This window comes from Megalops cyprinoides, chromosome 18, assembly GCF_013368585.1.
Source record: "Megalops cyprinoides isolate fMegCyp1 chromosome 18, fMegCyp1.pri, whole genome shotgun sequence".
NCBI lineage: Eukaryota > Metazoa > Chordata > Actinopteri > Elopiformes > Megalopidae > Megalops > Megalops cyprinoides.
Window position 1 is genome coordinate 1,148,012 of NC_050600.1, and position 68,157 is coordinate 1,216,168.

Here is a 68,157-nt window from a genome sequence, read left to right on the forward strand (position 1 = left end):
CTGCAGCTGGAACAACAGCACAGACTGAGACTTGTGATTCTCCTGGAGACACACAGTGTGTGACACAGTATCAGCTGTGTGAGACACACACTTTAGATGTCAGTGCTGCAGTCAGTGAGAGTGCAGGTGAAGATGTGCTGTACCTGGTCTGGAGACAGAGGTCTGGTGGAGGAGCAGGAGGATTAAACACAGATACTCTGATCCATCGCCCTTCATCTCTGGAAGACAAATACATGTAAATGTCTGTAAATTATGTTCATAAGATTCAAATTTAAAATTAAATGATCCTTTCATTAATGTCATTCAGCAGACGTTCTTATCCAGAGCAACTGGTTACAGTTTTGTCCATTTTTACAGCTACATATTGATATCTCCTGAGGCAATTGTGGGCTGCAGAAGAGTACAACGGAAGTGCTCAAGCAGGGAACTGAAACAGCAACCTTTCGGTTACGAGCCCTGCTTGATACCATTACAACACATTTTCCTTTTCTGGTTTCAAGATTGAAATAAAGAAATTACAGATTCACATGGAACACAACAGACATTCAAAAATAAAAATAAAGAAATAAATAAAGATAATATAAATATATAAAACATAATCTAAATATATCACTACCTAAATAAACCACATAATGTATAAATCCAGCAACTGGCTACCTAACTACTAAGACTTCAGAGGGGTAATATTCTTCTCCAGCAGCAAATAGGATTACACCTCAACAGTTTGCTTTGGTCAGTGAACGCGCTTGATGTTTCAAGCGTAAGACTGATCCCTGTGGCCTGGGTTTGATTCTGGTTGTGCCATCAGCTGATGATGACCGGGAACCCATACCAGCTTGACAAACTGACTTTGTTCTGCCAGAACGTCTTTGTGCTGGGGATAACAGGGATACACTAGCACTGTGAAAGTAATCTCTATCCTTCTAGAATAATTAAACATATGAAACAGGAGTTCCAGCTAATGCTTCCTTTTACAGTAGTATATGTGTATTAGTGATGTCAGGGATCAGATGCTCTTAGACTACTTAGGGTAAGAATGCGTTAGCTTACCTGCTGTCCGTCTTCGAGTTTATGGAAAGTGGAAGCTCTAATCTATTCACTCTTCACATGCATTGAGACATCTTTTACTTCTGAGAGAAAATAAAATCACTAAATAAAGGCCTGTGGATCATTCCCTCCTCGAGTCTGCCCTTCAGAAAGGTACTTATTAGACTTTTACTTTCTCTTCATAATGGAAGACCTGATTGGATGAAACATGATTCAAAATGAACTATGAACCAAAGGAGATTCATAAACTTCCATGCATCAGCAAATGGATCTGACGTGTTTGGAGATACTCCAAAAAAAAAAAAAAAAAAAAATTCAATCTAGGTAGTCTCGATCACATACAGCTACTATTGATATTATCAATAAATCTGACGATATACCTATCTAGAAAGATAGCTATGGGGTGAGGTTTCAGAGAAGATTCTGGAGAAACCTAGTGAGGCTTATTATTATTCACTGAATACATGAATACTGTGACCAAATTGTATAAAATTATAAGGTGTGGTGAATTGCTATGCGAGACAACAAGCAATAAAACAAGGGTCAAAGTGCGCTATCTACAGTGCAGATACCAGCTGACTAATACCACTGTCCTCCAGCAGAGAGAACACTACCTTACACTGATCTGAGTTTTCAAGCACTCACAGGAACACAGCAGACTGGCTTCAAAATGGTGATCTTTGCTATTGCCTTTCCCCTTGGTAAATAGCAAAGATTCTTTGTACTTTTGTGTGAGCTCCTCCTAAAAAGGTGGCATTCTCTAAACAGAAACCACTGTAAGTTTGCTTTGCACGTGGTAGTACAATCTCCTGCCCTCTCATAAGGACAGTAATACTCACAGCAATACTGAAGAAGCTGTTATGAGTAGAAATAAATACATACAAATTCACCTATGAGTTCCATGAATTTTCAGAGAGACTGGTGCAAACAACCACCAATTTTCGGGAGAAAATTCATGAGGGGGGAGAAAATGTTTCCCAGAATGCAACTGCAAAGCCTTTCCACCTCTTACCTGTACCACTCACCTGGTTTCAGCGGCTGCCAGCTTTCCCACACAGACTCTTTGTGCTCTCAGCAGGTAGGTACCGCAGAATTAGAAGAGACCCCTGAGAGCTGAATCTATCAGAGGATACTCTTTTTGGAAACAATTCTTAACAGACAAACTGAAGGCAAATACGTCGCCACAGGAGACATCATATCCACAGCCGTGTGCTCTCTTTGAGCACTTGCTTCGATAAACTGAAGCTTCATGCATTTGTTTTATACTGCACAAAAACACTATTCCAGACTAACAGTCCTCCCCTTACAGCCACTTTTTTTCCCAAGAGAAGGAAGCTGGTCATCACAAGCACTTGGAGACCACTCTGTAATTCAGCTGTGGTTTTTTTCTATTTTCTGTCAGAAGACATGGCAGTTTTTTTTCCTTTTTCCTGCTGAAACCCATAAATCTCCTTGAATTTCATGCTAAACTGTAATTTGGCTGCATTGGCTAGTAGGTATGCCTTACGTCACATTACGTATTATCGTACATTAATTATCGTGATGTCGTGAATAGGAGGAGCAACGCGAGAGTTGCTCTGGAATCGCGACAGGACGGCTGCTGTATTGCTGGTATGCGTGGGTCACAGCGCTGTGATTGCTCCATCACGCACACAGGTTAGATAGCTGTATATTCTCCAAGCAGCGTCTTCCTCTCCGAGTCACCGGGATAAACAGCGGTGAGTGGACATGCTTTTCCGCCATGACCTGCCCGGTCTGGCGCTGTAACACAGCGGCTGTTGGCAACGTTAGCATGTGCTGCTTTGAAATTGCTAGCTATCGCTAGCTGCGTAATGTTGGGTAAGATGGGTAGTGCTGCATGCTGGCTAGCTGACGGTGTTCAGCTAACCCCATCAGCTTGGTTTCGATGGTATGAAAAAGTCATATTTTCGTAAATAATGCTAGATTAAATTGAACGAATAAAATGCATTTGGCTGTGATTAGCTATACGTAAACAATACTGTGGGTAACGAGGATTAGCTAGCTTGTTAGCTAGCTCTATGTCTGTAAAGTTTCTTCGATATAGTCGATATAGGCGCTTGATCATTTTTGACTGTATATGCTTGTCACAGTCGTACTTCTCCCCGCGTCTGTTTTCTGCGATTAGGAATGTGGACATAATTCTGTATTCACTGGCATGTCCTTTCACATTAAGCCCAGTTTCATTACTTAGCAATGTAATTTTAAGATAACCAAGTGGTTTTTGGAAAAGCCAGTGATGCTGTTTGTAGCCAATGGAAGTCGGCTGTTATCTCGACTGAAATGCCCTCTTTGCGGTCCTATAGGCTATCATCCGTCCTGTTGGTCATTTGCATCCATCTCTCTTCACGCAGTGTCATCTAAGCAGACGCTTCTGGGGTAAATACAGCATGCTCCTCTGGCTTTGAGTCGGACCCTCCGCGCATCTCTCCCCACGGCCGGGATGGCGGACACCGCAAGCGGCTGCTTCAGCGCCCGGCTCGAAGCTCTCATGGAGGCGCTGCTCAGAGCTGCAGTGTGCGAGATCACCAAACTTTTTGAGGGCAGCTTCTCTGACTCCCAGATGGAAGTAACCCAGAGTAGAGAGGAAGTGAAGTCCCTGAAACTGCAGCTGGAAGTGTTGGAGCACCAGCTGAAAGAGGCCAGAGCCACTGAAAGGACAGTGGAGTGGATGGGTCAGAGCTCGGGCTCAGGCCTTAGCTGCTTCAGTCACACTCCTGATGCCGCTGCTGGTAAGCGAAGTTCACACTCCCAGAATTAGTGTGCGCATTAGGGTTCTTAAAAGTAATTTTTTTTGTCATGTTATACCCTTTTGATATCCAGTCGTTACTGTTTTTTTAATTTTAATTCACTCTACATTCCCCAGGTATACCTGAATATGCCTGTGTGTGGTCACTGCTGTGTGTACGTCTCAGAATAGACCAGCTCTGCTGTTTTTAAAGAAAAGCAATGACATTTGGACATATGAGAATCCAAGCAAGATATGGTCAACGTTACAGCAGATGCATCAGACCAAACTTGTATAAAAGCCAGCTTGTGTATCCCCATTTGTTAAGGTGGTTAAGGAGCAGGACTCGTAACCAAAAGGTTGCCGGTTCGACTCCCCACTGGGGCACTGCTGCTGTACGTCACAGCCCGGGTGGATTTCTGGTTGAGCTGCAGGACTCTTTATGCAGGGGGCAGGTCCTGACTTTCTTATGATTTGTCAGAACATTATAGAACAGCTGTCAACACTGGTATGGACTGGGCCTCTCGTTCTCCACAGGGCAGGAACGGGGTGCACCTCTCCTGAAGGATCAGGTGCTCTCCGAGGGAGAGGCGAGCTGCCAGGAGGGGCCTGAACAGCTGCACCTGGTTAAGGATGAGGTGGAGGTGACAGAGCTGGAGCCTATCAGCTTCACTGCAGAGGGAGCTGAGGTGGGCTGCCTCCAAATCAAACAGGAGGTCAGTGGCGTCGACACGGTCGCCAAACGGTTCTCCTGTAAACCTGCGATTCTTTTCCTTTGGCTGTCTCTTCACAGCTGGCTGAACTTTGGTTCCTGCGTGAACCCACAAACTCTGGTGTGCTCCTCAGTGACTGCCAAGGCATCATCATTCAGCACTGTAGATATGATTGTAAACCGATTTTCTCGTGCCTGTAATAATAATACTGGTAAATGAAGATTTGAATAAAATCATTTGAATGTAGTGAAAAGAAAAACATCAGTTAGAAATTGCCACTAAGAAATATCATGTACTGTATATTTTGTATTTTAAACATGTGTCCTCTCTCTCAGTCAATGGAAGACAGCCCAGCCTTCCTGTGTGTGGAGGGGAGAGGAGAGGAGAACGCCAGGCTGTCAGTTGCAGAAGTCAGAGGTCATCTGCCATCAGCCCTAGAGGCCAGTACAGAAGGCAAGTGCTGATGACATGTTTAAATCTAAACCTCATCAAATGAGGCTCATCAACCATCAATCAAATGAAAACCGAGCACTGCTGACCGACCGCATGTCTCCGTTCTGTCCCCTTCTGACAGGTGTAAAGGAAGGGTCCGGGAGAGGGGCGCTGAAGCCGAAGGCACTGTCAGAGAGGGCGTCAGTGGCAGGTCCATCAGTGACCAGACTGGGGTGTGTTCCATCCCGACCCCGAAAGCCCAGACCTGGCCTCAGCGACGCAGCACCTTGTGCTAAACAAGACATTGGGGATGTGGTTTTCAGTGGACCTCACTACAGCTCCCAGACTCATCAGGTGATCAGTGTGAAGCTTTCAGCGGTGCCGGAAGAGGCCGCCGAGTCCCCTCCTCTTCCTGGCAGTGCCGGTGAAGCTGTCCTCACCCTGTGTGCGCCTTCCGCAGGGCCCGATTCAGCGGGCAGGAAGAAGCTACTCTCTAACGGTGGAAAAGCAAAGGCGGTGGAGCTGGAATGCTCCCAGCAAGTGTGGCACAGGCAGGAAATAAACAGCGATGAGGGAGGACCGGAGGCTCTTGTCGGGGTCATTCCAGAACAAGGAAAAGTTAATTTACTGAGGTCCCGATACATATCAACAAACAGTATTTTGGCTCAGCAAAAGCAGCAACTGACTTTAAATGCAGGTAATACACTGGGTGTGAATCTCAGAGGGGATAGGCGGAACCCCTTCTCTGATGGGAGGAGGAGTTTCGCTGCAAAGGAGAAGCTGAAATATCACCTGAATGTCCACACAAGAGATAGGCCATATATATGTCCGTACTGCGGGAAAGCCTTCACCTATCCTTCTCAGCAGAGGAGACATTTGCTCCGGCACAGCGGGGAGAGACAGTACCCTTGCACCCTGTGTGAGAAGAGCTTTGTGACGCCGTCTGAACTGAGCGTGCACAGTCGGGTTCACACGGGGGAAAAACCCTACTCCTGCCTCCAGTGTGGGAAGAGGTTCAACAGAAACGGCAACCTCAGGGCCCATCAGAGGAGCGTGCACCTGAGGAAGAGGCCGTTTTCCTGCAGCGTCTGTGGAAAGACATTCGCCCAAAAAGGCAATTTGAGGACCCACCAGCAGCGGCTCCATCAGGGAATGAGACAATTCCCTTGATTTGAATGAGAGAAATTTTTTTTTTTTGATACAGGTGGTATCATTTGCTGTAGGTGTTCCCCTCGTCAGACAACTGCTTTCAAGAGGAGGCCTGGAGCCATTCAACAGAATGTTTGTACTGAGCAATATGAAAGCAGAAGAAACTATTGAACGGACACCGAGTCAGAAGAAGTGATTTTTTTTGTTGTGCTTTAATGCAAATTGAACACAAAATTGCCAGTGTTTGCATCTGCACTTGATACCGTATCTCCTTGTTAATGTGGAAATCATTACATTACATAACGTTATGTTTAATTTCAATTAAATTAAAAAGATTTTTCTGTATTCTGATTTGTGGAATTTGATAATTGAATGGGTAAAGCTGAGATGTTCAAACCTCTGACTATCAAGCAGAAACAGGTACTCATGTTTTACAGCTTCTGCTCTTACAGATGATGTTAGATATTTCCGGTATTTCCCAACAGCTCGCTCCTCATGAGCCCCTTACAGCAGGTGTGAAATCTGTGCTTCACGATAAGACCTGATAGAGTTCCACTCAGTGAAGCATTATCCACTAATCTTAACTGCGGCAACAAACCGATTTCCAAATGCATCATGAGAATGTTCTATAATAAAATATAGTTAATTTTAACATGGAGGCTCTTATTTACACTCTTGTTCTCACCAATTTTAGTACATAATGTGCTAATTAGTGGGTCAACAATAAGCAACTCCATTTACATTTTTGAGTATGTTTGGCACAACATAAAGCAGCGTTCTGTTCGACCAAAGATGCTGCTTCTACACAGACCTGATTGGGTCACAGTGCAGCAGTGAGATTTCTCTTGATGACATGAAGAAGGTGTTTCTATGATATTTTTATACAGGGGAATCATTTGGGTGTCCACTTTGCTTCACTCTCTTGGGGTTCTAACTGTGTTATTATTCTCTGGTTGGGCAACGTACTTTTGCTGAAAGTCAGTTTTGTATAGAAATGTCTCTTGTTTACCTTGTCTGTCACTGGCCCACATAGTACCAATACTGCAGTGAGCATGTGGTGGCAGGCTGTGGTTTCACAGTGTCGTGCAGTGTACTCTGACGTGTGTTCTTTCTACTGCAACACCATCCTGAGTGTACCTCTGTTTCAGGGTCTGAGGGCAGGGAAGGACCCCTGCAGCCAGGTGTTCTTACCTGGAGAGGAGCCTCCCCGGTCGGGGAGGGCTGTGAGCGGCGCTGCTTGGGCAGAGACGAGGTGGCGGTGACGGAGCTGGAGTCTGTCAGCTTCACCCAAGGCGGAGCCGAGGGACTCTCCATCATAGTGAAAGAGGAGGTCAGTTGTCTGAAGGAGTTGAGCACACTTGTATGTCTAGCAGAGTGTAAGAGTGTAAACTTCAGGATTCAAAGTTCAGGGTCCCAAACATCATGTGCTGCCCTAGACATTAATCAGTCATATTTTCATATGTCATATTTTCATATTTCTGAACAGTTTCAGTCTTAAATAATAAAAAAATAGAAAACAGGTTATCAGCATGTACAGCTTTGTAAATGAGTTACCAGGATGTGTGGTATGACTGCATTGTTTTATGGATGTTTTATAAGAAGCTGGAAAAATACTAAATGAAATTCAGAATGAAAATTCATAACTATATCTCTGCATTAAACATCATAGGTAATAAAAAAATCTGCTTCTTTAATCAGTGGAGCCAAATCCTGAAACCCTACCTGTGCAGATGGGGGAGTCCAGTCCAGGGGTTCAGGGGCTCATGGTTCCTCCTTCAGCCGCAGAACAGGTGAATATTCAAGGTGAGCATTCAGGAAACACGTTAATTCAGAGTCACAGACATGTCCAGATGAAGAGTGAGCACTGAACCTTACCTGTCCTTCTCTGTACCGTGCTTCAGAGTCACAGACACGTCCAGATGAAGAGTGAGCACTGAACCTTACCTGTCCTTCTCTGTACCGTTCTTCAGAGTCACAGACACGTCCAGATGAAGAGTGAGCACTGAACCTTACCTGTCCTTCTCTGTACCGTTCTTCAGAGTCACAGACACGTCCAGATGAAGAGTGAGCACTGAACCTTACCTGTCCTTCTCTGTACCGTTCTCTCACAGGAGCTCAAAATGAAGGCTTTCTGTGGAAGAGGGAAAAGCCCAAACCTGGACAGAACCCAGAGTTCTTGGTGGGTTTATTGTCAGCAAGGTCAAGATGTACTCTGACCCAGCCTGGTACAAATGTGTTCAGTGTCCTGGACCCCAGGGGCAGTGAGCAGGGGGGACTTAAGTTAGAAGTTGGAGATGTACACGGGCGTGGGAATGCTGTTGGGTGATGGAACATGTTGCGCTGCCAAAACACCTCAGGTAGACGATATCGGGCAGGGCCACGCACCGCTAGAGAGCTCCCGTTTCCCTCCCCTGCCTGACAGTGCTGATGGAGGAGTTTCTGATCTGTATCGCCGCTGCCCAGAGTCTGTCCTCCAGAATTCAGATGTAAACCTCTCCGTGGACTGCAGTGACGTACCGTGCACAGTTACACAAGCAAAGACGACAGTCCCGAGCAGGCGCCAGAGGCAGGCCTTGCTTCCACACTGTGAGGAAACACTGCACTCGTGCTCCCTGTGTGCAAGAGCTTTTGTTAGCCCATCTCAGCTTAAGCTGCATATGCAGAGTCATACTGGGGACAAGCCGTATCCGTGCGCTCAGTGCTCGAAGAGCTCCGTCAGCCCGTCTCACCTGAACGTGCACATGCGAGTTCACACAGGGGAGAGACCGTACTGTTGCACCCAGTGCGGGAAGAGATTCGCTCACTATTGAACCTCAGAGCACACCAGCGGCAGGTTCACCTGGGGAAGAGACCGTTTCCCTGCAAAGGGTGTGGGAAGAGATGCATTCAGAGGGCGCACATCAGAACTCACCAGCAGCGGCTCCACCTGGGCAAAAAGACCCTGTACCTGTATGGAGTGTGGGAAGGCTTTTTTCTCTTTAAGGGAGCTCCTAAAACACCAGAAGGTGGAGCTGGAGATCTTACAGGAAGTGCACTTCTAGAACATGTCAAAGCTGTGCGGTAATAAAGGTGGGATAAATAAACCGCGGTCCAGACATTAGGCAGTTTTGTGATATGTATTATCTGTATTAGTGTTATTATTTCAGTTTTACTCGTCAGTCTCTGGGAGTAGCCTTATGGCGAGGCACGATTTCTTTTTGGTCCCAGTGAATGGTTCTCTATTTTGATTGACTTGGATGCAAACAACTGTGTATGTCCAAATTTCAAGTTATTCTTTAAAAATAGATATTTCTGTATTGCACATTTGCATCATGCTCTATGAAATGTTGCAGAGCCTACTGAAATGTTTAAATTTGGCAATGAAGTTGGTATGAATATATTTTATGTATGTCAGATTTTGCCTCTAATACCATTTATCTTTCACAGGAGCAGTATTTTGTCTTGGATTTTGACAATTGTGAAAATGGAATCTAATGACTAAATAAATGTAAATAATTTGTTTTTTTAAACCAGACATTCCCCTTTTTATGCTCCTGTCCAGATGTACTAAAACTCTTTGTACCAGTAAAACCTCGGAAAAAGCAGATCTTACCTGCAGAAGTAAAACAGCTGTGCTGTGGAGGAATCATGGAATTGATTCAGTTATGGGAAATGTTGTGTGTGTGCTCTCAATGACCATTCTTACATCTTTCAAGACTTATGTTAGGAAAAAACAGTTAATACTCAAGCGACGTCACAGTTCAAGTTTTGAATAATATCATATGGTATACCGTTTTTTTTCCTGAAGTGCTGACGGGTTTCTAGGTGCCAGTGCGTAGGAACATCATGTCGTCTCCGGAACTCGGACAGGATGGCCGGTGTGTTGCTCCTATGTGTCGTTCGCAGATCTGACTTCAATCGACCATGTGCACAGCTAGAGAAATTGGATAGCTAATTATATCAAGGTGTTTCTCTCCCAATAAATCCCACAAATCCACTAAACCTGTGTTGCACGCATCTGCAGTTCACCTTTGGCAAAGCTAACATGGACACGTAACATTACAATCATATCAAATATTATTTTACTGCTGAAGCCCAAAACGGTTATTTTAGACTGCACCCTCTGTCCCTCACAGAAACAGTGGGCATGTACATCATACGCACGTCACATTATAAAACCTAACTTTAGGTCTTTGGGCAGTGGATTGAATGACTAGTCAGAAGACTGGACACTGTACCTTAGGGTTGTGGGTTGAATCCCAGGAAGGGCACTGTAGCACTTCCTTAATCAGTTTGATGAAATTCCAGACAGGGTCCTTGTGCAGTTCATTCATGCTGGGTAAAGGTGATATAAAAGACACTGTTAATGTGATGAATAAAATTTTCCTCATAGGTAAAAAAAATATCACAAAGTGAAAAAGTTCCATGAGAAATTATTGTGCAGGAGCATATTTAACAATTTTTGAAATATCACAATTATCTAAAGGTATAGAGGTCATTCACCAAAAAAAAAACTTTGACATGGGCATAACGGCTCATCCCAAACTTTTGGAGCCGCTCAGGATAATGGATAAATTCTCTGTCATCTTTGGGGAAGAGCCTGAAGAATCCAGCACAATCCTGTTTCAGTGTTCAGTTCCCTTTCCTTCCTTCAGCAGACACAGATCTGGGTGAGGAGAAGTTCTTCAGCACAGACTGGAGCTGCAGTGTGTATTATCTGTATTAGTGTTATTATTTCAGTTTTACTCGTCAGTCTCTGGGAGTAGCCTTATGGCGAGGCACGATTTCTTTTTGGTCCCAGTGAATGGTTCTCTATTTTGATTGACTTGGATGCAAACAACTGTGTATGTCCAAATTTCAAGTTATTCTTTAAAAATAGATATTTCTGTATTGCACATTTGCATCATGCTCTATGAAATGTTGCAGAGCCTACTGAAATGTTTAAATTTGGCAATGAAGTTGGTATGAATATATTTTATGTATGTCAGATTTTGCCTCTAATACCATTTATCTTTCACAGGAGCAGTATTTTGTCTTGGATTTTGACAATTGTGAAAATGGAATCTAATGACTAAATAAATGTAAATAATTTGTTTTTTTAAACCAGACATTCCCCTTTTTATGCTCCTGTCCAGATGTACTAAAACTCTTTGTACCAGTAAAACCTCGGAAAAAGCAGATCTTACCTGCAGAAGTAAAACAGCTGTGCTGTGGAGGAATCATGGAATTGATTCAGTTATGGGAAATGTTGTGTGTGTGCTCTCAATGACCATTCTTACATCTTTCAAGACTTATGTTAGGAAAAAACAGTTAATACTCAAGCGACGTCACAGTTCAAGTTTTGAATAATATCATATGGTATACCGTTTTTTTTCCTGAAGTGCTGACGGGTTTCTAGGTGCCAGTGCGTAGGAACATCATGTCGTCTCCGGAACTCGGACAGGATGGCCGGTGTGTTGCTCCTATGTGTCGTTCGCAGATCTGACTTCAATCGACCATGTGCACAGCTAGAGAAATTGGATAGCTAATTATATCAAGGTGTTTCTCTCCCAATAATCTTGATTTCATTAATCTGTTTCTCAGGCCTGGTGATATGGGGGTGCTTAGGCATGTATCGCACCCCCAGCCGGACGTCAGTGCACCCCCAGTTGTCTCCTTATATCCTGATGTCTGCATAGTATTTATGAGTTTTTGTGCCCCCGCGTGGATTGCAGTTGCACCCCTCTCTATGTTCTCCTGGTTCTGAGTCTGCCCTTTCTTGGCACAATGGAGCCGCTTTCATTTTAGTTAAACTCTGGGAAAATTTGGGCTATTAAGTTTATCCACAATAATTATGTTAATTGGTGAGACATCATATCTGTATATTCAAAGTAAACATTGAATTTGAATGTATTTGTTCATAACTTTTGTCTTGTTATATGTGAAACTGTTCAATGAAAAATGTCTGCCCTAGAGCTACAGCGACACTTTGACATTACGAATACAATGAGGAGAATGTATATGCAAAGGCATTCACAATATGAATAAATTGTGTTGTATCACCTGTGTAATTGTGGGCAAGACCAAAAAAAAAGTCTCAAATCTTTCACTGTTTTAGAAACAAAAGTTAATCAAGAAACATTTCCGTAGCTAGGTAACATTTAGACAAAGAAATAAATGAGTTCATTACCGACAAACAGATATTAAAATGAACAGAAATAGTGTCCACTAGCAACACAGTTTGAGAAAACCATCTGTTGAGGACTGGAGTGGGAGGTAACGTGCAAAGCGCGTTTGCAGCAATATTCGCGTTAATACGGTACCGTAAGTAGACAAGCCAAGCTTTAGGGCGCGCTAGCTGGCTGTAGCCGCTGTCTGCGTCTTGTGCGCCAATGTGCGTCTTGTTGTCGGTACAGAACCTTCTGCCAATGGAATACATGCATAAAAATATTATACAGCATTGTGTGAACGTTTGAGCTCTAGATTTAGACGCCGGTGATACGTACAGAAACAAGAGCAGTATGTCTTGTTTTGTGATGTCGTTTCAGACACAACTCGCCTCCGTCATGGAGATCTTGGTGAAAGCGGCTATTGGCGAGGTAACCAAAATCGTGGAGGGCAGCTTCGCTGACTTACAGGCTGAAATCGAGGAGCGGAAGAAGGAAAACGAGTCCCTGAAACTGAAGATGTTGGTGAAGGAGACGGAATGGAGAACGGAACGCGCATACGGAGCGAAGAGCGCAGGCAGTCACGGCAGCAGTGCGAGCCGCCGCTCCGTGGGAGTGCAGGTATACGGGGGCGACAAACAAGGAAACGCCAGAACCACTGGCGGCGGTAAGTCACTTTTGTGACCAAAAGCAGGAGACAAATCGCACATTGGCGAAATTGTTAACTTACATCAATGATGGCGGTAGTTAATAAAGACACCTGGGATTGCAGATTCAACCAGCCCTTTAGCCAGTAAGCTCTGGCAGACTACCTTGCAAAATAAGCACCATTTATGTTCAGAATTGTACACAGCCCTTACGAATAAATGTACATTTTTGATCGAATCGTGTCATGAATGTCTCCAGCATAATTGACTTGATGATTACAGTAACAGTGGTGTTTGTGGTAAAAGTATTTGTCGAGATTTTTGAGAAGGATAGAGCTGTGATTAATTCAATGTAATTGACATTAACGGTCATATTTTTGTTATGCTCTGTATGTTGTATTATGCTGTATTATATAAAATTGTAATTTGTCCACAGATATGTGATGACATTTTACCTTGTCCTAGTCTCTAATTCAATTGCGTATGGTTATGCTCATTATTACAATCATCACCAGCATCAAAGTAAGTATTTTAAACAAAAGTAATATCTTACTTGTCATTGGTCTAAGGATGGACTTCTATACATAATCAAACTGACCTTCAGTATCTGCTGTGTGGATCAGTCAACACCAGTTTAAACCTTTGCATTCAGCCAGGCTTTCAGATCACAGATCTGTGCAGGAGTTAATGTTATGGCAAGCCTATTGTAGTGCGACACACTGTACGTTGCATACTTATTTGTTGCGGTATATTCACTTCGAACTTGGAATGGAAATCTACACAAATCCACTAAACCTGTGTTGCACGCATCTGCAGTTCACCTTTGGCAAAGCTAACATGGACACGTAACATTACAATCATATCAAATATTATTTTACTGCTGAAGCCCAAAACGGTTATTTTAGACTGCACCCTCTGTCCCTCACAGAAACAGTGGGCATGTACATCATACGCACGTCACATTATAAAACCTAACTTTAGGTCTTTGGGCAGTGGATTGAATGACTAGTCAGAAGACTGGACACTGTACCTTAGGGTTGTGGGTTGAATCCCAGGAAGGGCACTGTAGCACTTCCTTAATCAGTTTGATGAAATTCCAGACAGGGTCCTTGTGCAGTTCATTCATGCTGGGTAAAGGTGATATAAAAGACACTGTTAATGTGATGAATAAAATTTTCCTCATAGGTAAAAAAAATATCACAAAGTGAAAAAGTTCCATGAGAAATTATTGTGCAGGAGCATATTTAACAATTTTTGAAATATCACAATTATCTAAAGGTATAGAGGTCATTCACCAAAAAAAAAACTTTGACATGGGCATAACGGCTCATCCCAAACTTTTGGAGCCGCTCAGGATAATGGATAAATTCTCTGTCATCTTTGGGGAAGAGCCTGAAGAATCCAGCACAATCCTGTTTCAGTGTTCAGTTCCCTTTCCTTCCTTCAGCAGACACAGATCTGGGTGAGGAGAAGTTCTTCAGCACAGACTGGAGCTGCAGTGTGTGGAAACCCAAACACTCAAGTGGCATAGCTGACCCTGGGCTGTGTGAAACCTTCACTGTGGACAGAGCAGAGGTGGAGTGTATCGTCATTAAAGAGGAGGTGCGTGAGCCTGAAGCTGTCTGCAGAATAACATGCAGGACAGCAGCATTTCTGATCCAGGGGTCCCTCTACGTCCTCTGAAAATTCCTCTGTTATCGGTAAAAAAAAACCTGTTATCAGTATTTTAAAAGAATGGATGGATAGGTGCTTGTGGTAGGTATTTCAATAAACACAACTGCAGTTTTTCCAGATCATTTCTGTCACCAGCATGCAGTGGACTGGGAAGTCAGGAGAAGAATAAAGAACGCTTATACTACATAACTGGCTGACTGCTGTAAAAGGTGTCCCTTTGTTTATGCTCTGTACCGGTGGAGATAGTTAGAAACGCCGGCGGAGACAGTTAGAAACGCCGGCGGGGACGGTTAGAAACGCCGGCGGAGACGGTTAGACACACCGGCGGAGACGGTTAGAAACGCCGGCGGAGACAGTTAGAAACTTCCACACTGGTAAAAAACGGGAAAACACGCACCAAGCAGAGCCTGTGAAGTGATATTCGCTGTCAGTGCTGCTTAGATCTGCTAACACAGATGAAGCCGGCGTGCAGTGCCTCAGTGCTGGTCTCGTCTTGGTTGTTGCAGTGCGCAGACCTGGAGGTGGCGGAGCGTCCTGTGGAGCGTGACTGCGCCGTGCAGCAGCAGCAGGAAGCACAGCGGCTCTCTGGGAAAAGTAGGTCTGGACTTGGAGGAAGTGCCCGTTTCCACTCCTCTCCTTCACAGGAGTCTGCCCCGCTGGGTCAGGAGGCATCGTCTGCAGGGACACTTTTTGCTGTACTACACTAACACTGTGATAAAGCTGGTTAAGTACCTCTCACATAAAAGGTTTAAAAAAATGAAGATAAATTAAAAAAAAATCTTCCATTATTATAGATAAATGTGAGGATTCAACAGATGAACTGGCACTAATAAAAGATATAGTGGTTACAACAAGTAAATCAAAAACTAGAAACAGTTTAAAGCAAGAATTGCAATATTAGCACAAGCCTCATAGTTCTGCTCTTGGTTGTAGGTGTGGCTAATTAACTAGTGACCCCCCCACCTATTGCCTGCGTACACTCACATTCTCATACAGACACACAGTCAGAGGCGAAACCGATGACAAAAGCATCAGCTCGAAACACAGTGCCCTAAACAATCACAGTAATATTCTTACGCCTATTCATTTAAAAAAATGAGACAATGTGAGGTCACTGCTGTCGTAATGAGCGTTTTTTTAACTCATTTTTACACAATTTAAGAGAATTCTTACAAAAGGATGCTTCTAGTTATCAGTCCGTGCAGCTGAGCTTGTTTGGAGGTTTGTGATTTGCAGAAGTCTCGTCTTGCCCCACAGGGGGCGCTGTGGAGGCGTGTGCGCTTCCTGCTGCTGTGGAGGGCTCTCCCGTTCAGCAGCGGTGCTGTAAGGACCACTGGGGCCCCAGTCTGAGGCAGAACCCGCAGCTCTCCCCTGCGGCCAGGGACAGTCGGCCTGCGGGGGGCGCCGGCGGGCCGGACGCCGGCACGGGCGAGGACAGCGCGCAGGCGTTCGGCGCTCTGGGGCCCTGCGGCGTCGGCGAGGGCCTGGGCGAGCTCGACTTCATCATGACGCCGGAGCAGGCGGGCAGCTGGGACGGCGAGCTGGAGCGCGTCCCGGTCCCGGAGAACGAGGGGGGGGCGGGGGGGGCCTGCGGCGCCGAGCTGCAGGGCCCGCGGCTCCACCACAGCTCCCCGAAACACAAGCCCACTGGGGACAAGCTGCACTGGGCCTGCGCTGGGGGAGCGTACCCGGGCGCCGACAGCGGTACAGCACAGCAGGCTGCGTTCAGCGAGGACAGCGTGGCTCCACAGTGGCCCGAGCAGTACGGAGAGGACTTCCAAAGGGCCGAGGAGGTGCAAGAACACAGGCTCAACCTGACGTTCGCCATGGAGATGAAAAGGAGTCCAAAGTTCGACAGCCTGAAGTTTCAACAGCCAGGGCCACAACAGGCCTCCTCCAGCCTGTACCTCTCACCAGCGGCGAGCGAGAGCTCGGCATCGGGAGGAGGTTCTCAAGGTCTCAATCAATGCGGAGTGTGTGGAAAGACCTTCAGCACACAGTGGACCCTCAAGACACACCAGCGCATTCACACCGGAGAGAGACCATACATCTGCATGGTGTGTGGGAGGGCTTTTCAAAATCTGGACAACCTAAAAACCCATCAGCTGGTTCACACCGGGGAAAGACCCTTTGGCTGTCCTTTGTGTGGGAAGAGGTTCAGCCTCTTGAGAAATCTGAAAACGCACCAGAGAACGCACACAGGAGAGAAACCGTACAAATGCTCCGAGTGCGGGAGAACATTCGGTCATCTGCAAAGCCTGGAAACCCATCAGCGTATTCACACTGGAGAAAAACCATACTCCTGTACTCACTGTGGAAAGAATTTCAGTATTGCGCAAAATCTAAAAACGCACATGCGGATCCACACTGGAGAGAAACCCTACTGCTGCACCCAGTGTGGGAAGTGCTTCAGTCAGTTAGGGAATCTAAGAACCCACCAGCGCACCCACACTGGAGAGAGACCGTACTGCTGCAATCAATGTGGCAAGAGCTTCAGTCTCTTACAAAACCTGAAAACACACCAGAGAATTCACAGTGGGAACAGAGCATAGTTAAAAACTCAGTGTGGAAACTGCAGATTATGTTTGTGTTCATGGTGTAAAAAGCTGAAGTACCATTTTCTCCATTATATTTATTTGAAATTTTTTCCTAAATCCTCCAAAGTTTTAGCTTTAACAGCAATTATGTTGGAACAAGAAATGGTAACTAACTCTTTCCTAAATGGATCCTGAAAAATATGTTATGTTGCTAAACGTTTCAATAAATTGTAAGGGATAATTTCAATTAAGTTGTAATTGATCTGATTTCCTAAACCAGCATTTCTCAAACCTCTCCTGGCGGCCCACTGTCCTGCATATCTTCTATCTATCCTTGCTGCTTGATTAAATTAGGTGTGCTCAGCTAATCAAAAGTGACACTGATGAGTTCAGTCAGGTAGGTAGAGCAAAGATGGGCAGAAGATATGCAGGACAGTGGGCCACCAGGAGTAGGATTGAGAAACACTGTCCTAAACAGAATCCAAGATCAGTTATTAGCTCAATTGTTTAGGGTAGGTGTGAACCACACACTTCAGTAGTAAATCAGCATTCTTATCGGTCACTTTCTCTGGTTACTGTGTGATTAAGAGGATACAACAGATGACCAACAACTTTCCAATGAATACAGCTTTAATCCAAATGACTACACTATATTTCCAATGAATACAGCTTTAATCCAAATTACTACACTATATTTCCAATGAATATAGCTTTAATCCAAATTACTACACTATATATTAAAAATGCAGCCAAACACAATACAGTCTAACAGGGACACAGCCAACAGCTGTTTCCATTAGGCAGTGAAGTGAAATTTATCTCGGAGAGTTAAAAAACAGTTAAAATCCATCAAACAGGAAAATCCACCAGGTCAGGTATGGCCATTCACATTACTGTCAGATAAGTGGATTCACATTTTAGTGAATCCTATAGGTTGTGGTTGCTTTGGATAAGAGCATCAGCAAAATGACAAAAATGTAACTATAATGATGACTAAAATTAATTATGTTCGAGAATGATGGATGTTGTTAAGCAGTGAAGCTACCGGGTAGAGTCTGCATGAATTTTAGCTGTTTCCATTATTCTTGATGTTAAAAAACATCTAAGGTTTGCCGGCTTTCATTTTTAAGTGATATGAATTCATACTAATGGAAACATAGCTTCAGGATGTAAACACACCTCACAGATGTGAGTGATTAAACGCACCTCACAGATGTGACAGTGATTAAACGCACCTCACAGATGTGATTAAACACCTCACAGATGTGACAGTGATGCTTGAATGTGGCTATGCATTTTATACAGAATCTCCAGTCATCAGAGCCTGATTTCCACTTCGTTTCAAAGTGACAGATGTGAATAAACAGCTGAACATAGTTCTTCCAAAGGCATAAATATATATGGGCTTGAGTGCTGTATGTCAGTACTTCTCACTGTGTAGCCATCACAGCATATTGTCAGTAAAATATTTTCATTTCAATGCCTGACTGATAATACATAAAGCATCACTCTCAATATTTCAAAGATATTCTTTTTTTTGTTTGATTTTCCAAGCATTATTTTTCAATAGACTTTTTTCAATTGTTTTTGAGATATCTATATATTAATTTGCAAGAAGGACTGACTGGAACCTGAATGGGCAAAAATAAAATATGAATGAAATATGTTTTTGGATGGGCCACGCCTTCTACCTTCCTACCCGTTCTGTAACCATAAACAAGGTGACCCCTTTAACAGCACTCCCTGTGATCAAACCAACATTTATCGCCTAACAGCTTTGAACAGAGCATCCAACAAACAAATCACACGTAAGAGAAAAGTACCACACATCCAACAGCAAATTATCCTGAGCACAAAAGCAACGCGAGCCCTCTAGATCTCCATCCCTGCCGTTCTCCAGAGGAAGGGTCGTCCTGGAAACCACCTACCTCCTGCGCGTGAGGTCAGCCAGCCCCGCCCTGCCCCGCAGGAGGTAGAGCAGCGGGTTGGAGCCGGCGCTGAGGACGGCGGACAGCAGCGCGATGGGCGGGGCCCACTCGGGCACGCGGCAGGAAGGGCAGGCGTACATCACCGCATTCAGCACGTTGAAGGGCAGGCGGGACAGGAAGTAGAGCGTGAAGAGGAGTATGGTGAAGCAGGCCACCCTCCTCTGCCGACGGTAGAAGAGCGAACTGGCCGGGGAGGGGGCGAGGGGGGGCAGGGGGGCGGGGCCGGCCTGGTGGTGCGACAGGCAGTGCTGTCTGATGGAGCGGAAGGTTAGGAAGTACAGCAGGGAGACGGCCAGCAGGGGGAGCCCCACGCTGCCCAGGAAGATGACGTAGGTGAGGTACCCCAGAGACAGCACGTTCTGGTAGACGCACGGCACCAGGCACTGGCTGGGGGGGCCGGAGCACATCCTGGGGGGGTGGGGGAGTGGGGGGAACCGGAAGAGGGTTGGAGGGCTCTCCGAATTGCTATCCTGCTTGTGAAAATGATCCTCAGAGTTTCTCTGCATTCGCATGCGGTGGTAAGGGTCGTTAACGGCCTTAAAGTGAAACGGAGCATCCAGCACAGGTCCGTCAGGAGTCCTTTGCTTGCGGTGAGAGAGGTAACCAGCCGAAGCAGAGCTGCCCAGGCTGCTGGGGTTAGCATGAGGTGGAACAGGGTGGTTATACGTAGGAACGGGTTTGTGAGGGTTAAAGGTGAGACCAGAGGATGGGTAGAGCTCTGTGGGTTTGGCCTCATCCCGTCTGCCCGGCTTGGTGTCCCTAAACGCCAGAGTGTAGGCGGATGTGCTGGAATCAGACGCTGCTGCGAGGGGAGGGTCAGGGCTACGGCTGTGGTTGATGTAGTCACTGCGGGTGGGGTGGACGTCCCCTTGCACTGTGCTGCTATTACTCTGGAGCTGACCAACGGGGCCCTGCAGGTTAGTGTAATTGTTGAACCCCAGGTAAGGCAAGCAGCTAATGGCTACACCCACCATCCAGCATAGGAAGAGGTGGAGAAGGGTGGATGTGCGGGTTAGTTTGTATCTGTTCCTGAGAGAGAGAGAGAGGGAGAGAGGGGGAGAGAGAGGGAGAGAGAGAGAGAGAGAGAGAGAGGGAGAGAGGGGGAGAGAGAGGGAGAGAGAGAGAGAGAGGGAGAGGGAGAGGGAGAGAGGGGGAGGGAGAGAGAGAGAGAGAGAGAGAGAGAGAGAGAGAGAGAGAGAGAGAGAGAGAGAGAGAGAGGGAGAGAGAGAGAGAGAGGGGGAGAGGGGGAGAGGGGGAGAGAGGGGGAGAGGGGGAGAGAGAGAGGGAGAGAGAGAGAGGGATAAAGAGACAGAGTGAGTTTTAGAGTGAGTTGGAGTGAGAGAGAGAGAAAGAGTGTGATGAGTTTGACTCCAACATACACATAAACAGAAGGGGCTCACCATACACACACAACATTACAGCATTTCTAAAGCTGATCTGATTAATGACAAACATTCATGGTACACTGACAGGACACTGATGTTGATTCTCTAACAGCTGTACATGTATCCTAAAGTCCAAATTCCTTAAAGTACCTGATTACTCATCAAAATACTGTCCATACTAACCTTACAGACGTCAGGTGTGTCTGTTGCAGACCTGTTCACTTGAAATTAAACAAACATCATTGTGGAACCGTAAGGGCATGAGTAAAACATTGTAATGCAAAAAAACAAAATCAAAGCCGAGCTTCACAAAACGCTGACTTCACAGCCGAGGTCCCACTATTTGAAAAACTTATCTCAATCAATACCTTTAAAATAAATAAATTGCCACCATTTTGGTATATTTATATATTATATTTATATATATGTTAATATATATTTTTTATATTTTAAATGTCTGCCATCTATTTCTGGACTGATTATTTGTCCAGATATATTACATCCCTTTTTGTATGGGGTGGCTAATAGGTCATTCCATTCAAAACTGTTCTGCTCCTGACTCTTCCCCTGTGGATACAGGTATTTCTCTGGCAGTGAACACCTGTCACACACCTGGCAGAGGCTCACCTGTGGGGCTGTGTGAGGAGGATCCACCTGTAGTAGGCCATGAGGACGTGGTGGAGGGAGGAGACGAGCGCGGAGCCCAGGACGGCACAGCTCAGCAGCAGGCAGGGGTAGAATGGCAGGGGCACCTGGAAATCGGACAGGAGGAGAGCGGGCACCCCGGAGACGCACACCGCCACGTCGGCCAGCCCCATGGACAGCAGCACCCGTGTGGTCACGGCCGAAATGTGCCCCGTGCCCCCCCTCCTCAGCAGCCAGAGGACGGACAGGTTGAAAGCCCCCAGCAGGGAGAGCAGGGCCAGCGAGAAGGGCAGCGTCAGGCTCACGAACACGTCGCCTGTCTGGTAGGTGTAGAGCGTGGCGGAGCTGCGGTGCTGAGGGAAGAGGCCGAGGCGGGGGAGCCCCTGACCCGCCCGCACCCCGACGTCCCCCCAGGCCAAAAAAAGGGGTGAGGGTTTCTCCCTCTCTCCTGTCCCCCTCTCCATCACCAGCAGACCGTGTGCCGCCTCAGGCGGAGTAACGTCTGAGGCCCACAGTGGCGGCAGGGGAGCCAGCTGTACTATCAGCAAACTGCCTCTCAGTCTCTCACTCCATGCTTAGCTTTAACACACTCCAGCACAATACAGCACAGAGATCCATAATACACCCTCCCCAAGGCACCGGACAGTTCACACCGACGAGGAGGAGGAGGAAGAGGGTGATGCCGAAGATAACAGGAAAATACAAAGAACACACAGCAGTCGCTGATGCAGTACAAGGCACATACAAAGAGGCAGTCCGATACACAGAGCTACTGACAGACCTAATAACAACCCTCTTTGAAGGTAAGGGTTACCTTTGAAGGTAAATGCATATCATGTGAAGAACCGTACTCTTCCTCCTTTCCTACCTCTCTCTCCTTCCTCCTTGATCACTTCTACTCTCCCCACTCACACCCACCCCCCTTCCCTGTGTATTTATACTCTTGTTTGAACAGAGATAACACACTGAATATTTGAAGGTATTAATACTCAAAGGCCATGAATTCTAAAAACACAGCATAAAATTAGGATTGGACAAATACTAAACAGTTGTAAAATGTATGAATATTTTTAAATGTTTGAATATAATTTTGAAGCATATGCACATCTTACATTTACCATTACCTTTTTTTTTACATTTCATTTTAACACTCACATCTGTTCTTTTTTCCATTGTAGATTTTCATGGCTTGTGTTCACTCAGCCACCTGGCAACCATTGTATCCCGATGCATGTGTTCAGAGGCCAGGGATTTGTTTTTACCCTTATGGTTACCTGCCAACATAGCTTCCACATCAGTGCACCTCAATAGAGGTTCACTTCTTATCAGATCTGATAATCGCCATGGTGCCATCTGTGGGGGGGCCCCTAGCACATCATACACCTTTTAAAGAAATGAAGAACACCCTCAGAGAGGAGTGAAAAGCAGGGACTCTGGTTGGAAACTAATATTTCCCAAGATGATGGAATCTGCATACTAAGTAACAACCCCTATGCTGAAATTTAAAGCTATAAAATAATCCAAAGTGATTACATCTTGTTTGCAGACATTGCGGTTTGGGGTCCTCCATTCTCATTAATCTGTAGAGCCCTATTAGTGTACCAGAGAAACCATCACTCTTTGGGAAATTTAGATACATACTTCTATGTCTCAGTAAAAATCTCCCCCTACTCCTACTTGTATGTCTTTGAAGGGAAGACATTTCCCTTCAAGTAAAAAAATATGGCATGGTTTACATTCAGCAATAAAGCTGAAATAAAAAAAACCAGAATCCCTTGCTGTCTCACACTATTAGAAGAACTATCAGTGATGGCTTTATTTTTTTTCTGGCCATTTCATTACCAGACTTCCCTTCGTAGCTTTGTGTGGTGGAAGCGTGGCACCACATAAAGTTTTTCCTCTGCTGAAACTCCTCTCTGATTGGCTGCACATCAATTGAAAAAATTTTGTTTTACTCCAGAGAAAAAATAACAAACCCTTGAGTGTGGAGTCAAGTGTACTTCTAGATACACCTTCCACAACACAAGACAGACATCTGGAATCATGTCTGAAGTTACCTTAAAATACGGATGCAGTTTCTTGAATGTTTTTGGAACCACAATAGAGAGGGTAGTCATATGAGGTCTGTAAATACCTTTAAAATTGAAGCATTGTCTGACACAGAATCAAAAGTGGTCACAGTACAGTTTTATAACAAAGCTGTTCAAGACACTGAAGTTTGGCTACTGTATTTGCTCTTGTGAAATCAAATGTGAAAAGAGTGACTACTGATGATGGGGTCTGGACAGGGGCCAGGCAGTGGTTAGTAAAGCTACATGCTGACCCCACCTCAATTGGAGGGGCAAGGCACATCCCTAGCACCATTACACTGGGAAACAACAGGGGATTTATATTTTACAATAGGATGCCCAAGCGATGCAGGAAATGCGGAAATAGCTCCGACTCTTCTTATGAAGTCGGATTGGATGTAGAGAACTCAGCTCAGCTGAACTCAGAACTCAGCTGACCACTCTGATCTAGAAGACAAGGCAAATCGAAACAGAGTGGCAGATTCACAAAAGGAAAAGAAAAGAAAAACCCTCTCTAATAGTAAGACCTGCAAAAGATGCACAAAAAAGTTTCACAGATATACTCATGCAACTTTACAATCCGATGTGTCTGATGACCCTGAACACAATACCCAGAGACTTCTCAAACACAAATCAAATCTAAACCACAGCCACACCCCAAGCCGCCCCACCTTTCAAAAACTCTTGTTAGTTACTAAACCTAAAACAACAACAGCAGTGTATGCCTTCCTTCAAACCCGCCAGGAAGCAGGAGAGGAGATGTGACAACACCTGAGCAGCCATCCTATTGGGAAGGGGAGCCGTCAAGTATTGGAGCTCATTTCAAGTGGGTTCAATTAGTGGATTTAGCACCACCTAGGGGTTGACCTTTGAAATGGATCATCACCCAATTACACTTTTTCCCCATTTAGACAGGTAGCAAAATAATCAGTAAGGCACCTTTTAAATTCCTCCATCATCATCATCATCATCTCTTGTAACAAATTCTCAGGTTGGACAACCACCTGTGCAACTGGATCCTGGACTTTCTAACAGAGGCGGTAAGAACAGGCAGCCTCACATCCTCCACTCTCACCCTCAGTACAGGGGCTCCACAGGGCTGTTTGCTCAGCCCCCTGCTATACTCCCTGTTTACACACAGCTGTCTGGCGAGGCACAGCACCAACATCATTGAACTCTCTTCCCTACCTCAGCCGTCTGCTCCAACACAGAACTGAACTTTGACCCCCCCATACTGAAGTCTCCACCCATTTCTAATCCCACCATTAATCATGCACAAACTCACACAGATCTGCAGGCACTTTATGTACATAACAGTCTACATCAGCTGCTACAATCTGTTGCACTATGAACCACTCTGCACTTTCTTACACCATCCTGTGGAATTTATATATCTATATTTTTAAAACCGACTATGTGCCTTGATGCCCTTGTTGTAAATATTTGTACCTTGTTTCTGTCACAAATGTCACATTTTTATTTATGTCTGTGTTATTGAGCCATTTGTGTTTATTGTATATCTGTGAAAATTCTTGTTCTTGTCTCTCAGTGTCACTATGTTACGTCTAACTGTTGTATTGTTACCGTGGGCCTGAGAGAAACGCAATTTCAATCCCCTGTATGACCTGTGCATATTGGAGAATTGACAATAAAGTTGACTTTGATCATCGTGAAGTTTGCTGATGACACCACTATCTCATCTCCGATGATGACGAGACAGCCTACAGAGAGAAGGTCAGAGACCTGGCTGCGAGGTGCTGCAACAACAACCTCTCTCTAAATGTCAACAAAACAAAGGAGATGATAGTGGACTATAGGAAGGTGCATAGGGGAGGGCACACCCCCTTACACATCAATGGAGCAGAGGTGGAGAGAGTCTCCAGCTTCAAATTCCTCGGAGTACACATCCCCAATGACTTCACCTGGTCCCGCCTCACAGACGCAGTAGTGAGGGCAGCTCGTCAACGCCTGTACTTCCTGCGGAAGCTCAAGAAGTTTGGCAGGGCCTCGGGCATCCTCACCAACTTCTACCGATGCACCATAGAGAGCGTTCTGTGTGGCATCAGGAACCTGCAGAGCGGCGAGATCAGCAGAGCTCATCACCGGCACCAAACTCCCAGCCCTACCTGTGTCATACCGTCACTAGTCTTGAATGTTTTTTTCGCTCGTGTTGTATTGTACGTCACTTGTAAGTTGCTTTGGATAAAAGCGTCTCCCAAATGAATTACACTGAAATTGAAATTTTTTAATGTTACATGTTAGCAGGGCCTATCTCAAGAATTTCAATGCTGAATCACCCTGTGTGATCTGTGCAAATGACATATAAGACTTCGACAAACCTGCCTGTATTTCTGGTGAATCACACCACCTTCAGCAAATTCTGAAAACTCCAGCATGTGTGAGGCCTTTCTTCCATAAACGCCTGCATGTACATCTTAGGGACAAGCTGGCATGTTCTTAAAATGGCTGCTTCCATCCAGCTTCGACCTTCTTTCATTTTAAAGGTGTTGTCCAGCAGAGGCAGGGTGTGTAAGGTGTGCTTTCCCATTTAGCACACCCTGCAGAAAATGAAAGCAGACAGGTTTAGGTCACCTCGAACTAGCCGCTATTCACTTACCTCGCATCTCCTTTTCCTGCTCGTTTCAATTCCCCTTATTCCCTCCTCCAGTTCTTTCTCCCTCTGTACCTTTAGCTCATTAAAGTGAAGTCAATTTCTTTTTCAGCTCCAACCGCAATCCAAGATGTTCAATAGCTAAAATATGATCACAGATTTCAACACTTCCGCAGGTATAACGGTACACACAGCAATTTTCTCTGGTAGACAGCAAAGACCTTGAACTTAAATAGGAAAACCCTTCCGTTAAGGCAAAACACGCTGTTAAGACAACACATACAAAAATGGCTACCGCAAACGCCTACCGCGACCTGCCTTGCGGGAAAATATCGAAACGTTGTTCAGTTCAACTCAAACACGCCAGATCCTCACAATTGACAGTACCTGTTTCGCATCCACATTGCGCGGCCCTGAACAATCCTCGGACGAGCAGCGCGCAGGTACGGCGCACGGAGGAGGACACTCTTCCGAAGACGTGTTTGTAACACAAAGTTCTGGCATATTCTTTCGGAGCGAATCCGTCTTATCGCAGATGCGGTCGGTGTTGGTCGTACGTGCTAAAGAGTGTGGGTTCAGAGAGAAACATAACAGGTGAGGAAGTTACACAGACACCAGGGGAAAAAGGCACAAAGGTCCTGGAAACAGGCTGGAAAAGAGTTAATTAAAGTGACTGCCGGGGCCAGCCAGCTGGAGGCCGGCGAAACGCGACTCAGAGAAATCAAACCAACAATACAATTATAACAAATACAACGCGAGAAAACGCGCCACTGCCTCCAAACACGAACTAAACAATGATTAGCTTCTGCAACGAAAAAACATGACTTGAAAAAGGAATAAACTAAGAAGAAACACGCAAGCAGTGATGGCGGGACGGTTTCTGCCGCCACCGAAATTTAAATCATCTCAGGTGAGCGCTTCCACGTGCACGTGGCCCTGACGTCACACTACGCGCAGAACTTCCCAGAGAAGGTCAAAATTGGACATTTGACTTGAAGGAATGGATTCCTGTGGTTTTTCCTGATATGAAGATATCTATAAGTACATATGTATGCACTCTAAAGAGTAAATGTACTCGTTACTTTGTCATTCCACAAGGCAAGGTAAGGTAACGAGAAAGCCTTTCCTTACTAAAGCTGAGCGTCGCCCCCAAGTGGTGAAAGCATGGAACATTCCATGACTACGTGCGCGCTGACTTGGGTTCCAGTCCCAATTCTGCAAACATGGCTCTACCAATGAGGCAGGACTTTCACCACAAATTCTCTGCCAAAGTCAAGTCTTTTCCAGTGGTTCCACAAGTCTTTCCTGCTATGCGGAAGTCGCATCTACAAGTTCACGTGACAACGCTTTCAAAAGCGTGCTTACAATTTTCTTTTTCATTGGAGCAAGAACAGAGCGAAACATTTTCAGTCAGTACACAGCTTTTTCTTTTCTTCAACTCAAAAGTTAGTCTCGTACGAGACTATCAAAAATTGCCAAAGCTGACTGTATTTCAAGTCGCTTTGACGGGAATTGGGTTAAGTTTTCAACCAGCAATAATCGCGCCTCGGCTAAACCTCATAGGCTACGATACTGCCACTGCGCAAAGATGAAGAAGGGAAGTCTGCGGATGAAAAGGCCAGCCTGTAGCAGCAACATTTCTGAAACGGTAGACTTTGTGTGGCTATTTGAAATGACATTGCATGATTTGCGCTTGTGCTATCACTCAAATAGCCAAGTGTGTCTTTTATCCAGGAGGCATATTTTACCTAATTGCAAAGGTCTAGTGACCTGTTTGTTTACTTTGGAAAATGTGGAAACCAAAGGCATCATGGGTAACGAGAAAGCCTTTCCTTACTAAAGCTGAGCGTTGCCCCCAAGTGGTGAAAGCATGGAACATTCCATGAGTATGTGCGCGCTGACTTGGGTTCAAGTCCCAATTCTGCAAACATGGCTCTACCAATGAGGCAGGACTTTCACCACAAATTCTCTGCCAAAGTCAAGTCTTTTCCAGTGGTTCCACAAGTCTTTCCTGCTATGCGGAAGTCGCATCTACAAGTTCACGTGACAACGCTTTCAAAAGCGTGCTTACAATTTTCTTTTTCATTGGAGCAAGAACACAGCGAAACATTTTCAGTCAGTACACAGCTTTTTCTTTTCTTCAACTTCAAAGTTAGTCTCTTACGAGACTATCAAAAATTGCCAAAGCTGACTGTATTTCAAGTCGCTTTGGCGGGAATTGGGTTAAGTTTTCAACCAGCAATAATCGCGCCTCGGCTAAACCTCATAGGCTACGATACTGCCACTGCGCAAAGATGAAGAAGGGAAGTCTGCGGATGAAAAGGCCAGCCTGTAGCAGCAACATTTCTGAAACGGTAGACTTTGTGTGGCTATTTGAAATGACATTGCATGATTTGCGCTTGTGCTATCACTCAAATAGCCAAGTGTGTCTTTTGTCCAGGAGGCATATTTTACCTAATTGCAAAGGTCTAGTGACCTGTTTTTTTACTTTGGAAAATGAGGAAACCAAAGGCATCATGGGTAACGAGAAAGCCTTTCCTTACTAAAGCTGAGCGTCGCCCCCAAGTGGTGAAAGCATGGAACATTCCATGACTACGTGCGCGCTGACTTGGGTTCCAGTCCCAATTCTGCAAACATGGCTCTACCAATGAGGCAGGACTTTCACCACAAATTCTCTGCCAAAGTCAAGTCTTTTCCAGTGGTTCCACAAGTCTTTCCTGCTATGCGGAAGTCGCATCTACAAGTTCACGTGACAACGCTTTCAAAAGCGTGCTTACAATTTTCTTTTTCATTGGAGCAAGAACACAGTGAAACATTTTCAGTCAGTACACAGCTTTTTCTTTTCTTCAACTCAAAAGTTAGTCTCGTACAAGACTATCAAAAATTGCCAAAGCTGACTGTATTTCAAGTCGCTTTGACGGGAATTGGGTTAAGTTTTCAACCAGCAATAATCGCGCCTCGGCTAAACCTCAAAAGCTACGATACTGCCACTGCGCAAAGATGAAGAAGGGAAGTCTGCGGATGAAAAGGCCAGCCTGTAGCAGCAACATTTCTGAAACGGTAGACTTTGTGTGGCTATTTGAAATGACATTGCATGATTTGCGCTTGTGCTATCACTCAAATAGCCAAGTGTGTCTTTTGTCCAGGAGGCATATTTTACCTAATTGCAAAGGTCTAGTGACCTGTTTTTTTACTTTGGAAAATGAGGAAACCAAAGGCATCATGGGTAACGAGAAAGCCTTTCCTTAGTAAAGCTGAGCGTCGCCCCCAAGTGGTGAAAGCATGGAACATTCCATGACTACGTGCGCGCTGACTTGGGTTCCAGTCCCAATTCTGCAAACATGGCTCTACCAATGAGGCAGGACTTTCACCACAAATTCTCTGCCAAAGTCAAGTCTTTTCCAGTGGTTCCACAAGTCTTTCCTGCTATGCGGAAGTCGCATCTACAAGTTCACGTGACAACGCTTTCAAAAGCGTGCTTACAATTTTCTTTTTCATTGGAGCAAGAACACAGCGAAACATTTTCAGTCAGTACACAGCTTTTTCTTTTCTTCAACTCAAAAGTTAGTCTCGTACGAGACTATCAAAAATTGCCAAAGCTGACTGTATTTCAAGTCGCTTTGACGGGAATTGGGTTAAGTTTTCAACCAGCAATAATCGCGCCTCGGCTAAACCTCATAGGCTACGATACTGCCACTGCGCAAAGATGAAGAAGGGAAGTCTGCGGATGAAAAGGCCAGCCTGTAGCAGCAACATTTCTGAAACGGTAGACTTTGTGTGGCTATTTGAAATGACATTGCATGATTTGCGCTTGTGCTATCACTCAAATAGCCAAGTGTGTCTTTTATCCAGGAGGCATATTTTACCTAATTGCAAAGGTCTAGTGACCTGTTTGTTTACTTTGGAAAATGTGGAAACCAAAGGCATCATGGGTAACGAGAAAGCCTTTCCTTACTAAAGCTGAGCGTCGCCCCCAAGTGGTGAAAGCATGGAACATTCCATGAGTATGTGCGCGCTGACTTGGGTTCAAGTCCCAATTCTGCAAACATGGCTCTACCAATGAGGCAGGACTTTCACCACAAATTCTCTGCCAAAGTCAAGTCTTTTCCAGTGGTTCCACAAGTCTTTCCTGCTATGCGGAAGTCGCATCTACAAGTTCACGTGACAACGCTTTCAAAAGCGTGCTTACAATTTTCTTTTTCATTGGAGCAAGAACAGAGCGAAACATTTTCAGTCAGTACACAGCTTTTTCTTTTCTTCAACTCAAAAGTTAGTCTCGTACGAGACTATCAAAAATTGCCAAAGCTGACTGTATTTCAAGTCGCTTTGGCGGGAATTGGGTTAAGTTTTCAACCAGCAATAATCGCGCCTCGGCTAAACCTCATAGGCTACGATACTGCCACTGCGCAAAGATGAAGAAGGGAAGTCTGCGGATGAAAAGGCCAGCCTGTAGCAGCAACATTTCTGAAACGGTAGACTTTGTGTGGCTATCTGAAATGACATTGCATGATTTGCGCTTGTGCTATCACTCAAATAGCCAAGTGTGTCTTTTATCCAGGAGGCATATTTTACCTAATTGCAAAGGTCTAGTGACCTGTTTGTTTACTTTGGAAAATGTGGAAACCAAAGGCATCATGGGTAACGAGAAAGCCTTTCCTTACTAAAGCTGAGCGTCGCCCCCAAGTGGTGAAAGCATGGAACATTCCATGAGTATGTGCGCGCTGACTTGGGTTCAAGTCCCAATTCTGCAAACATGGCTCTACCAATGAGGCAGGACTTTCACCACAAATTCTCTGCCAAAGTCAAGTCTTTTCCAGTGGTTCCACAAGTCTTTCCTGCTATGCGGAAGTCGCATCTACAAGTTCACGTGACAACGCTTTCAAAAGCGTGCTTACAATTTTCTTTTTCATTGGAGCAAGAACAGAGCGAAACATTTTCAGTCAGTACACAGCTTTTTCTTTTCTTCAACTCAAAAGTTAGTCTCGTACGAGACTATCAAAAATTGCCAAAGCTGACTGTATTTCAAGTCGCTTTGACGGGAATTGGGTTAAGTTTTCAACCAGCAATAATCGCGCCTCGGCTAAACCTCATAGGCTACGATACTGCCACTGCGCAAAGATGAAGAAGGGAAGTCTGCGGATGAAAAGGCCAGCCTGTAGCAGCAACATTTCTGAAACGGTAGACTTTGTGTGGCTATTTGAAATGACATTGCATGATTTGCGCTTGTGCTATCACTCAAATAGCCAAGTGTGTCTTTTATCCAGGAGGCATATTTTACCTAATTGCAAAGGTCTAGTGACCTGTTTGTTTACTTTGGAAAATGTGGAAACCAAAGGCATCATGGGTAACGAGAAAGCCTTTCCTTACTAAAGCTGAGCGTCGCCCCCAAGTGGTGAAAGCATGGAACATTCCATGACTACGTGCGCGCTGACTTGGGTTCCAGTCCCAATTCTGCAAACATGGCTCTACCAATGAGGCAGGACTTTCACCACAAATTCTCTGCCAAAGTCAAGTCTTTTCCAGTGGTTCCACAAGTCTTTCCTGCTATGCGGAAGTCGCATCTACAAGTTCACGTGACAACGCTTTCAAAAGCGTGCTTACAATTTTCTTTTTCATTGGAGCAAGAACACAGCGAAACATTTTCAGTCAGTACACAGCTTTTTCTTTTCTTCAACTCAAAAGTTAGTCTCGTACGAGACTATCAAAAATTGCCAAAGCTGACTGTATTTCAAGTCGCTTTGACGGGAATTGGGTTAAGTTTTCAACCAGCAATAATCGCGCCTCGGCTAAACCTCATAGGCTACAATACTGCCACTGCGCAAAGATGAAGAAGGGAAGTCTGCGGATGAAAAGGCCAGCCTGTAGCAGCAACATTTCTGAAACGGTAGACTTTGTGTGGCTATCTGAAATGACATTGCATGATTTGCGCTTGTGCTATCACTCAAATAGCCAAGTGTGTCTTTTATCCAGGAGGCATATTTTACCTAATTGCAAAGGTCTAGTGACCTGTTTGTTTACTTTGGAAAATGTGGAAACCAAAGGCATCATGGGTAACGAGAAAGCCTTTCCTTACTAAAGCTGAGCGTCGCCCCCAAGTGGTGAAAGCATGGAACATTCCATGAGTATGTGCGCGCTGACTTGGGTTCAAGTCCCAATTCTGCAAACATGGCTCTACCAATGAGGCAGGACTTTCACCACAAATTCTCTGCCAAAGTCAAGTCTTTTCCAGTGGTTCCACAAGTCTTTCCTGCTATGCGGAAGTCGCATCTACAAGTTCACGTGACAACGCTTTCAAAAGCGTGCTTACAATTTTCTTTTTCATTGGAGCAAGAACAGAGCGAAACATTTTCAGTCAGTACACAGCTTTTTCTTTTCTTCAACTCAAAAGTTAGTCTCGTACGAGACTATCAAAAATTGCCAAAGCTGACTGTATTTCAAGTCGCTTTGGCGGGAATTGGGTTAAGTTTTCAACCAGCAATAATCGCGCCTCGGCTAAACCTCATAGGCTACGATACTGCCACTGCGCAAAGATGAAGAAGGGAAGTCTGCGGATGAAAAGGCCAGCCTGTAGCAGCAACATTTCTGAAACGGTAGACTTTGTGTGGCTATTTGAAATGACATTGCATGATTTGCGCTTGTGCTATCACTCAAATAGCCAAGTGTGTCTTTTATCCAGGAGGCATATTTTACCTAATTGCAAAGGTCTAGTGACCTGTTTGTTTACTTTGGAAAATGAGGAAACCAAAGGCATCATGGGTAACGAGAAAGCCTTTCCTTACTAAAGCTGAGCGTCGCCCCCAAGTGGTGAAAGCATGGAACATTCCATGACTACGTGCGCGCTGACTTGGGTTCCAGTCCCAATTCTGCAAACATGGCTCTACCAATGAGGCAGGACTTTCACCACAAATTCTCTGCCAAAGTCAAGTCTTTTCCAGTGGTTCCACAAGTCTTTCCTGCTATGCGGAAGTCGCATCTACAAGTTCACGTGACAACGCTTTCAAAAGCGTGCTTACAATTTTCTTTTTCATTGGAGCAAGAACAGAGCGAAACATTTTCAGTCAGTACACAGCTTTTTCTTTTCTTCAACTCAAAAGTTAGTCTCGTACGAGACTATCAAAAATTGCCAAAGCTGACTGTATTTCAAGTCGCTTTGACGGGAATTGGGTTAAGTTTTCAACCAGCAATAATCGCGCCTCGGCTAAACCTCATAGGCTACGATACTGCCACTGCGCAAAGATGAAGAAGGGAAGTCTGCGGATGAAAAGGCCAGCCTGTAGCAGCAACATTTCTGAAACGGTAGACTTTGTGTGGCTATTTGAAATGACATTGCATGATTTGCGCTTGTGCTATCACTCAAATAGCCAAGTGTGTCTTTTGTCCAGGAGGCATATTTTACCTAATTGCAAAGGTCTAGTGACCTGTTTTTTTACTTTGGAAAATGAGGAAACCAAAGGCATCATGGGTAACGAGAAAGCCTTTCCTTACTAAAGCTGAGCGTCGCCCCCAAGTGGTGAAAGCATGGAACATTCCATGACTATGTGCGCGCTGACTTGGGTTCAAGTCCCAATTCTGCAAACATGGCTCTACCAATGAGGCAGGACTTTCACCACAAATTCTCTGCCAAAGTCAAGTCTTTTCCAGTGGTTCCACAAGTCTTTCCTGCTATGCGGAAGTCGCATCTACAAGTTCACGTGACAACGCTTTCAAAAGCGTGCTTACAATTTTCTTTTTCATTGGAGCAAGAACAGAGCGAAACATTTTCAGTCAGTACACAGCTTTTTCTTTTCTTCAACTCAAAAGTTAGTCTCGTACGAGACTATCAAAAATTGCCAAAGCTGACTGTATTTCAAGTCGCTTTGACGGGAATTGGGTTAAGTTTTCAACCAGCAATAATCGCGCCTCGGCTAAACCTCATAGGCTACGATACTGCCACTGCGCAAAGATGAAGAAGGGAAGTCTGCGGATGAAAAGGCCAGCCTGTAGCAGCAACATTTCTGAAACGGTAGACTTTGTGTGGCTATTTGAAATGACATTGCATGATTTGCGCTTGTGCTATCACTCAAATAGCCAAGTGTGTCTTTTATCCAGGAGGCATATTTTACCTAATTGCAAAGGTCTAGTGACCTGTTTGTTTACTTTGGAAAATGTAGAAACCAAAGGCATCATGGGTAACGAGAAAGCCTTTCCTTACTAAAGCTGAGCGTCGCCCCCAAGTGGTGAAAGCATGGAACATTCCATGACTACGTGCGCGCTGACTTGGGTTCCAGTCCCAATTCTGCAAACATGGCTCTACCAATGAGGCAGGACTTTCACCACAAATTCTCTGCCAAAGTCAAGTCTTTTCCAGTGGTTCCACAAGTCTTTCCTGCTATGCGGAAGTCGCATCTACAAGTTCACGTGACAACGCTTTCAAAAGCGTGCTTACAATTTTCTTTTTCATTGGAGCAAGAACACAGCGAAACATTTTCAGTCAGTACACAGCTTTTTCTTTTCTTCAACTCAAAAGTTAGTCTCGTACGAGACTATCAAAAATTGCCAAAGCTGACTGTATTTCAAGTCGCTTTGACGGGAATTGGGTTAAGTTTTCAACCAGCAATAATCGCGCCTCGGCTAAACCTCATAGGCTACGATACTGCCACTGCGCAAAGATGAAGAAGGGAAGTCTGCGGATGAAAAGGCCAGCCTGTAGCAGCAACATTTCTGAAACGGTAGACTTTGTGTGGCTATCTGAAATGACATTGCATGATTTGCGCTTGTGCTATCACTCAAATAGCCAAGTGTGTCTTTTATCCAGGAGGCATATTTTACCTAATTGCAAAGGTCTAGTGACCTGTTTGTTTACTTTGGAAAATGTGGAAACCAAAGGCATCATGGGTAACGAGAAAGCCTTTCCTTACTAAAGCTGAGCGTCGCCCCCAAGTGGTGAAAGCATGGAACATTCCATGACTACGTGCGCGCTGACTTGGGTTCCAGTCCCAATTCTGCAAACATGGCTCTACCAATGAGGCAGGACTTTCACCACAAATTCTCTGCCAAAGTCAAGTCTTTTCCAGTGGTTCCACAAGTCTTTCCTGCTATGCGGAAGTCGCATCTACAAGTTCACGTGACAACGCTTTCAAAAGCGTGCTTACAATTTTCTTTTTCATTGGAGCAAGAACACAGCGAAACATTTTCAGTCAGTACACAGCTTTTTCTTTTCTTCAACTCAAAAGTTAGTCTCTTACGAGACTATCAAAAATTGCCAAAGCTGACTGTATTTCAAGTCGCTTTGACGGGAATTGGGTTAAGTTTTCAACCAGCAATAATCGCGCCTCGGCTAAACCTCATAGGCTACGATACTGCCACTGCGCAAAGATGAAGAAGGGAAGTCTGCGGATGAAAAGGCCAGCCTGTAGCAGCAACATTTCTGAAACGGTAGACTTTGTGTGGCTATTTGAAATGACATTGCATGATTTGCGCTTGTGCTATCACTCAAATAGCCAAGTGTGTCTTTTATCCAGGAGGCATATTTTACCTAATTGCAAAGGTCTAGTGACCTGTTTGTTTACTTTGGAAAATGTGGAAACCAAAGGCATCATGGGTAACGAGAAAGCCTTTCCTTACTAAAGCTGAGCGTCGCCCCCAAGTGGTGAAAGCATGGAACATTCCATGAGTATGTGCGCGCTGACTTGGGTTCAAGTCCCAATTCTGCAAACATGGCTCTACCAATGAGGCAGGACTTTCACCACAAATTCTCTGCCAAAGTCAAGTCTTTTCCAGTGGTTCCACAAGTCTTTCCTGCTATGCGGAAGTCGCATCTACAAGTTCACGTGACAACGCTTTCAAAAGCGTGCTTACAATTTTCTTTTTCATTGGAGCAAGAACACAGCGAAACATTTTCAGTCAGTACACAGCTTTTTCTTTGCTTCAACTCAAAAGTTAGTCTCATACGAGACTATCAAAAATTGCCAAAGCTGACTGTATTTCAAGTCGCTTTGACGGGAATTGGGTTAAGTTTTCAACCAGCAATAATCGCGCCTCGGCTAAACCTCATAGGCTACGATACTGCCACTGCGCAAAGATGAAGAAGGGAAGTCTGCGGATGAAAAGGCCAGCCTGTAGCAGCAACATTTCTGAAACGGTAGACTTTGTGTGGCTATTTGAAATGACATTGCATGATTTGCGCTTGTGCTATCACTCAAATAGCCAAGTGTGTCTTTTATCCAGGAGGCATATTTTACCTAATTGCAAAGGTCTAGTGACCTGTTTGTTTACTTTGGAAAATGTAGAAACCAAAGGCATCATGGGTAACGAGAAAGCCTTTCCTTACTAAAGCTGAGCGTCGCCCCCAAGTGGTGAAAGCATGGAACATTCCATGAGTACGTGCGCGCTGACTTGGGTTCCAGTCCCAATTCTGCAAACATGGCTCTACCAATGAGGCAGGACTTTCACCACAAATTCTCTGCCAAAGTCAAGTCTTTTCCAGTGGTTCCACAAGTCTTTCCTGCTATGCGGAAGTCGCATCTACAAGTTCACGTGACAACGCTTTCAAAAGCGTGCTTACAATTTTCTTTTTCATTGGAGCAAGAACAGAGCGAAACATTTTCAGTCAGTACACAGCTTTTTCTTTTCTTCAACTCAAAAGTTAGTCTCGTACGAGACTATCAAAAATTGCCAAAGCTGACTGTATTTCAAGTCGCTTTGACGGGAATTGGGTTAAGTTTTCAACCAGCAATAATCGCGCCTCGGCTAAACCTCATAGGCTACGATACTGCCACTGCGCAAAGATGAAGAAGGGAAGTCTGCGGATGAAAAGGCCAGCCTGTAGCAGCAACATTTCTGAAACGGTAGACTTTGTGTGGCTATTTGAAATGACATTGCATGATTTGCGCTTGTGCTATCACTCAAATAGCCAAGTGTGTCTTTTATCCAGGAGGCATATTTTACCTAATTGCAAAGGTCTAGTGACCTGTTTGTTTACTTTGGAAAATGTAGAAACCAAAGGCATCATGGGTAACGAGAAAGCCTTTCCTTACTAAAGCTGAGCGTCGCCCCCAAGTGGTGAAAGCATGGAACATTCCATGACTATGTGCGCGCTGACTTGGGTTCAAGTCCCAATTCTGCAAACATGGCTCTACCAATGAGGCAGGACTTTCACCACAAATTCTCTGCCAAAGTCAAGTCTTTTCCAGTGGTTCCACAAGTCTTTCCTGCTATGCGGAAGTCGCATCTACAAGTTCACGTGACAACGCTTTCAAAAGCGTGCTTACAATTTTCTTTTTCATTGGAGCAAGAACAGAGCGAAACATTTTCAGTCAGTACACAGCTTTTTCTTTTCTTCAACTCAAAAGTTAGTCTCGTACGAGACTATCAAAAATTGCCAAAGCTGACTGTATTTCAAGTCGCTTTGACGGGAATTGGGTTAAGTTTTCAACCAGCAATAATCGCGCCTCGGCTAAACCTCATAGGCTACGATACTGCCACTGCGCAAAGATGAAGAAGGGAAGTCTGCGGATGAAAAGGCCAGCCTGTAGCAGCAACATTTCTGAAACGGTAGACTTTGTGTGGCTATTTGAAATGACATTGCATGATTTGCGCTTGTGCTATCACTCAAATAGCCAAGTGTGTCTTTTATCCAGGAGGCATATTTTACCTAATTGCAAAGGTCTAGTGACCTGTTTGTTTACTTTGGAAAATGTAGAAACCAAAGGCATCATGGGTAACGAGAAAGCCTTTCCTTACTAAAGCTGAGCGTCGCCCCCAAGTGGTGAAAGCATGGAACATTCCATGAGTACGTGCGCGCTGACTTGGGTTCCAGTCCCAATTCTGCAAACATGGCTCTACCAATGAGGCAGGACTTTCACCACAAATTCTCTGCCAAAGTCAAGTCTTTTCCAGTGGTTCCACAAGTCTTTCCTGCTATGCGGAAGTCGCATCTACAAGTTCACGTGACAACGCTTTCAAAAGCGTGCTTACAATTTTCTTTTTCATTGGAGCAAGAACACAGCGAAACATTTTCAGTCAGTACACAGCTTTTTCTTTTCTTCAACTCAAAAGTTAGTCTCGTACGAGACTATCAAAAATTGCCAAAGCTGACTGTATTTCAAGTCGCTTTGGACGGGAATTGGGTTAAGTTTTCAACCAGCAATAATCGCGCCTCGGCTAAACCTCATAGGCTACGATACTGCCACTGCGCAAAGATGAAGAAGGGAAGTCTGCGGATGAAAAGGCCAGCCTGTAGCAGCAACATTTCTGAAACGGTAGACTTTGTGTGGCTATTTGAAATGACATTGCATGATTTGCGCTTGTGCTATCACTCAAATAGCCAAGTGTGTCTTTTATCCAGGAGGCATATTTTACCTAATTGCAAAGGTCTAGTGACCTGTTTGTTTACTTTGGAAAATGTAGGAAACCAAAGGCATCATGGGTAACGAGAAAGCCTTTCCTTACTAAAGCTGAGCGTCGCCCCCAAGTGGTGAAAGCATGGAACATTCCATGAGTACGTGCGCGCTGACTTGGGTTCCAGTCCCAATTCTGCAAACATGGCTCTACCAATGAGGCAGGACTTTCACCACAAATTCTCTGCCAAAGTCAAGTCTTTTCCAGTGGTTCCACAAGTCTTTCCTGCTATGCGGAAGTCGCATCTACAAGTTCACGTGACAACGCTTTCAAAAGCGTGCTTACAATTTTCTTTTTCATTGGAGCAAGAACAGAGCGAAACATTTTCAGTCAGTACACAGCTTTTTCTTTTCTTCAACTCAAAAGTTAGTCTCGTACGAGACTATCAAAAATTGCCAAAGCTGACTGTATTTCAAGTCGCTTTGGCGGGAATTGGGTTAAGTTTTCAACCAGCAATAATCGCGCCTCGGCTAAACCTCATAGGCTACGATACTGCCACTGCGCAAAGATGAAGAAGGGAAGTCTGCGGATGAAAAGGCCAGCCTGTAGCAGCAACATTTCTGAAACGGTAGACTTTGTGTGGCTATTTGAAATGACATTGCATGATTTGCGCTTGTGCTATCACTCAAATAGCCAAGTGTGTCTTTTATCCAGGAGGCATATTTTACCTAATTGCAAAGGTCTAGTGACCTGTTTGTTTACTTTGGAAAATGTGGAAACCAAAGGCATCATGGGTAACGAGAAAGCCTTTCCTTACTAAAGCTGAGCGTCGCCCCCAAGTGGTGAAAGCATGGAACATTCCATGACTACTGTGCGCGCTGACTTGGGTTCCAGTCCCAATTCTGCAAACATGGCTCTACCAATGAGGCAGGACTTTCACCACAAATTCTCTGCCAAAGTCAAGTCTTTTCCAGTGGTTCCACAAGTCTTTCCTGCTATGCGGAAGTCGCATCTACAAGTTCACGTGACAACGCTTTCAAAAGCGTGCTTACAATTTTCTTTTTCATTGGAGCAAGAACACAGCGAAACATTTTCAGTCAGTACACAGCTTTTTCTTTTCTTCAACTCAAAAGTTAGTCTCGTACGAGACTATCAAAAATTGCCAAAGCTGACTGTATTTCAAGTCGCTTTGACGGGAATTGGGTTAAGTTTTCAACCAGCAATAATCGCGCCTCGGCTAAACCTCATAGGCTACGATACTGCCACTGCGCAAAGATGAAGAAGGGAAGTCTGCGGATGAAAAGGCCAGCCTGTAGCAGCAACATTTCTGAAACGGTAGACTTTGTGTGGCTATTTGAAATGACATTGCATGATTTGCGCTTGTGCTATCACTCAAATAGCCAAGTGTGTCTTTTGTCCAGGAGGCATATTTTACCTAATTGCAAAGGTCTAGTGACCTGTTTTTTTACTTTGGAAAATGAGGAAACCAAAGGCATCATGGGTAACGAGAAAGCCTTTCCTTTCTAAAGCTGAGCGTCACCCCCAAGTGGTGAAAGCATGGAACATTCCATGACTACGTGCGCGCTGACTTGGGTTCAAGTCCCAATTCTGCAAACATGGCTCTACCAATGAGGCAGGACTTTCACCACAAATTCTCTGCCAAAGTCAAGTCTTTTCCAGTGATTCCACACGTCTTTCCTGCTATGCGGAAGTCACATCTACAAGTTCACGTGACAACGCTTTCAAAAGCGTGCTTACAATTTTCTTTTTCATTGGAGCAAGAACACAGCGAAACATTTTCAGTCAGTACACAGCTTTTTCTTTTCTTCAACTCAAAAGTTAGTCTCGTACGAGACTATCAAAAATTGCCAAAGCTGACTGTATTTCAAGTCGCTTTGGCGGGAATTGGGTTAAGTTTTCAACCAGCAATAATCGCGCCTCGGCTAAACCTCATAGGCTACGATACTGCCACTGCGCAAAGATGAAGAAGGGAAGTCTGCGGATGAAAAGGCCAGCCTGTAGCAGCAACATTTCTGAAACGGTAGACTTTGTGTGGCTATTTGAAATGACATTGCATGATTTGCGCTTGTGCTATCACTCAAATAGCCAAGTGTGTCTTTTGTCCAGGAGGCATATTTTACCTAATTGCAAAGGTCTAGTGACCTGTTTTTTTACTTTGGAAAATGAGGAAACCAAAGGCATCATGGGTAACGAGAAAGCCTTTCCTTTCTAAAGCTGAGCGTCACCCCCAAGTGGTGAAAGCATGGAACATTCCATGACTATGTGCGCGCTGACTTGGGTTCCAGTCCCAATTCTGCAAACATGGCTCTACCAATGAGGCAGGACTTTCACCACAAATTGATTATGGTGAATTGATTCTTCTCTGCGCAAAACAGTATCCATGTTTGCCCAAGCTGATTGTTTTTCCATATGTGTTTTGTTTTTTTTAAATTTTTTATCTTAAGTGTTTAATATAAAAACTGCAATATTTTGTTCTTCTATTTAAGGGCAATGTGTCCATAATTTTACTTGATTTTTTAAAATGTTTTTGGGAGGTATTATATTATCTCCCAATATTTTTAACATTCAGCTGACATAAATAACGTGCTCTTTCAGCGTTTTGTAAATTTTTCAAATTTCTTCTTTCCATATCCTTTCTTTTGGACCTTGTCATTCTCTCATGGATACTGGTTTGGCTGCATTATCCTAATCTGACACTAGGGGTCAGGTTATACCGCGTTTTCGCTTTCCATCGACGTCAACGTCAGTTTTATCTCTTTTGTTGGAGTATTGAGATAATTCTTGCCTGGACAAGAGGAAATCACCACATTTCTGCTATTAATGATATCACCACAACTCAAAATCAAGTCAAAACTGCAAACTAGAGACAGAGTCAACATTTAACACTTTACAATATGTACATGTACCGAAAGGGAAGCAAAAATAGCGATAATTCACTCAGGTATTTTTTTTTTTTTTTGGAAAAGTAAGGAGTTCCTGAGTCCCCACATTTGACGCAGGTCCCACTCAGTGGGATAAATTAACTGGGGACTAACTGTTATACTGGCTGCCTCCAGAATGTCTTTTTTTTCAATTCTAAAGCACAAGTGTATAGATGGCCTTAGGTATGCTACAGCAAACTTTCAGCGTACATTTTATTAAACCTTTACCTGGATCTCTTAATGTACAGTGCGTTAAACATTGTCCCTCTTGGTTTATCATCTCTTTGTGTTACTGTGTATTTATACACAAAGCATAAAACATGCAAACTGCATCTTAATTTACCAAATGCAAACAAGGATCTCTGACCTTGCACCTGCAGTGGCCAAAAATGCTTTCTCCAACTTACAAAAACTGAAAAACTGAAACAAGTGCTATATGTGGAGATGAGACCTTGTCTGTATTATACCTTTGACCCTTCCACACATATTTTATTCTCAGTGCAGGTATGAAAACATGCCATGCTGTGCCTAACATGATAGAAAGACACTTTTATCCTCATCCAGCACCCTCTCAGCAGCAGATTTGACTCAGCCTCGTCTCCGTGTCGTGCAGACTCCTGATGGAGCTGAATTGTAATGATGGTGGATTAGGTGTGAGAGTGTCTCTGCTGTGAAGCCCGGCTTCTCATGCCTCTCTCCAGGGGGCAAGCTTCCCTCAAGCTTATCTTCCATTTCACTGCCGAGGCCATTTCAGTCAGACAGCCTGAATCCCAGTTCTTTCTGCAGTACTTCCTGACTGAGCTCAGGGTGCTGATGCAGACCCCTGATGGGTAGGAGTGGAGGGTTTTATGGCCAGCGTTAGGGGGTGGAGGGGAACAGAGCCTATCAAAAAAACTTTTATGCTTTTTTTCCCCAAAATGGAACCATAAAGGAATTGTTGGAATTGCTAGTTGTATACAAGGCTCGTCTGACTGCGACAACCTCTCTGATGCAGCCATGGTCCTGAAGAGGTCGAACGCAGTGGCCTGGCTGGTGTGTCGTGTCTAATGATGGACTGAAGTTGAGGCGGAGCTGAACCTTGCACTGGCCAGTTGGCTAACAGTAGTATTATGAAACTGCAGCCAGTGAAGGGAGATCAGGATGGATGAAATGCAGGAGAATTTGAGGACAATGTGGAACAAACAAACATCAGCATTCTGAATGAGCTGCAGGGGTTTGATGGCACAAGCGTGAGAGGGCCTGAAAGGACGGTTCAGATACAAGGTTTGACTTGGAATGTCAGCTGCTGTCAAAAGGGCCAGTGAGATTTACAGTATGGAGAAAGGTTTGGATTCAGAAGCAGTTGAGAGCCTCACATTTAGAAGATGTTTCTGGAGCAAATCTGCTCTCAGATTCCCAAGAACATTACCAGGAAGCAGTCGCAAAACGTGATGAAAACATTAAAATTGTAGCTGTTGTTTTCCAGGATACTGCATTCTTATGCATGTCTCTTATCTTTGGTACAGATGAAAGAGGAGATGTGATTACTTCTCTTGTGTTTAAAAACAGCATATAATCAAGAAGTGCCTCTCAGCTGGAATGAAATGTGTTCCTCTGGTTCGTCTTGTGCCAGAATGAATCATAGAGCGGCTTTAATAGCTACCTAGCAGTGGCAGCTTTAGGGAGGGTACAGCATAGCAGAGAGTCAAAGACCTCATGAGCCTCAGATGGGTGGAGCTGTTACAGGCTGTCAAGAACTTCCTGATTTAAACCAATCATACGGTTTTGCCAGGGGGACCAAAATTACATTTACATTTATTCATTGGGCAGACGCTTTTATCCAAAGCGACTTACATAGGTTACAGGTTTTTACAATGTTATCCATTTATACAGCTGGATATTTACTGAGGCAATTGTGGGTTAAGTACCTTGTCCAAGGGTACAGCAGCAGTGTCCCAGTGGGGATTGAACCGGTAACCTTTTGGTTATGAGTCCTGTTCCTTAACCACTATACTCTTTTGATTGGTTCATATAAGTCGTTGACTGAAAATATGTGGCAAGGTTCATAGACCCTCACTTTCCCATCTCTGGTGCTATGCTGATATCTGCAGTGTGTATGACAGCCTTGTTATTCAGTGAAAAGGGGAAGGGTATTTCCTCCTATTCTCAGTGAGAGTCTGTGCTGTGAGGGAGAACCTTGTGTTTGCCAGGGAAGGGCTGGTCACCTAGGGGCCAGGTTTTTGTTTGGCTAAACCTTGACAAGCCTAGCATGTATAGACAAGCACATGTAGTTTATTATAACCCTGAGTGTGTCCTCTTTTTTAATGAGAGTAGAATCTCTTAGTATCACCTGTCATTTCCCAGACCCTAATGTTTCACCATGGTGAGTCTGCCTGTAGAGTACTGTCTGATTACTGCTGGTAGCTGACTGAACTACACTGAATGTTACTTTCCAATATTGCTAGTTGGTTTCAGCTTCCAAAACAGAGGAACTGTTTGGTGTCTGCTATGCAGCATATGCACCATATTGTTGTATTGACACTTAGCTAAGGTGTCAAAACAGGAAAATATTGGCATGTGGTAAATATGTGAATCTTAATCTCTGGTATGTGAGGAATCATTCCATTATGCCCTACTTTTACCCTGCTATGTCAGCATGGAAAAGGGTAAGACAGGAAAACTGAGAGTGTGTCTACATCAACACTTTTCAGTAAACGCATCAATGATCGTGAAATTGATAACTGGCCCAGGCTAGTGCTGTATTGGCTATTTGCTTGCTTGAGAATAAAACCCATTCATAAAGCAGGATATTTACTGAGAAAGTGCTTTGTTCAGGGATGTTTGGTCGGTGTTCTAACTGGGAATTACACCCTCAAGCTGAGCTCGGTGTGGTGCCATGACGTGAGCATGTGTCTGTCGGAGAAAAGTGGATACAGGTTGAAAAGGAGAGGCGGAGTGGAAGTGTCTTCAGTGCATCAGAAGAAAACCCTTGAATGCAACCCATGTTAGTGTTTCACCCAGAATGTAAAAATTAGCAACAAGAGTAGTATCTTTAATTTCCCCTGTGGGGTTCTCTGAAAATAAAAACAGGACAGGGATATATTAAAAAAACTATTGTAGCTCTAGTAGACTAAAACTAAGAAATGTTTTCTATTGCTATCTTATGCCTGCAACACACATGCACATTTAACACGTGGTATTTACGTGTGCATGTATGTCTTGAGTGTGTATTCACCTACAGAAATAACAGCATAACTATAAGAATTACCCCATGTATTCTTTAAACAGTTCAGATGTACTTTTCACAGGCGTTGCGAAAATTGATGAGGCTGTTGTGGCGTTCCTCTGAGGATAGGCGGTGGTTTCAGACCAGTCTTCGTCAGAACTGCGTCAGTGTCGATGCGCTCCGCGGGGAGGGGAGGCGAGGAGAGGGAGGGGGGACGGGAGGCGCAGCCACAGAGACATTCGTAACGCAGCGAGTAACAGCACAGGACTGGTGCGAAAATCTCTCGGAGAAAAAAAAAACACCACACCTATTGTTATCGAAAAGGACGGAGATACATGCTTCAGATAATTTAGGAAACACAAAATACTGGTAGTTTCGTCTCATACCCGAAAAAGCGTTTCACAGTGAGGGATATCAGGCGGCTGAATTGTCGCGGTGGGGACTGCTGAGCGGTGGACTCAGAGCGCTGGAGTAGAGAATCGCTTTCAGAACCTCGGACAGAGAGCGGCGCATCATGGCTCCTGTGGTCGCGGAAGAAGCCCAGTTCGGTAAGCGAATTAACACACCGGTTTCCAGCGCGAATCTCCGTAATGGCCGTTTCCCGTTCCAGCTGTCTGAATTTTCTCGAGAATTCCTCAGTCCTTTAAAGGTTGACTGCATTCAAGTTGCATCATTCTGTTCTTAATTATTTATTATTTCATTAGTCTTTATCGATCCTATGTAGCGGGCAGGCAAGTCTACATCTCTAGCTGTTTGCCCATGTCTTCATCAACAATGCATCATATTCTTTAACGAGCTGCTTGATCATTTTGGCTTGCCTTGAGATTCCAGCTAAGCATAAATTGTGTAAATACAATCTGCATGTTTGTGCTTTGTAACATAATACTGCACGACTTACACTCGACTGTGTAGCCATATGAATTGGAATGGATGGTGCACATTCATTGATCGGATATTTATATGCGTGCAAATGCTGCATGAACCTTGAGCGACCATTTTACACCATTTCAGTATTACTGATAGGACGGGATTGGCTCTGTCATCCCTCTGGTTAACGCTCTTGTCGAGCTGGCGCTCGCTGGAACAGTCACCTATGTCACCGCACCTCTGAGTCACCAGCGTCGAGCCACATTTCAGAGAGCACGAGGTGTATGTGCGTGTGCGCGCATCGATGGAGGGAGAGAGAGAGGGAGAGGGGGAGGGAGAGGGAGAGGGAGAGGGCGGGGAGGTGGGAGGGTGGGAGAGAGCGCCCGCTGTAGGAAATTTCCAGAGGGCTTTATCTACGTGTACATCGCAAAAATACGCGGCGTGCCCCAGAGACCGACAGACCCCATTACGCACACACGTATTTATTGATCTTTTGACTTAGAACCTTCACGGACAGAGCTGGCTTCAAAGGGCGTCTTGTTTGCATCATGCATAATGCGATCGAGGAAAAGTCTGACGTCATTAACTTACGGCTCATAATGCCGTCTTTTCAAAATATTGCTGTGATAGAAATTGCCATTATAGAGGAATCTATAAAACGTTTTAAAACATTTTCACGACAAAAGCCTTAATTAATGGATAAACAACTGAATATACACATGTTTGTTATGACTAATAAAATTATATAAATTGTAATAAATGACTAAATGGCATACTCCTTCATATCACTGTATTTTATTCGATAGCTGAAAGGTAGACGTGGCATTTTGAAAATGAAAAATATTGAGGTAATGGCCAAAGATCGCACTGTTAGAACAAAACACACATTAAGTTGTTTATAATGTTGTTTAAATGGTGTGAAATTACAATACAAGATGCATGCTGGGAAATCATTAGAATGACTGAGATGCGATTGGTTTTCTCCTCTCAGTGGAGGTCCCGGTGATGGTGGGTGTCGTCAGTGTCTTCGGCCTGGTGTTCAGCGTCTCCTTGTTTTCCTGGATCTGCTGCCAGCGCAAGTCCACCAAGGCCAACAAGACGCCCCCGTACAAATTCGTGCACATGCTGAAGGGCGTGGACATCTACCCCGAGAATCTGAACAGCAAGAAGAAGTTCGGAGCAAACGAGAAGACAGACACCAATGGCAAGCCTGCCACCAGCCCCACAGGGGGGCGAGCCTCCCTCCACCTGGATCTGGAGAAGAGGGACCTGAATGGTAACTTCACCAAACCGCCCCACCCCAAGGTTCGGAGCTCACCTGACCTGGATCTGCCGTCTCCACACCCTGGCTTTGGCCAGGGGGGCAAGGAGCCAGGCACCCCAGAGAGCAGCTTCTCTAGCCAGGCCCCAACTCCAGCCGACAAGCCCCAGGACAAGGAGGGGGGCCTGGGCACCCTCTTCTTCTCCCTCGAGTACAACTTCGAGAAGAAGGCCTTCGTGGTGCACATCAAGGAGGCCCACGGCCTGTCTGCCATGGACGAGCAGTCCCTGACCTCCGACCCCTACATCAAGCTGACCATCCTGCCCGAGAAGAAGCACAAAGTGAAGACCCGCGTGCTGCGGAAGACCCTGGACCCCGCCTTCGACGAGACCTTCAGCTTCTACGGCATCCCGTACGGCCGCGTGCCCGAGCTCGCCCTGCACTTCATGGTGCTGAGCTTCGACCGCTTCTCCCGGGACGAGGTCATCGGCGAGACGCTTGTCCCGCTGGCCGGCATCGACCTCTCCGAGGGGCGTGTCCTCATGAACCGCGAGATCATAAAGCGCAACCTGAGGGTAAGAGTGCGGCGGGTTTGTGTGGGGTTACTGCCACGCTCAGGGGTCCTGTCTCTGTCTCTCCCATTGTAACAGGCAGCGGTAATGACAGTAATGACAGCAGCGGTAATGACAGTAATGACAGCAGAGGTAATGACAGTAATGACAGCAGAGGTAATGACAGCAGCAGTAATGACAGCAGAGGTAATGACAGCATCAGTAATGACAGCAGCAGTAATGACAGCAGCGGTAATGACAGTAATGACAGTAATGACAGCAGCGGTAATGACAGTAATGACAGCAGCAGTAATGACAGTAATGACAGCAGAGGTAATGACAGCAGTGGTAATGACAGTAATGACAGCAGCGGTAATGACAGTAATGACAGCAGCAGTAATGACAGCAGCGGTAATGACAGTAATGACAGCAGAGGTAATGACAGCAGCGGTAATGACAGCAGCGGTAATGACAGTAATGACAGCAGCAGTAATGACAGTAATGACAGCAGAGGTAATGACAGCAGCGGTAATGACAGTAATGACAGCAGCAGTAATGACAGTAATGACAGCAGCGGTAATGACAGTAATGACAGCAGAGGTAATGACAGCAGCGGTAATGACAGCAGCGGTAATGACAGTAATGACAGCAGCAGTAATGACAGCAGCGGTAATGACAGTAATGACAGCAGCAGTAATGACAGCAGCGGTAATGACAGTAATGACAGAAGCGGTAATGACAGCAGCAGTAATGACAGCAGCGGTAATGATCAGCGCTACAGCTGTGGTCAGGCATGAAACAGAAACAGAATTTTTTTGCATCATTTGGTATGAGTCGCTCTCCTTTCCTGCACTGTTTAGTATCAGGTGTTGTAATAAGACAAAATATGATTTGTCATTAATTATCATTAATATTTATAGCATCAGTAGTGAGAGTGGCAGCAGTACCTATGAAAGTAAAAGCAGCCAGCATGTTATGACGATGATGGTGATGGTGATGGTGATGGTGATGGTGATGGTGATGGTGATGGTGATGGTGACGGTGATGATGATGATGATGGTGATGACGATGATGGTGATGACGATGGTGATGACGATGGTGATGGTGATGGTGATGGTGACGGTGATGATGATGATGATGGTGATGACGATGATGGTGATGACGATGATGATGATGATGATGGTGATGAAGAAGAAGATGATGATGATGATGATGATGATGGTAGGATGAGGGCTTTTAGTTTCCCTTTCTTCTGCTCAGCTGTATTAGGAATAATCAATGTGCGAAAGGAGGTCGTCTACATATATATAGAGAGAACAATGTCAATGGCCTCTGACCTTGGGCTAAGCATTGAATGTGTGTGTATGAGTTTATGTATGTCAGCATGTGTGTGTGTGTGTGGGTCTGTGTATTTCAGCACGTGTGTGTGTGTATGTATGTGTGTGTGTGTGTGTGTGTATGTGTGTGTGTATGTATGTGAGTGTGTGTATGTGTGTGTGTGTGTGTATGTGTGTGTATGTATGTGTGTGTGTGCGTGTGTGTGCGTGTGTGTGTATGTGTGTGTGTGTGTATGTATGTGTGTGTGCGTGTGTGTGTATGTGTGTGTATGTGTGTGTGTGTGTGAGTGTGTGTGTGTGTATGTGTGTGTGTGTGTGTTTGTGTTTTTGTGCATCACTGTTTGTAGGTGAGAAAACAGACATTTTTCTGTCCGTCCATCAGCTTTTAAGGCTATCAGCTCGTTCCACAGCACAGGATAAATACAACAGCAACATCGTGCCTCACTCCCCCGCAGATCAGGAAACAGACAAGCATTCCAAGGAGATTTATATCGCTGTATCCGTTTCCTGCCTCTGATTGATACAGGAGCTACCAATAGCTCCGTCTCGCTAGTTCAAAGAGATGACGTGATTGCGGTGCAAGCCCAGTTGGTCATATTTAGCAGTGACATGCATATTGTGACTGGGTGTGTACGTCACGTACCTCCTGGTCAGTTATACACCACTTTAAACGATCATAATGGAAAAAACAAAATAGGACATATCCATGATTATGCATAGCCACTCGGAGCTGATGCAATTTAAATACTGAGCAGCACAATCACGCTTTTCTCAGCACCGGCTGCTTCACTCCCACACAAGTGGATAATGCACTACTGCTTTAGGAAAATTATTTACATGCCCTTTCTGTTTGGTGTGCAGTTATGAATTATTCAGAGAGGCTTACCTGTGTTTGCCAAGACTCACCCGTTATTATCAGGACTAAATTATTCATGATTCAATCCCTCAAGCCAGAAGACGGACAAAGTTAGCAGCAGATGGAGCTGGAGTGTTATTGCTATGGTGATGAGATAATCACCTGAGAAACACACGGGCTTTATTAAGACATGTCATTGGCTCATTATTTATGTGCTGGGAGTGCAGAGCATCTCAGTGCAGTTCATTCAGTGATTGTAACAGCTGACACACATGAACACAGTGATTGTTACAGCTGACACACATGAACATAGTGATTATTACAGTTGACACACACATGAACACAGTGATTGTTACAGCTGACACACGTATGAACACAGTGATTGTTACAGCTGACACACACATGAACACAGTGATTGTTACAGTTGACACACATATGAACACAGTGATTGTTACAGCTGACATGCAGGTGAACACAGTGATTGTTACAGCTGACACACTTACAAACACAGTGTTAAAAATCTGCTCTTGCAAACAGAGTCATGCAGGTTTGAATCCAGTTGGCATTTGCATACTGCCTCAGCAAACTGTACGGCTGGATACCATATATTATTTATCTGACAGGATTAAATGAGGCTAAAATAGGCTTACAGCGTCATAAGGAATTACTATGTAAATAACACCGGAGATTGTATGTGTTCATTTTATAGGTATAAGCATTATTGCCGACTCAGACATCAGCAGCTTTTAAGAGAGAGATCATTTTTCTCATTGTTTTCTCATTTTGGTGATGTGTTGACGGTCTCCCTCTGTCTGTCTCCGTAGAGGACCACAGGAAGAGGGGAGCTCCTGCTGTCTCTGTGCTATCAGTCCACCACCAGCACGCTGACCGTGGTGGTGCTCAAGGCTCGTCACCTGCCCAAGACCGACACCAGCGGGCCCGCAGGTGAGGCTCCGGCAGGGCCGAGAATCAGAGGTCACAGTTCAGGGGTCAGAGGTCAGAGGCTGTGTCCAGGCAACACTTCACAGAACCTGCGCACCACAGATGTGAGCACTGGAGTGGAGGCCTGGCACACAGGTTACAGGGGGAGGCACACAGGTTACAGGGGGAGGCAGGCTGGCACACAGGTTACAGAGAGAGGCAGGCCTGGCACACAGGTTACAGAGAGAGGCAGGCTGGCACACAGGTTACAGAGAGAGGCAGGCCTGGCACACAGGTTACAGAGGGAGGCAGGCTGGCACACAGGTTACAGAGAGAGGCAGGCTGGCACACAGGTTACAGAGGGAGGCAGGCTGGCACACAGGTTACAGGGGGACGCAGGCTGGCACACAGGTTACAGGGGGAGGCACACAGGTTACAGGGGGAGGCAGGCTGGCACACAGGTTACAGAGAGAGGCAGGCCTGGCACACAGGTTACAGAGGGAGGCAGGCTGGCACACAGGTTACAGAGGGAGGCAGGCTGGCACACAGGTTACAGAGGGAGGCAGGCTGGCACACAGGTTACAGAGGGAGGCAGGCTGGCACACAGGTTACAGAGGGAGGCAGGCTGGCACACAGGTTACAGAGGGAGGCAGGCTGGCACACAGGTTACAGCGGGAGGCAGGCAGCCACACAGCCAGGCTTCAGACCCTCAGACCCTCAGTGTAGCAGCAACAGAGAGACAGAGATCAGAGGGTTTTTTAATAAAGCACACAGTGTTACTGAAATGAGAAATTTGATTCCATAAAGCAGTAGTCATTATTTATTCAGTATTGATCTGATTCAGAATTGAATGCAGTCGAAACTGATCCTCTGGATTTGATGGGGGCTGCTTTTCGGCCATCCCCCCCTCCACCCTGCACCTCATTTAACCCCTCCTCTCCCTCCTCTCACTCAGACCCCTACGTGAAGGTGAACCTCTACCAGGGCAAGAAGAGGGTGTGCAAGAAGAAGACTCACGTGAAAAAGTGCTCCCCGAACCCCGTCTTCAATGAGCTGTTTGTGTTTGACGTGCCGTCGGAGGAGGGTCTGCGGGACACCAGCGTGGAGCTGCTGCTGCTGGACTCGGATAGGACCGGCCGCAACCCCGTCATCGGCCGGCTGCTGCTCGGCACCTCCGCCCCAGGCTCCTCCGGAGAGCACTGGCGTGAGATCTGCGACCACCCCCGGAGACAGATTGCCAAGTGGCACGCACTGGCCGAGGACTAGCTCCGCCCCCGGCAACTGCAGCCAACAAACTGTCACAACCCGCGGGGTGAGGGGTCAGGGGGGTGAGGGGGGTTGGGGGGGTTGGGGTTCATTTCTAAGTGATGTCATCAGTCAATCGATCGATCAAATTATTGGGTCAGGCCTCTGCCGGGGAGACATCAGTGATCTCCCCCCCCAAACGTCAACGATTCCAAAGACAGTCACTGAACTCCCAGTAATGCTATTTTCCATGTCACACCAGATATGTTACGACCTTGTCCAGTTCAGCAGAATGTCATTACCGTCGCTATTGCTATTCTTCTTCTTCTTCTATTGTTATTATTATAATTATCACTATTATTCAATTGTGAACTGCTCTTGACAGTAAAAAAAAGAGAAAAAGATGAACAAAACTGTTAATATGATGCTGTAAAAAATGTGGATCATCATTTTATTTTTGAAAGATGCAAACAATCTCTTATTTATGAAATATTTGATTTATTTTTGTTTCTTTTTGTACTTTTATGATTGCTCTTGATTTTCTGAGTATGTTTTTGTAAGTAAAAGTGGTATTTCATATCTCATATCTCAGTAGCTGGAAAGCAGCCTAAATTAGGCACCGTGCAGAAAGGTATGAGCGGCAGTGTGGGAAGGAGGAAGAGAAGGGCCTGTGTGTGCGCGTGTGTGTGTGGTGTGTGTGTGTTCAGTTCAGAGGGGTGAGATTGTTCTCTCTACTGTGAGCACAAAGACAGCCTGAAATGTATCTGTACCTTAATATAAAACATGTCAAGTTCTGAGGAAAAACTGCGTCATTTTTCTTTTAAGACCTTATCCGATTACTAGGTGGTTTTGTTGCCTTTTTGGCAGTTCATCTTTGAAAGCCATTTGCGTATATCATTCACAGCTGTGTCCTCTATTACAGCAACAACACTGAACATTGCTTTCACTGCCTTATCTACACCACAGACATTCAGCTCACTGTGCTCACAGTGTCCAGCACTACCCACTACTACAATTATTATTTGACAAAATTATTTAGCATGTATGAATGAATAACATGAATATTTTTTGGTATTTGACAAAGAGTACTTCGCATTTCTGAGATTCTACCTAAGAAATTGTGTTTGTGTGGTAAATCTCTGTGTGCCACTGGCAGACTGTGACCAATAGCATGAATAATTCAAACATCAGTGGCATAAAGCATCCAATCAGGAAGGTCGCTCAGCCTGAGGAACTCGAGGGCCCTTGTCAGGCGTGCTGCTTTCAGGTGAAGAGCGTCGGGTCCTGAGGCTCCTGCTTTAATCCCTACTCCACACCTGTGCGGAGGGACAGCGTTAGGCTGGGCGGGAGTGTCGGTCGGAGTGGGAGGGAGCTCACGGTGATGACACAGCGCTGAACTGCAGCCAGCGGGACGCTTACAGCTGGTTACATCACTGAGCACGCGCTGTGGGCCGCCGTGCAGAACCTGCGCCGGCCCAGATGTGACGGAATGTTCTATTCCTCCTCAGGCCCATAACAAAGGCAAGGATGAGGCAGCGTTCTATTCCTGCACAATGATGTCATCGCTGGAGCACTGCACTGTCTCAGGCATTCATCCATACAGCAATGCTGGCACACAGGCGAGAACACACACACACACACTCACTCACACACACACACACACACACACGCACGCATGCACGCACGCACGCACGCACACACATACTCACTCACTCACACACACTCACACACACACTCACACACACACACACACACACACACACACACACACATACTCACTCACTCACACACACACACTCACACACACACACACACACACACACACACACACACACACACACATACTCACTCACACACACACTCACACACACACACACACACACACACACACACACACACACACACTCACACACACACACACACTCACACACACACACACACACACACACACACACACACACACACACACACACACACACACACACATACTCACTCACTCACACACACACACACACTCACACACACACACACACACACACACACACAAGGGCTTGCACACGAAAGCTGCTCTCGCCCGCCCCAAACGCTGACTGCGCTTCTGCGAACACAGGCTCCGGGGCTCGTGGGCTTACACACGAAAGCTGCTGCTAAACTGAGTGTATGAGGAAATTACAACACTGTCTGAACAAGCTACTGGGAGTGGGAGTGACATCATCATTAGAAAGAAATAGAGGGCGAGGGAGAGACGGAGGGAGGGAGAGGGGGAGGGAGGGAGAGACAGAGGGATGGAGAGGGGGAGGGATGGAGAGGGGGAGGGAGGGAGAGACGGAGGGATGGAGAGGGGGAAGGATGGAGAGGGGGAGGGAGGGAGAGACGGAGGGATGGAGAGGGGGAGGGATGGAGAGACAGAGGGATGGAGAGGGGGAGGGAGGGAGAGGGGGAGGGATGGAGAGGGGGAGGGAGGGAGAGGGAGAGGGAGGGAGAGGGGGAGAGAGAGAGGGAGGGAGGGAGAGACGGAGGGAGGGAGAGGGGGAGGGAGGGAGAGGGAGAGGGATGGAGAGGGGGAGGGATGGAGAGGGGGAGGGAGGGGGAGGGAGAGGGGGCAAATGGAGCATGTCAGAGGGCTGGTACCATACGTCAGCCAGACAGTGTGTCACAGGGGACCTCCTCGACAAAGCATCAGGGAGGGGACAGAGCGGCGTCTCACAGCACCCACACAGTCACACCAAACGCAACAGAAACACAGCTGCATCTGCTACTGTACCCATCCCTGTTCCATATCCATCTGCTGAATGAAAAACCTCTCATAAACAAGAAGAAGAAGAATCTCGAAACAGTGTCGGGAGACGTTCGGCCTCCAGCCCCTCTGTTAACCTGATTATGATGATGTTGCCCGCGTGTTGCAGTTATGTTGTCGTGATGATAGACGATGATTACCCAATCTTCCCGGGGGTCCTGCAGGGGAGGGGGGGCGACTCTGGCCTGGGGGGCCAGCAGCCTCTGCTGGGGGGGGGGCTCATAATAACCCTCCACTTCCACAGAGCCTGTGAAGCAGCACTCAGGAGGACCGATGGGTCAGCGATAATGAGGACAGTACATCACCTGCCTGCTGTCTCTCTGAGCAGGTGATGCTGAGGAGGCAGCCAGGTTGCAGTGTACCTGTTCACCTGCCGTTCACCTGTGCGGTCGAGGCCTCTGCATTTCCCCTGATATGAGTGACCAGTGTTGGTGCTTCAGCCTCTGGGTTTGTGTGTCGTTTGCATGCTGCTTTGGTCACAGTCACCTTGATCTGATTTGGTCACAGTCACCTTGATCTGATTTCATTTGCACAGCATTTCCGTTCTGTCTATGTAGGGCTTAAACCTAAGCATCTCTCTCAGCCTTCAACTGTTCTGTTTTTACTCACGGCTCTTTTTAGTAGTATCTAATTTAATTATTAATCTGTCACCTCTCTAAAAAACAGAGGATCACTAACTAATTCCCAGTGGTGTACGTTGTGTAAGATCTATTTAAATCTGCCGTAATGTTCAGGCAAAGAGCTCAGATTGTATGCAGGAAAAGAACACACCGGCTTACCATGTGACAGAATACAGCAAATAGACCACAATAATAGGAGTGACATCACAGATGAAGAGCGTTCGGCCTCTGAGGCAGATGGAACACCGTGAACTGAAGTCCTGGCTTATGTAAGAACACGTGAATAAGAAAAGGGAGATTGTGAAGATTGAGAAGTACAGTGTTCCAGAATTAAAATGCCGAAACTGCAGAACAGTCAGTCTCCTCTTCTGCTGATATGATCTCAGTGCGACAACTTACGCAATCTGAGGAACCCGGGTTGAGCTGAGCTGTTTTCTCCGCCTCATACGGAGAGGTCAGGCCTGATTTCACACGGTTGTGCTGAATTTGTGGTGCACGCTCTGCTGTATATGTAATTACAATGCGATCATGATGATGCCACATTTGCGTATCACGGTGAGGGGTTCTGAGAATCAAAAACATGAAAAATGAAGATGGCCTCTAGTCCCTGGATGAATACAGCATAAATTGACTGCATGGGATGCATTCAGAGCGCTTGAAAGATGCTCTGCTGATATTACCTTTACAGTACAGAGACATGATGCAGTGTGACTAAAGCACTCAGAAGCTCATAACAGCAGACTATAAAGAGACCAACAAAGCATCAAAGCACAGGGTCTGAGACACCTCCGCTCCAGACTGACGGAGAAGCAGAGAGAGAGAGAGAGAGAGAGAGAGAGAGAGGGAGAGGGAGAGAGAGGGAGAGGGAGAGGGAGAGGGAGAGAGGGAGAGGGAGAGAGAGAGAGAGGGAGAGAGAGAGGGAGACAGGGAGAGAGGGAGAGAGAGAGAGCTGGAGAGGGAGAGAGAGGGAGAGAGGGAGAGGGAGAGAGAGGGAGAGAGGGAGAGGGAGAGGGAGAGAGGGAGAGGGAGAGAGATGGAGAGGGAGAGAGAGAGAGAGAGAGAGAGAGGGAGAGAGATGGAGAGGGAGAGAGAGGGAGGGAGGGAGAGAGAGGGAGAGGGAGAGAGAGAGAGACGCGTGTGATTAGGCTGGCCACTGTGCAGGCGAGGATGGGCCGCTGTTGATGGACGCCCTGCCAGTGCAGACACAAGCCCAGTGACGCTGCATACAGATGCAGGGTTAAGCAGCTCACAGACAGAGCCAGCACCCGCACCATCCCGCGCTGACCCCTCAACGCTCTGCACAGGCTGTTAATCAGCTAATACTGGCAGCCTAACAAAAGTCACATTTTACATCCCAAAAAGAAATTAAACAAAAACTTTCGGCAAATGAATTTGTGATGCTGTAAGCTCCAGTACACAACCACTGCTCTCTGAATTGCCAAACTGCCAAACGGTTAAACACTGCTCTCCAACCTGCTAATCACTTAGCCCCTGCTCTCTAACCTGCTAATCCCTCAACCACTGCTCTCAAAGCTCGTAATCATTTCTGGATATGCAGAAGCGTGGTGGTCCATTCGTCTAGAACCGCGCAGAACCACACTCCTGACATTTTACAGCAAAACCCTGCTTAGCTCAAGGGTTTCATTTTCACCGCCACCCTGTATTATTAATATACATACTGAGCTCCAACCATGAAGACCCAGGTCCACTTTATTACTGTTTGACTGCATTACTATCAACTTTAATATCTGTTATGTCCATCTCACTATAAATTTCCCTCTCTCTCTGCAGACTTAAAGGAAACTGTTTCAGTAGCTCTCATGTGTGGGAGATGTAGAGTAGGATGGAAAATTGCTGAATTTGAATGTAAGAAAATATTGTGCATGTTTAATTACTTGGGTATAATAAGAGACTGAAGACAGTGTGTGGAAAGGGTAATGGGTCATACAGCAAGAAGTGTTACGTGTAAAGTAAAGGCGATTATAATGCCTTCATCAGATAACACTGCTCAGGGCTATCAGAACAAAAGAAAAGAAAGAAAAAGAAAAATCATGAACAAGTACAGAGAAGGGCAACAGGAACAGTCAAGGATGCCGGATACACAAGTTATGGAGAATCTCAAAACACCTGATCTCTGTAGACTCTGCTGAGTGAGACTCAGGGTCTGAAATGTTTAACATTAGTGAAGCTATTTCAAGCTGAGCTTTACCAGCATATGAAGAGGGTAGAAATGTAAAGTCAAATTTAGTTTAAAGTTAAATGTCACACGAAATGTCAATAGAAGGTATTAATTCATGGAATAACTGCTGTTTCAGTGGAAACACAGACCCTTGGATTGCTCACGAACATGCTTTACATGATGCTAGATACGGAAAATGATAAGGCTTCTTACTAAGACTTAATGAGACAACCTCCCTCACTGTGTGACATGCACAAGACATAACAGCATTGAGAGATAAGTGGCCTGCAAACATGACGACCACCGCAGAACGGAGATGTCCAACACCCACAGGCCACAGGGACATCCCTATTATTCGCTCAGTAATAGGGATATTTCATTGTTGTTGCTGTTGGGAAACAATATTTTCTCAGTGGCCAGGAAAAAAGGACAATATATTAGACTGGAGTAGTAGCAGCTTAATTCATCACCAGTAACACTGAAAATAAAAGATAGCACAGAAACAGCATGACCTCTCCTTATGTGTCAGGTATCCAAAGAAAGGTTTTGGCCTCGGGGTCAGTTTGATGTCACTTCCTGTTGAACAGTGCTGACCGCGCCTTTAAGCTCTCACTCGATGAAAACACAACCTTGCTGTTTAACATGGTGCTCTGAGTTTGCTGGCGCAGACACAGCCGGCAGTATTGACCGTGGCCTTCACGCAGTTAACCTCTCAGAGCAGACTCTTGTGTTCCCCTTGGTGTTTTGAGCACACAGATGCAAAAACAACGTTTTGGAGCATCACGGCGGCTTGCTCCATTCATTACCTCTGGCACGTCCCTTCAGGGATGTAAAGGCTGAAACTGAGTGTGGAAACCAGTGCGGAGATGACAGAGGAGCCATCATTACTGCACCCGTGGAGATCCTCGCTATCATATGAGGTTCAGTCTTCCCTTTTCCACTGGCTTTGCAGAGCATGCGTCCTCACCCAAGATGAACTGCAAGAGGAGAGATATGCAGCGCTTTCAGATTTCATAAAACATTAATTAAAACAACATTACGTAAGTCATGGGACTGTGATTGAATTTTCTGGGTTGTTTACAGAAGCCTAGCAGGAATTTGCAAAGGATGATGGGATGATGTAAACTGGCCTATGAATAGTTAGTCCTATTTCTGAATTTCCCCCAAGGCCAGGCACACTTCAGTGCTACTGTAACAAATCCTAGAAACTAACAGTTGAATTTGTAAAAAAAATAATGGTAACTTGAATGAATGAATGAATGAATGAACAAAGGCATGAATGACTGAATGAACAAAGGTTTGGTTGAAGGTGTCCGGAATTAAACAGCCGCTAAAACTAAAGGCAAAACAAACTTTTGCTGAAAATGATTCATGGCAGAGAGTGAAAGGCTACCTCTTACAAACCGCCGTTTGGAAAAATGGGTGGAGTTCAGCGCAGAGGCTGTTTCAGCGGCGATGGGGCGGCTGAAAGGCGGTTTGCTGAGTCATGCCAGCTCTCACTGCTGTCGTGAGCTATTGGCTTTCCTCAGCCAAGCAGCCGGAAAATTTAAAGTCGATGATTCTTCAGCAGAGAGGGCCGAGTGAACCGGTGCTGGTCAGGCCATGTGAGATGGATACAGTCAGCAAACGGCCACAGAGCTGAAACAACAGCAGGTAAACAGCCTGCATGAGTGATCCAGCTCATCCACAAAAAAGGCTGATGTGTTTAAAGAGTGTGGCATCATGGGCATATCCACAGCACACAATCATCTCCTTTTTTGCCTCCTTTTTGGATTGGCTGAAATGTAACTGTGAGGTAAATGTGGTGCTTGGAAGGACCTGAAGGAAATGAACGGAAATTTGTGCCAGCGTCTGCAACAAGTGCTGTGCTTTTTTAGACTACTGCGTTGTACAAAAACACGTCAGATGCCAAAAATACCCTCCTCAGCACGGAAAATGACTACTGAGATATTTCTCTTCACTGGCACCGTTCAGAGGCACAGAAGATACACCCCCTGAACTGTGACGTCACAGTGGTCATGTGACAGTGATGCCAGTCATTCTTGCAGCCAGTATTCTTGCTTGTTCTCTGGAAACGCAGATGCGCCGACCGTTTGAGCTGCTGGGAGTTTGTGTGACGGAGAGAGGCCTCCTCTTATACTAAGCAGCCCATGAGTCATCCATGACTGCCTATCACCATACATCTGACATGCCTCACAGCTTTCCACTGCAGACACTCAGACAGGAGCACACACATCTGAGCCAATCGGCAAAGAGAGATAGGAGGAGAGATAGAGGAAGGGGGGGCGGAGGAGAAAGGGAAAGATAGCGGGAGAGAGAAGGAGAGAGAGGAAGAGAGAAGGAGAAGGGGGGTAGAGAGAGAGAGGGGTGGGAGGAAGAGGGGGACAGAAGGAGAAGGAAAGAGAAGAAGAGATAAAGACAGCAAGAGAGGGAGGGGAAAGGAGAGAGAGGGGGAGAAAAATGGAGATAGAGAACGATCAGGAGTGAGAACGGGAAAGATAATGTGATTGCTATGGTTACTGCGCTGTGGCTGCAGGTGTCTGCGCTCGGTAACAAACACACAGCAGGAGCCGGCGTTCAGCGAGCGTGGATGAGGGTGGGGAGGGAGGTGGATGAGGGCGGGGAGGGAGGGAGGGGACCGTGTGCCTGGCAACAGAAGCATAAAGAAAGAATCAAACTGACCTTCAGACTAAATCACTTCCTCACCCACCTCCTCCATCTCCTTTGCTGAATGTTTGTGTTCACTCAAACTCCCTCCCTCAGCCTCTTACTCGCCCCCTCTCTGGTCTGCCGGCGGAAAGCCCGGGGTAATCGCTGAAGCTAAAGAGGGTTTCCATTGTCCTCAGCACAGACGCCTAACGCCAGATTTGGTGAGAAAAATACCAGTCCATGCAAAAGAGGAACCAGTCAGCCATGCTGGATTTAAGCTCATCCATTACAGCACAGCCATGCATAGGACGGAATGGGGATTTGTGCCACATTTTGCTTGCATCCAGCATGGGTGTGCTGGATGTGGTTTAGCCTTGTGGATGCAGTGGTACATACAGTACTCTGTACTGGAGCTCCTCTCTGACCCAGTTTCCCCGCGACCCTCCCCATGACGCACTGAACTCTGACCTCCTGCCTCCTCTGCCTCTCTCTCCATCCCTGGCTTTCACTCTGCGCCATCAAACACACCTGAGCATTACAGAGGAGAGAGAAAGACGCAGAGAGACTGGCTCAAAGAGAGAGATTATATCTATCTATCTATCTATACAACACAGCTGATTCAAATGATCAGTTTGTTATTCAGCAGCTTCAGGAGTTCATAACGACTTGATCATTTGAATCAGCTGTGTTGGAGCAGGGAGAGATCTAAAACATGCAGGACATGTGGCTCTCCAGGAGAGGGTTGGCCACCCCTGCTCTATATGCATTCAATGATTTCATGAAAGCCATTTCTGTTTACCCAAAAATAACATTTCAGAAAGAGATAGAGATTTCATGTGTGTGTGTGTGTGTGTAACCCAATGTAGCATCATTAAAAAATTGTACATTTTCTCAAAATAGTTGCCTTGAGAACTCCCTCTGTCACCAAGGAGACAGCGCTTTGTGAGTGTGGGAAGACAAACAGCTGTATGTGTGGTTGTGACAGGAGAGAGAGTGCTCTGGACCCGTTAACTCCGCTAGCTCCGTGACAGGATAAACAGCCTCAGCGCCTGCAGACTGGGCAGCTCATATCTCAACAGTGGCCCGTCTGCGTTATCAACACAGAAATCACACCAACGCACCAGTTTCAAGGACACCTGCAGGGGACGAGCACTCTGTCTTTTCCGATGTGGAGGGGGGGGTGGGGTGCTACCTTTGGTGTATCCCATTAGGCCTGGTTTCTTCAGGCCCGGATCACTGCGTGCAGTGTAGCATAGTTATAAGGAGCACGGCTCGTCATCCAAAGGTTGCTGGTTTGATTCCCCACTGGGGCAGTGATGCTGTATGCTTGGGCACGTACTTAAGACAGAATTGCCTCAGTTAACATTCAGCTGGATGAGAGCGTCTGCTAAATGACAATAATGTAATCTGCTTGCCATATCACACCCACGCCACACCCATGCCACATCCACATCACACCCATGCCACACCCACACCATGCCACGCCCATGCCACACCCACACAATGCCCGCGCCACACCCATGCCACACCCACACCATGCCATGCCCATGCCACACCCACATCACGCCCGTGCCAAGCCCATGCCACACCCACACCATGCCATGCCCATGCCACACCCACACCATGGCCGTGCCACACCCATGCCAAACCCACACCATGCCATGCCCATGCCACACCCACACCATGGCCGTGCCACACCCATGCCACTCGCTCTTGCTCCTCAGCCTGAGGATCTTCCTTTGCAGCTCAGCAGCTGCTGGCCCTGTGGAGCCTGCTGCTCTCTGCCGCCCCTGCTCCCTCCTCTGATCTCACTGTAAATGGAGCCTCAGCAGAGCACACCACCTCATGATGGAGTTACAGACCTGCTGGAAAGCCAGCTGCTCGGGCTCTTACGCCTCCTGTTTTGGAGGGTGGTAGCAGTGTGGTGTAATGGCCACAGCAAAATTGAACAGGATTTCACCTGCACTTGAGGCAAAGCTGAAGTCATATATGGGGTGAGTTTGCTGTCTCCACTGTCTAACCTGCAGAGGGCAGGAGATCAGAGCCGCACACAGGGCAGAGGGATGGCGATCTGCCCCACACAGGGCAGAGGGATGGAGATCAGAGACCCACACAGGGCAGAGGGCAGTCCTCACCCGCTCAACCGCACTCAACAGCTCTGTCAGAGCATAAGGGTTAAACACTTCAGAGCGTGACAGAAATGGCATAAAGGGAGATTAAATAGCTCTCTCTCCTCATAGCTGAGGGACGCAAAGGCATGAGTGACATCTGCAGACTCAGAGCAGCAGAACTGAAGGAGGGTTTGATCATCACCACCACACTCACCCATACTGCATATGTGTGTGTGTGCGCGTGTGTGTGCGTGTGTGCGTGTGCGTGTGCGTGTGCGTGTGCGTGTGCGTGTGCGTGATGCTGAGTAAAGCAGTGAGGAGCCAGCAGGCCCCAGGGCTGGTTCTGACATGTTGCATGGAAACCTGACGCTTTGATGTAATCAGATCAGACTTGTTTTACTGCCCCGGGAGCTTTGGTTACACAGCAGATGCTCTTGTTCAGTAGAACATACTGAAATGAACAAGTTCTCCTGCAATCTTTCCATGTCAGATACAGCCAGCTAAAGTTCCTTACTTAAAAGAGCAACAGCAGCGTTCTGCCTGAAACAATATGCACAGACACACACACACACACACACACACACACAAAAGAAAGAAAGCTGGAGGAAAATGATCTATAAGAAAACGGTTTACTGTAATCCAAATAATGAATTCCATTCCATAGCTTGACTTAGCATCGATCTGTTGACACATAGCTAGAGGCCGATCATTTCTGACAGATAACAGTGTGTGTTAGCACTGCAAAGGCCAGACTCTATCTACACATTAACTCTTTGAAAAGGCATTCAATTCTACAGCTGTCCTAAAATGAGTGAGTGGCTGACCCTCGGCGACCAGTGACCTTAGTGAACCTTGCCAAATAACCCAGGCCTCTACTGCAGGAGGAACTCTATTCAACACACACACAGCTTGCTTGCACTGGATTAGTGTATAAACCTCGAAACGCAAAGGAAAATGGGTGTGTCCTGCGGCACAGAAAGTCCACCGTTGCTCTGTGCCACACTGTGGAGGTGGGACTGCACTCACCAGACACTGCAGAGAGGATCAATGTGCAATGGAGCAATACATCCTCCAACTGCCGCAGTGCATGCTGGGTAGGCTGCAGACCTGTCACCGGGGAGAACTTTATACGCGCCCAGAGTAACGGGAGAGCAAGAGAGGCCAATGATTGATTGGAGTTTGTGCATGTGGTCAATGTTTCACATCCTAATCAGAGCAAAGGTCAGTTTACCAGCAAGGAAGTGTGTGTGTGTGTGTGTGCGTGCGCATGTGCATAAGTCCATGCACTTGAATTTGTGTTATTTCTTTATCTAGTTGCTATGGTCACTGTGTTAAGCTTGTTTTTGTAGCTGCATCAGTGTGTGAGGATGTGTATCATGGCTGGACTCTGACAGAGAGATACAGAGAGCGGCTGTGGAGGAAATTAATGTTTTCAGCATCTCAACCACATTTTGCTGTCTGAGCTCAGGCTGCTTATGGCTGTGAATCTCAAAAATAAGAGATCTGTGCTGGAACCAATGTTTGTGTGTGTGTGTGTGTGTGTGTGTGTGTGTGTGTGTGTGTGTGTGTGTGCGTGCGTGCGTGTGTGTGTGTGAGTGTGTGTGGGAGGAGGGTTAAGTAAATTAGGAACTCTGGGAGATCTGAGGCACAGAGTGATTGGTTTGCGAGAAGCTCATCATTGCCTGCACTGTCTGAAACTCTCTGAGACAGATGTTCAGTCTGGTGGGATTACTGTCAGGAGATGGATTGAGGAAATCTGAAAGTCTTCAGCAATCTCTCTTTTTTTCTTTTTCCTCCTTACTTTCTCTCTCTCACTTTCTCTCCCTCTCCCACTCTCACTCTCTCTCTCTTTCATGTTATTTCAATGAGACTTGTTGACATAACAGACACCTATTTCCAGAAGTGAACAGACATTATTATACAGAAGAAGCAGACACTGCAAATGAACAGTATTGATTGATGGTCTTTGATGGAGAGGCCTCTCAGGCCACGGCAGGTGGCGCTGACCTGGGTCAGCAGTGTGTCTGTCTGTCCCTCTCCCAGCATGACCGCCTGTGTGTGGGTCAGTCATCTGTGTAAGGCTAATACTGCCGTCATTGAAGAATGCGGCTCTTATCTGAGAGTGTTGTTCACAGTGCAGAGGGAAGCGTGTCGCTGTCTAAACCTGTCCTGTATCGCAATGGCCACGCTGTCTGTCCTTGGGGGACAGAGAGAGAGAGAGAGAGAGGGTATGTCTGTCTAGGCTTTTCTCTCTATATGACCCCGCACTCACACACACACACACACACGCACACACACACACACGCACACACACACGCAGTGCCCCCCCCCCCTCCTCTCCACTCCTCCTCTTGTAGTAAACATTGATCTTCCTCCGGCAGTAAACTAATCCAGGGCGTATATCCTCCATCGATTTCCCTCCAGATCTAATCGCTCGCCTCTCCTTCCTCCGGCTCTTACCCCCCCTCTCTTTTGTCTCCTGCGTCGCCTCTGAAAACTCATTTGTTCTCATTCCTTGGAGCAGCATCGACCCTGCGGCGGGTGCGGAGAGGTTCCGCTCAGACAGACTCCCCGAGGAGGGGCCCTCCTCGCCCGGTCCCGGTCGGGCCCGACCCGGATCGCATACTGACGGACCCGGACCATCTGCGGAGTTAACATGTAGCTGAGCGAGTTTCATAACACGGCGCCAGCCTACTCCCTGAATACAAACGAGCCGCTCAGTACGGCCAACATGTTTGTTTTACCAATAGCCCTGAGACAACTAAAACAACCACTGGCATTGTGGGATTGATCATTAATCACACAGAGTGGACATTGAGTGGGTAAAAGCTGGTGGATTTAAATGCACCCAACAAATACATACTGCAGTAACATTTGAGAGAGAGAGAGAGAGAGAGAGAGAGAGAGAGAGGGAGGGAGAGTGAAGTACACTCGAAAATACTACGCACAGACCTCTCGGGCAAATTAATACATTTCATTATGAGGAACTTATTAAGGGCGGAGTCACAGAGGAAATTATTAAAAGGTTTTAAATTTCAAGAACTGAAGTGCAGTTAGGCAGTAGACTAGAAGGAAAAGAGAATCAAACAGAACTTGGTGAAAAACAGATAAATAAAACAAGGATTATGGAAGCCAGACTTTAAAAGGCTGTTTGATCTCTGCTCAGTCAAATCAGCTGTGTCGCGCAAACCAAAGGCAAAAGCAGCTGAAAAATCTGCACCATAGCTAGTCACACAGACAGCGGGTAGCGACACCCCACTCCTCTAACCGACACACTGTCGGGTCTGACTGAAAGAGGGGCACTCTGAGACTCACACGGCCGACTGCAGCATCACCAGCGGGAGCAATGAAGACCAACGAAACTGAATTGTTCAGGATGTAGGCGCGGTAACAGCACCGTGTCACAACCTGGCGATGGCGAAATTACTGACCCTCGTACCCCTCTCTCGTCTTTAAAAGCCATACTCAGAGCAGCACTCAGCGGGAGGGGAGGGCCCCTTCACCTGCTCCTGCTGCATCGCCGAACACTCATCTCCGTGAGAGCTCTCGGGCAGCCATCAGAGGGCCTCTCCTCCTCCTCAAACCCGCGTCTGCATCCGGAAGCTTTTGCCTGCCAGCAGTCCAGCAGACACACCGCTGTGAGGCAGCTGCCAACTCAAGCCCCCTGAAAAACCACTTCCAGAGAAGTACCACCTCAACCCCTGTGTCTAAAGCTACATATCTGACGAATGGAAATGCATTTCCCTTGTGTCTAAAGCTACATATCCGATGAATGGAAATGCATTCCCCTGTGTTAACTGAAGTTATTTGGGAGGCGCATTTTCAGACAGCTTCTGGCGCAGTCTCCTCAGCCAGCTCGGGAGATTCCCCTGGTTTTCCCCACAGGTGTTAAAAATGCCTGTCAGCTGTCACCAGTTTCTGGTGACTCTCCCACTTTCTGGTCATTTTCTTTTTCCTCTTGTCCATGATGCCTTGTGGGGGGGGGCAGGAAGCCTCCACAAGACAACACTTATGTGCAGCTACATCCTCATAAGAGCTGCGTTTACCAGGAAGTCCTCATAAGACTTTCAGGAAAAGGCAGGGGAGAACAGCAAGCCTCTCAGCTCAGCAGCAGAGCTGTGTACCAGCCACTCACTGCAGCGCGCTGTTCACCCTTAATAGTTTTCATAAATAAATGAGTGCACGGGGCAGAGTGCAGGCTTTTCCAGCTCCTTCCATTCTCACAATCACTCACTTGGCACCAAAGCAATATCTGTGCTTTATCTGTGCCATTTCTACGGTGGCCACTGAGGGACAATTCATCGGGGCGTTATGACCTCACAGAGGCGAGACATGTTCGGATGCCTGTGCAGATGAGGCTTTTACACTGCAGCAGTGTAATTTCAGAGTCAGTGAGCAGACACAGTGGAAGACATGACTCCACCCTTGTGCCAGAGGGTGCTGGCGAGTGTCAGGGTGGAACGGTGGGCAGATTGATCAGACCGGTGTTTACACTCGCTCAGAGCCAGCAATGTCACGATCCAGCAGGTCCTTCAGCTCTCCCCGACTCAATGTCAGCCTCACTGCAGCAAGGCGCACTTAAGAGCCCGAGCTGGAAATTTCTGCTGGAGCCTTTTGTATAAGAAGCTTTATATAAAAAGAGCTTTATATAGGAACTGAAAGAAGCTTGCAATTCCAAATATACAGAAGTTCTACCAAAGCTTTTGTGCTAAGCAACGTTTTACACTAGAATATGGAATCAAAGTATTCTGAGACGTAACTTACGATATCTTAGTATGTTAACAGTAATGATGCTGCACTTAAAAACCGGAGGATTATGGGAACGGCATAACGAAAATAAATAAAACTGATAAAAGCACAGAGCTGGATCCCAGTTTCATTCATGCTGTTTCCTGTGAACAGTGTGTCTCTGTCTGAGACTCCCTCTGCCTCCACTCTTGAACGGCTGTTAGATGCAGGGTCTCTGATGCTGTCCTGTGAAGATTCTCTCGCAGTCACGGAGCGGGTTAAACTCGTTTAAATTGCCTGCTCTCTCCTCTCCCAGCGTGGGTGGCTCAGACTTCATCCTCCTGTCGTGCGCCACCCCCCTCCCCTCCCCCACGGATCCTCTCGGGGTGTTGGAGAAGCTGCTGCCCTTATCTCCAGCGCCCCCCCCGAGACAACAGTCACCACCAACACAGTGGGGCTCAGCCAGGCCTGAACCTTTCACCACCAGAAAGGTCCAAACAGGGAGAGGGAGAGAGAGAGAGGGAGAGAGGGAGAGAGAGAGAGAGAGAGGGAGAGGGAGAGGGAGAGAGAGAGAGAGAGAGAGAGAGGGAGAGAGAGAGGGAGAGGGAGAGAGAGGGAAGGAGAGGTTAGGGGCCGCCTGCCGTGTGACAGAAGATCGAAGGCTGTCAGACGCCCTGGGAATCTCTGATTGGGTCGCTGCCCAGTGTTTGCAGAGTCAGCGAAGGTTGTGTCACTGCGTTGCTCCCCCTCATGCCACTCCTGCCCTCTACAACACACCCCCTTCTGTAACCCCTGCCACACACACACTCACACACACATCCCTTCTCTAACCCCTGCCACACACACACTCACAACCACCCACGCACACACACTCACACACACACACGCACACACTCACACACACCCATGCGCACACACTCACACACACCCACGCGCACACACACACACGCACACACACACACAGACACTCACACACACCCACGTGCACACACACACACACCCACTCACACACACCCATGCGCACACACACACACACACACACACACACTCACACACACCCACACGCACACACACACATACAGACACTCACACACACCCACGCACACATACTCACAACCACCCACGCACACACACCCACGCACACACACACACACACACACACACTCACAAACACACACACACAACCCCCTTCTGTAACCCCTGCCACACACACACTCACACACACCCCCCTTCTGTAACCCCTGCCACACACAAACTCACACACACACACCCCCTTCTGTAACCCCTGCCACACACACACTCACACACACACCCCCTTCTGTAACCCCTGCCACACACAAACTCACACACACACCCCCTTCTGTAACCCCTGCCACACACACACTCACACACACCCCCCTTCTGTAACCCCTGCCACACACACACTCACAACCACCCACGCGCACACACTCACACACACCCACGCGCACACACACACACGCACACACACACACAGACACTCACACACACCCACGTGCACACACACACACCCACTCACACACACAGACACTCACACACACCCACGTGCACACACACACACCCACTCACACACACCCATGCGCACACACTCACACACACTCACGCGCACACACACACACACACACCCACTCACACACACCCATGCGCACACCCACATGCACACACACTCACACACACCCACGCGCACATACTCACAACCACCCACGCACACACACCCACGCACACACACACACACACACACACACACACACACACACACACACTCACAAACACACACACACAAC

General features: G+C 46.3%; 5 protein-coding genes and 19 non-coding genes across 24 annotated transcripts in view; 3 read left to right on the top strand and 21 right to left on the bottom strand.

The window, feature by feature from the left end:
- LOC118793517 (butyrophilin subfamily 1 member A1-like) overlaps nt 1-7,992 on the bottom strand; it is a 12,286-nt gene extending 4,294 nt beyond the window's left edge. The window contains exons 1-3 of the mRNA XM_036551737.1: nt 7,810-7,992; nt 7,279-7,395; nt 144-218 (exon numbers count right to left, since the gene is read on the bottom strand). Of these exons, the coding sequence (XP_036407630.1) occupies nt 144-216 (73 nt within the window). The 5' untranslated portion in view covers nt 217-218; nt 7,279-7,395; nt 7,810-7,992. The remainder of the gene's footprint in view (nt 1-143; nt 219-7,278; nt 7,396-7,809) is intronic.
- On the top strand, nt 3,509-6,108 carry LOC118793518 (zinc finger protein 92 homolog). The gene is made up of 3 exons (XM_036551738.1): nt 3,509-3,797; nt 4,331-4,546; nt 5,081-6,108. The coding sequence occupies exons 1-3, from the start codon at nt 3,509-3,511 to the stop codon at nt 6,106-6,108; spliced, it is 1,533 nt and encodes a 510-aa protein (XP_036407631.1).
- A 4,330-nt stretch (nt 7,993-12,322) lies between the features above and the next one.
- LOC118793519 (zinc finger protein 548-like) lies at nt 12,323-17,085 on the top strand. Its single transcript, XM_036551739.1, has 4 exons — nt 12,323-12,879; nt 14,307-14,461; nt 15,040-15,127; nt 15,791-17,085. The coding sequence occupies exons 1-4, from the start codon at nt 12,567-12,569 to the stop codon at nt 17,083-17,085; spliced, it is 1,851 nt and encodes a 616-aa protein (XP_036407632.1). The 5' UTR covers nt 12,323-12,566.
- A 1,909-nt stretch (nt 17,086-18,994) lies between these two features.
- On the bottom strand, nt 18,995-21,758 carry LOC118793521. The gene is made up of 2 exons (XM_036551740.1): nt 21,071-21,758; nt 18,995-20,087 (listed from the first exon to the last, which is right to left on the bottom strand). The coding sequence occupies exons 1-2, from the start codon at nt 21,550-21,552 to the stop codon at nt 18,995-18,997; spliced, it is 1,575 nt and encodes a 524-aa protein (XP_036407633.1). The 5' UTR covers nt 21,553-21,758.
- Nucleotides 21,759-27,218: 5,460 nt separating this feature from the next.
- Nucleotides 27,219-27,358, bottom strand: LOC118793746. The gene has a single exon (XR_005005684.1). It is a non-coding gene; the product is annotated as a U4 spliceosomal RNA (small nuclear RNA).
- Nucleotides 27,359-27,924: 566 nt separating this feature from the next.
- On the bottom strand, nt 27,925-28,064 carry LOC118793739. The gene has a single exon (XR_005005677.1). It is a non-coding gene; the product is annotated as a U4 spliceosomal RNA (small nuclear RNA).
- Nucleotides 28,065-28,630: 566 nt separating this feature from the next.
- On the bottom strand, nt 28,631-28,770 carry LOC118793759. Its single transcript, XR_005005696.1, has one exon. It is a non-coding gene; the product is annotated as a U4 spliceosomal RNA (small nuclear RNA).
- A 566-nt stretch (nt 28,771-29,336) lies between these two features.
- On the bottom strand, nt 29,337-29,476 carry LOC118793747. Its single transcript, XR_005005685.1, has one exon. It is a non-coding gene; the product is annotated as a U4 spliceosomal RNA (small nuclear RNA).
- A 566-nt stretch (nt 29,477-30,042) lies between these two features.
- Nucleotides 30,043-30,182, bottom strand: LOC118793740. The gene has a single exon (XR_005005678.1). It is a non-coding gene; the product is annotated as a U4 spliceosomal RNA (small nuclear RNA).
- A 566-nt stretch (nt 30,183-30,748) lies between these two features.
- Nucleotides 30,749-30,888, bottom strand: LOC118793748. Its single transcript, XR_005005686.1, has one exon. It is a non-coding gene; the product is annotated as a U4 spliceosomal RNA (small nuclear RNA).
- A 566-nt stretch (nt 30,889-31,454) lies between these two features.
- On the bottom strand, nt 31,455-31,594 carry LOC118793758. The gene has a single exon (XR_005005695.1). It is a non-coding gene; the product is annotated as a U4 spliceosomal RNA (small nuclear RNA).
- A 566-nt stretch (nt 31,595-32,160) lies between these two features.
- Nucleotides 32,161-32,300, bottom strand: LOC118793741. The gene has a single exon (XR_005005679.1). It is a non-coding gene; the product is annotated as a U4 spliceosomal RNA (small nuclear RNA).
- Nucleotides 32,301-32,866: 566 nt separating this feature from the next.
- LOC118793751 lies at nt 32,867-33,006 on the bottom strand. Its single transcript, XR_005005688.1, has one exon. It is a non-coding gene; the product is annotated as a U4 spliceosomal RNA (small nuclear RNA).
- Nucleotides 33,007-33,572: 566 nt separating this feature from the next.
- Nucleotides 33,573-33,712, bottom strand: LOC118793752. The gene has a single exon (XR_005005689.1). It is a non-coding gene; the product is annotated as a U4 spliceosomal RNA (small nuclear RNA).
- Nucleotides 33,713-34,278: 566 nt separating this feature from the next.
- Nucleotides 34,279-34,418, bottom strand: LOC118793753. The gene has a single exon (XR_005005690.1). It is a non-coding gene; the product is annotated as a U4 spliceosomal RNA (small nuclear RNA).
- Nucleotides 34,419-34,984: 566 nt separating this feature from the next.
- LOC118793744 lies at nt 34,985-35,124 on the bottom strand. The gene has a single exon (XR_005005682.1). It is a non-coding gene; the product is annotated as a U4 spliceosomal RNA (small nuclear RNA).
- A 566-nt stretch (nt 35,125-35,690) lies between these two features.
- LOC118793745 lies at nt 35,691-35,830 on the bottom strand. Its single transcript, XR_005005683.1, has one exon. It is a non-coding gene; the product is annotated as a U4 spliceosomal RNA (small nuclear RNA).
- Nucleotides 35,831-36,396: 566 nt separating this feature from the next.
- On the bottom strand, nt 36,397-36,536 carry LOC118793754. The gene has a single exon (XR_005005691.1). It is a non-coding gene; the product is annotated as a U4 spliceosomal RNA (small nuclear RNA).
- A 566-nt stretch (nt 36,537-37,102) lies between these two features.
- Nucleotides 37,103-37,242, bottom strand: LOC118793755. Its single transcript, XR_005005692.1, has one exon. It is a non-coding gene; the product is annotated as a U4 spliceosomal RNA (small nuclear RNA).
- A 566-nt stretch (nt 37,243-37,808) lies between these two features.
- Nucleotides 37,809-37,949, bottom strand: LOC118793757. The gene has a single exon (XR_005005694.1). It is a non-coding gene; the product is annotated as a U4 spliceosomal RNA (small nuclear RNA).
- Nucleotides 37,950-38,516: 567 nt separating this feature from the next.
- On the bottom strand, nt 38,517-38,656 carry LOC118793742. The gene has a single exon (XR_005005680.1). It is a non-coding gene; the product is annotated as a U4 spliceosomal RNA (small nuclear RNA).
- A 567-nt stretch (nt 38,657-39,223) lies between these two features.
- LOC118793756 lies at nt 39,224-39,363 on the bottom strand. The gene has a single exon (XR_005005693.1). It is a non-coding gene; the product is annotated as a U4 spliceosomal RNA (small nuclear RNA).
- Nucleotides 39,364-39,929: 566 nt separating this feature from the next.
- On the bottom strand, nt 39,930-40,069 carry LOC118793743. The gene has a single exon (XR_005005681.1). It is a non-coding gene; the product is annotated as a U4 spliceosomal RNA (small nuclear RNA).
- A 4,408-nt stretch (nt 40,070-44,477) lies between these two features.
- syt4 (synaptotagmin IV) lies at nt 44,478-51,338 on the top strand. Its single transcript, XM_036551108.1, has 4 exons — nt 44,478-44,781; nt 46,092-46,936; nt 49,930-50,050; nt 50,982-51,338. Exons 1-4 carry the CDS (start codon nt 44,748-44,750, stop codon nt 51,290-51,292), a joined length of 1,311 nt encoding a protein of 436 aa, XP_036407001.1. The 5' UTR covers nt 44,478-44,747; the 3' UTR covers nt 51,293-51,338.
- The last annotated feature ends 16,819 nt before the right edge of the window (nt 51,339-68,157 follow it).

What these genes read in the sequence shown, in the direction of transcription:
- LOC118793518 (XM_036551738.1), top strand. Translation starts at nt 3,509, where the DNA reads ATGGCGGACACCGCAAGCGGCTGCTTCAGCGCCCGGCTCGAAGCTCTC. An exon ending in CACTCCTGATGCCGCTGCTG is followed by an intron (nt 3,798 to 4,330) that starts GTAAGCGAAGTT and finishes CGTTCTCCACAG; the next exon opens with GGCAGGAACGGGGTGCACCT. An exon ending in GGTCGCCAAACGGTTCTCCT is followed by an intron (nt 4,547 to 5,080) that starts GTAAACCTGCGA and finishes CCCTTCTGACAG; the next exon opens with GTGTAAAGGAAGGGTCCGGG.
- LOC118793519 (XM_036551739.1), top strand. Translation starts at nt 12,567, where the DNA reads ATGTCTTGTTTTGTGATGTCGTTTCAGACACAACTCGCCTCCGTCATG. An exon ending in CGCCAGAACCACTGGCGGCG is followed by an intron (nt 12,880 to 14,306) that starts GTAAGTCACTTT and finishes TCCTTCCTTCAG; the next exon opens with CAGACACAGATCTGGGTGAG. An exon ending in ACAGCGGCTCTCTGGGAAAA is followed by an intron (nt 15,128 to 15,790) that starts GTAGGTCTGGAC and finishes CTTGCCCCACAG; the next exon opens with GGGGCGCTGTGGAGGCGTGT.
- LOC118793521 (XM_036551740.1), bottom strand. Translation starts at nt 21,552, where the DNA reads ATGGAGAGGGGGACAGGAGAGAGGGAGAAACCCTCACCCCTTTTTTTG. An exon ending in CTCCTCACACAGCCCCACAG is followed by an intron (nt 20,088 to 21,070) that starts GTGAGCCTCTGC and finishes TCTCTCTCTCAG; the next exon opens with GAACAGATACAAACTAACCC.
- syt4 (XM_036551108.1), top strand. Translation starts at nt 44,748, where the DNA reads ATGGCTCCTGTGGTCGCGGAAGAAGCCCAGTTCG. An exon ending in TCATAAAGCGCAACCTGAGG is followed by an intron (nt 46,937 to 49,929) that starts GTAAGAGTGCGG and finishes CTGTCTCCGTAG; the next exon opens with AGGACCACAGGAAGAGGGGA. An exon ending in CGACACCAGCGGGCCCGCAG is followed by an intron (nt 50,051 to 50,981) that starts GTGAGGCTCCGG and finishes CCTCTCACTCAG; the next exon opens with ACCCCTACGTGAAGGTGAAC.